This window comes from Stegastes partitus, unplaced genomic scaffold, assembly GCF_000690725.1.
Source record: "Stegastes partitus isolate 25-593 unplaced genomic scaffold, Stegastes_partitus-1.0.2 Scaffold56, whole genome shotgun sequence".
Classification (NCBI taxonomy): Eukaryota; Metazoa; Chordata; class Actinopteri; family Pomacentridae; genus Stegastes; species Stegastes partitus.
The window spans coordinates 892,742-964,830 of record NW_007577787.1 but is presented as its reverse complement, the minus strand read 5'-3'; the positions used below and the strand labels follow the sequence as shown (position 1 = coordinate 964,830).

Genomic DNA, 72,089 nt, shown 5'->3' with positions numbered 1-72,089 from the left:
CTAGCAAATCCCTTAAACCACCAACCCAGCACCCTGGACAATGTGAAGAACTGATATTAAACCGAGCAAATGGACCTACTCCATGTGACCTCCAGCAGATAAAACAGATAAACGTGGACAAGTACCATGTGATTCAAATTCACAGGAACATGTTTTTATTATGATTATTCTCCATATGTTTCCCTTGTTTGTTTTTTGGGTGTGTCATTTTCCTGGACTTCCCTGCTGCTGGAACTGCTGAAATTAGTTTTCTTATTTCATAATAGCTATTATTGTAGAAACTCACGATTGTAATATTTTTACATTAAGGGCTCATCAACAGTTGAATGTGTATTTAACTGCTGATGGGCCCCAGATGCTAAAACGTTTTTTTTCTTTTTTTGCTTGCTGCTATAGCACCACCTTTTGGTTAAATTTAATTAATACAATAGTTGCTGGAAATAAAAGGCGTGGGGCGTTAAAAGGCACATGACATTAGTTAATGGTGATGATGTGAGCGTTCATCTGCATCCATGTGTATAAAAATAATAAAACAAATCAGTCTTACTCATTAAATTATCTGCCTATAAGAAGGAATAATTAAAAAAAATCCTGAATAGTCATGCAACATGTATGTATATATTGGAGTTTAGATTTCGGGCTGCCTCACGGCAAGAAGGTCGCTGGTTCACGTCCCGGTGGGGGCACTGGGATCTTTCTGCGTGGAGTTTGCATGTTCTCTCCGGGTTCCTCGGCTTCCTCCCACAGTCCAAAAACATGTTGAGGTTAATTAGTGATTCTAAATTGTCCGTAGGTGTGAATGTGAGTGTGTTTGGTTGTCTGTCTCTAAGTGTAGCCCTGTGATAGACTGGTGACCTGTCCAGGGTGTCTCCTGCCTTCACCCTAAGTCAGCTGTGATAGGCTCCAGCCCCCCACCACCCTAGTGAGGATTAAGCGTTGTATAGATAAGGGATGGATGGATTACAGTTTCATAATTAACATATTGCTCAGCTATGTACAGTATCGTTTCCATATAGATGACAATGCAGATGTTCTATCTCAGAGAAGAAACCGGAGTAAAAAAAGAAAACATTTTCCATCACAGGTCAGGTCAAATTAAATGGCTCTTCATGTGTTAGACACCGACAAAAGGAAACCGTTAACTGAAATCCCTGATGAGAATACAAGCCTGAAGTAATGTCAGGCTCAGGGAGAAATAGTTATTACGAACTGTCACGGTCAGCACAGAAGAGCCACATCCTTGTGTAGGAGTGTCATTTTTTTATAACATCAAGTCAGAAGTAACTTGTAAAACTATTTGCAGTTAGTTTCCACTGCTTTAGTGTCAAGGTTTTAGAAACAGGTGTGAATTGCATATTGACAGAACACAGGTTTCTTTGTGACTGTTTTATTTTTCTTCTTGCTCGTATTCTTCTCACTCTCATACCTTATATTGCTAGACACATACACACATATATGGTGAGGTGTCAAAGGTAAATCATAAAGTGTTCTAGTAAAGCATTGAGACATCAGAACATCTCACCATTGATCGTCCAAATCTCTGGAACTCTGGTGGAGGACTAGAATTTTATGACAGGTTTTCCTTTATTTGGTGTTTTGATGATCACGGAGGCTGCTGTCTAACACGACGCTCTCCTGTTCATCTGATTTAAGATCTGGTGACTTTGAAGGCCTTAGCAAATGATTCACGCGGTTTTTGTTCAACCTTTCAGCGACCCCTCGTGTCCTGTGGATTGAGACATTGTCACCCTGGAAGACGCCGCTCTGATCAAAATAGAAATGCTAGATAAGGATTTGCAGTGAGTCTTACCTCTAAGGGGACAACTTTATCCAAACCATACCAGCAAAATCCACCAATACAGCACCACTGGATCCCCTCACTGTAGGGGCTTATATTTTTAATTAATTTGTCACGAGTCCGTACCATCACTGTTTCAGCTATCTAAACCACATCGAGCAAACAAAAACAGCATGTTATGCTGCCTCTAACCTCAAGGTGTCACTGCTGCCTTAGGAAAGAATTTTATTGACTTACCTTCACTACCCCCTCCTTTGTTATTCTTGCTGAAGGCACTAGATAGGAGGACATCAAAAAGGTAAAACCAGCTTTGACTGAATATGTAAAACAACAATGTGGCTGATTATGGATGGACCATCTAAAACTGACTGGCGTGCTTTCGTTAAATGTTTTAATGCACATCTTGATGTTGTGAATAGCAGGTTGGAGTGAAGGGCTTTATGGTTCAAACGTAGCACAATGTAGATTGAGTGTGCTTTACCTTTAGTCCCCAATTAGCAGCTTTATAGCTTTATTTGATTAAAAACACAAATTTGACGTGTTCCATTTCATCCTGTCACACATATTTCCAAGTAAAGCATGGCTAAAAGTTAATTTGTTTGCGCTGGAGTAAACATGACAGGCATTAATTAGCATTTAAGTATTTTAGAAACATTATGACAAGAAGCATAAAATAATGTCGCCTCACTTGACTGAAAAATAATATCCAAAACAAACACTTGAAAAGGCTCTGTTTGTGGAAATCAAAAGGCTGTCTGAGAGCACAGCTATTTACTGTCTTCACAACTCCTGCTTGGGGCTGATAGGAGCAAGATAAAGTCTTGACATGTTCACTAAGGTCAATTGCTGTGTGGTGTCTGTATGTACCCAGATACCAGGAGGGCTTCCTGCCCTCTTAATTAAATACTACATTCACCTTATCTCGGTTCCTCATGCTGACAAGACTCTCCTGTAAACCAAAGACAACTTTTCTTTGGCTGACAGATCAAATGCTAATGAATAAACAAACAAGCAAAAATCACCAGGCAGGTCCAGAACGAACAACTGTGCTGTAGCTCACAGACGAGTGGAGAGAAAAAACCCCCACACCGCTAATCTGATGCAGAAAGATCTCGGCGGACTTTATCTTTGAGTCAGACGACTCGAGAGCCGAGGTAATTACCTTGGTCAGAGAGGTCATTGTCGAACAAAATGAAAAAGTGTGGGGAATTGAACTTGGTAACGTTCAACCAAGCCGGAGCGAGGACACTAAATGAAACTGCCAGCGAAGAAAGAATATGTCAACTTTGTGATCATGTTAAATCAGTCTGCGAAAGAGTGAACAGAGACGCAGCAGCATTGTGTAGCACAATTACTGTCTCCAAGTGTGACAATCAAAATATGACAGTTTTGTCATTTTGTTTTTTTCGGAGTAATTGTTTTAAAATTAAATTCTGGCTAACACAGAGCTACTTTGATTGTGGAGTGTTGACACTTTGCCTACTTTTTCCCCCCCCCAACAGAAACAGGTTGTTACTGAATTCCCTACAGAGAAGAGACAAACAGTGGACTGTAAAAGTGTGGCAGCAGGGTACTTGAGCTTTATTTAGCTATGTGCCTTTAATTCACATGGGGATTGGGTGCAGCGTCGATTGTTCCTAACCACAGCATTAAAAAGATTGAGGCCGCTATGATGTTGCCACGGTAACACACATTGTGCCTTTACTGACAGCCTCTGCTCACATCTTTTGCGTGATCATTTGCAGCCGTGATAGTATCCAACTTGCACTGAACTGGATTCTGTGTGCCGAATAGGTTGTGGGGTTGCATTATGTTTTCCTCATCTCTCGTGTGCGTTTAGTAATGGCAAACATTGTGTGTCATTCATTTGTTTACACATGATAATTAGCTCGCAGTGTGTGTTTGCACGCGTGTTGTGTCATGCTGTCTGCTGGGTTTTGCTTCTTTTTTTTCTCCACTGTATGTTTAAGACGCCGTGCGTGGCTGCGTGCATGTATCAACATGTGTTGCTCTTGCTCGGTGTTATGTCCCTGTTCCGCACCGACGATGATCATTCAGCTGACCATCACCTCTCCTGCACCCATGTGGATTTAGTTATAAACCAGGGAAGAGCACAGGCTGAGACGACACAAACAGCATGAGTATTTCCATCACGTTTTGTCAGACCATCCACCCTCCAAACAGTTATGGAGTTGCTTTCATTTTCAGCTCATATTTGTATAGCCTTAGGCAGTAACCCAGAGAAATACCTAGTGGCAGGTAGGACCCAGACATTTGTACATTACTGACGTATTAATGTCTTTGCTCAATTAAGGGGGAGAGTGCATGTTTGTGAAATGTTATTCCGTCTAATGGCCCAGGTTTATTGCTGCCATTCATAATCAATATTTCATCTGGATATGCATAGGAATAGGAACATGTGCAAGTATATTCATTTTTTTTCCCCCTCGAATCCTCTGTATAAGATGACAGTCTGTGCATACTTAATTGCAAATTCAAAAGGATGAGAGGATAATAACTTGCGTCTGTGTGCGCTTGCACATTTGTGAGGATCTGCAGCCGGCAATACAACTCAAGGTTTTCCTAAAATAGAGACAAATTTTCATTTTAACATATTATCAGCCCATTAAGTCATTTAGAAACTGGTACCGAGTGCTCTTTGAATGCTCAATCGGTGGCATCTGTGCACATTTGTGTGGGGTCTCTTCAGCAAGCAGTGGCAGTGTTTTGAGGATTCAATTGGCACACAATGCTTCGAGCTCGGAGATAATTTTTGAAAGTTTAATTTTGGCCTCGGCACACCTTTGCTCAGAGAAACGGCTTGTGGATCAGTTAAGCTCCTAGAGATGCTCCTCGCTTTTCCCCCCTCTTCTTTAAAACAATGCTCTTTGGGGGTTTATTTTGACCTGTTGGAATTTGAAAGAGAAACTATTCCAGCTGTGGGCTACCTCGTAGGACCTGGAATACTTAAAAGGACCCTGTATTCACATGTTTGGGGATTGTTTGGGGGGGGGCCTTGGATTTTTACAAAGACTTCAAAGAATAATGGGATAATTATTGCACTTACCACCAGAGGGAAAGAGGAAGGGAGAGAGGGAGACACAAGGAGACCGACAGAGGGAGAGAGAGAGAGAGAGGGGAGGGAGGAGGAGGGGAGTAATGAGTGTTCAAAATAGACAATAAATCTAATAGCGTGCAAATTGAATGGAAATATGCTTTCACAGGAACATCACATCTGCGATTATTAATATCAACTGTGATGCTGTGATCTTGTCTTGATCTTATTTTAAATGAGAATTTTATATTGTAGGAGTTTTAAATTATATATATCTATATATCTATATATATATGTGTGTTATTTTCCAGCATGGAGAACTCGGCCCAGGTAACACAAAAAAACAGCTGGTGTAAGAGTGGCTGATAGCAGCATGCTCACACTGATTAAATTGCAATCGATTTCTGCAAAATGTCAGGAAACGCGAGGGTCTAGTGCCATTTAATGTGCGTCAGATGAGAGCTGTAGGTAAGGGTCTGTGTTATCACTCATATGTCACAGAATGTGGAGAATGACAGGCCGGTGCCAGGGGTTTAATTGGCGTTAACACTTGTGGTGTAGTGCGCAGGCTGAGTCTCCTAGGCAATGCCCAGTCAATGTGAGTCAAGAGAAGCACTCAATGGGCTTTGAAGGGAAGCAGTTATATTTACTTACTGAGATGGATTTTGGGGGAAATTTTTTTCTCCTTTTTTTTTCTCTTATAAAGCTTTACAGCAGTCTGGAGAGTGATGGAAGGCGTGAAGTTCAAAAGAAATAAAAACAGAAAACAATAACTTGAGTACACACAAATCAGGATCAGTCAACACTGGGGCTCTCCTAAGCAAAAGAAATCCTTAGCTGATAAAAACTGATTTGTTGACTAATAAAACAGAGACTATGATCAATATGGCTGTAAATTGCTTTTGTTGGATAAGGCGCCACCAGAGCCGAATAAATATAATCATGCAAAATAGCCTCTCTAGATCCATTGGTTATCTAGGGCCGATTCATACATGTTGTAGTAGCACGGAAAGGCCTGCTGAGCTCCCCTAAAACAACAACAGATGCAAAGCCGGAGCAGAAAGACAAAACAATTGACCTAAAACATCTCGGCTGACAAAAACCATAAATACTAATTAACCCAGTAATTGATGAGGAGGAGACAGGCTGCCCTGGTCAATGTGCTCAGTTTAAGGTTTCAAAGACATGAGAAGATTATTCTTTTGGATTACCTAAATGGCTTTGCAGGGAAAAAGCCATTAATCAAAGGCACCCTCTGGTCAGGAAATAGCTCCATAGAAAATATCTACAACCTTCTCATTTCAGCACAGAGATTTCTGGCGAAGCTATAAAGCACAGTGTCATGAATGACTGGCCCCACTCCAAGCCCATTAATGATGTGATGCTGAACTCTCATTCACAGAATAACCCAAGACACTCAAAATGTCATATCAGGTTTGTCAGCAAAGATTATTCGGACAGACCAAGGTCACATACTGGAGATGCGGTCTTGATGTCACTTGTTAACTTTTTGACTTTTCGAATGAGCGCGCCCGCATGCTGAAGCCTATTTCTGGCAAATGATAGGCAGTGGTTGGACACATAGACATGGACCTTTCATCATTTTGACCAGAGATAATAATTTTCAGTGCACATGAAGTTGCCTAGGAAACAAAACCTGATTGGTGCCGTGTCAAACCGAGTCACTTTGATGTACGTAAAGGGCTGCAAACACTCAATTCAAAACATGATATACCTCCCACGCAGATGAAGAATTTATTTCCCCCCCTCTTTTTTTTTTTTTTGAACTTCATGATTTTCATAGTCACATGAATATCCCAAAGATAAATTACTCCGCCTGTGAAGCGGTGTTTCATTCATGTAAAACACTTTCGTCTGGATGTTGTCCTCCTTTGAATCGACTGGGGGAATCTCCCAAATTCCCACATGAAGCATGACAGATAAATAAAGTGGAATTCGGTTAGAAGTTGTCTCAAACAACGGATAATTTATTCTGCTTTGTTTCCTTGTTTTTCTTCTTCTCCGCAAGGGGAGGGAAATGCAAACATCCAACATGAAGTGTGGGCTACTTCCTCACGGAACAGAGGAATATTTATTAGAAACGACGCATACCGTAAATGTATGTTGCGTCTGAATTACAGATGGGAAAAAAAAATCACAAAATCAGAATACTTCACAAGTTGCAAAGCTGCAAGAGTGATAAGCAGGTAGTGTGGGTGGATGAGAGAGTGAACTGAATGTGGAATTGTTGTGGATTTTTTTATTTTTTTTTTCTTGGTCTTCCAGTTGTGTTTGTGCCATTCTGTGTGAATACAATGAAAAGCTAACAAAAACACAATCACAAAAAAGAAAGACCCATATCCAGTGAGCTAATTTTGTATATTTTTTTTAAATCAAGTCTGAATTTTAAGAGTGGCTCCTTTGCTTAAAATTCACCACAAATCCTGCATAGTCTGTGAGAAGATGTAATGTTAATATGTTAGCTTTCTAACACTGAAATGGGCAATTAGCCTCTGCACTGTGCTGTGTTTCCTCTCAGTTTTTTTTTCTTTTTCTTGTCTCTTTTGCCTCGGGAAGGTGATGACAACCACAAGTTTCAGGGATCAGCATGCTACCGATGGGCGGAGCGGTTGCTTGAATGCTGACAAATTAATTATAGTTTTATTTTAGCGTCAAAAAAGGATGAGGTGATCAAATCTTAGCAGGAAGCAGGAGACTAAATTTAGCCCGGAGCATTGGACGAAAATGCAGAAAAAAAAAGAAAGAATGAAAGAAAGAAAACCCACATCATATTACAGCTTTTCAAAAGGCTATAAAAGAAACTGTATGAGAAAATGTATTATGGAGCTGAGACCAGTAGAACAAAGGCTAGCTCAGAAAAAGAGGGGAGACTTCTGCGCTCTATGCAAAACTGCCTTAAGATAAAGTTCTTAAAGTGGTTGTCAGATGCTGCGCTGAAGTCAATAGTGAGGCTCGTATACGGTTCTTCATGGTGATTCCTTTTATTTCCTTCAGCCTAAAAAAAAGAAAGAAAAAAACTGTCCTGAAAGGAAGGAGATACTGCTGTCCCCATTTCCTTATTCAGAGATGACCCTCTATTCACGTGTCACTCGCCAACTCATTGCACTTCATTATATGCTAAGTTTTCTTTTTGGTGGTAATTTTGTAACACGGCTATTTTTCTCTCACCAACTTACAATTTTTTTTTTTTTCTGCCGCGCATCCTCTTGACCTCGTGACGTATTTCCATCAAGGTCAAAGAGAAGTGTTTATAAAAAGAAAAAAAATAAAACTCCATAGTGCTTCAGAGTATTCAGATCCAACTCTAATCTCCTTTCTCGAGATGACGGAAGGAAAGGATCACATATGACTGAAAAGTCTTTATAATGGATTGGAAAAAAAAAAAAAAAAAAAAAAGAAGATGACGAGAGCCCACGCAATCACTCCTCCCTCTGGTGCAAGAACTAAATCCCCAAAGGAAACTCCTCATAAACATTCAATTTGTTCAAGGCAGCTCAAAGTGTGTTCAGTTTCTCATTTATTGTACCTTTGGTGCATATCCAGTGGAGCTCTCCGGCAGCAGGTCGACCAATCAAATAACCTGGAAACAGGTTTGCTGCCTCTGCCATGGTTGTAATTTCCACCTCTCTGACAGGCCTTCAAATTTAATCTAATTTGGATAAATTATACATTAGATTAATTGTGTATTAATTTCATTCGATTTGGGTTTAATCGGTGACATGATTTGTTAGTTTAGACCAGCAGGATGGTTCATAGAGCTGCTGGATTGTGGGATTTAAACGTCATGCTGGATGGTTATGTTTCATATCCCTCACTAAAGGGAGAAAAAATAAGGAATCAAGGGAATGTAAATGCTCCCTCACCTCATCTAAGCCAGAATGAAACTCCACTTTGACTGCCATTTTCATCCACACATGTGGAGTTTTCAGGAAAGGGACCAGTGAAAAGAACACATTTGCCTTCACAAATTGCATGAAATCCTGCCCAGGATTTGGTGATAAGCGTTTGGGGTTTGAAGAGCCTCACACATTTCTCAGGGAAGCTTTGATAGATGGGTTTCATTAAAGCATTTTTTTATTTATTTAGTTTTTATCAGCAACATAAGTGACCTTGTAGAGAGTATTGTGTAATTACCAAGGTTAAAATATTTTTGAACAATTTGAGTTATAGATCTGTGTCTTTTTTTTTTCTTCCCTTTTTTCGTCTGCATTAGATGCACTGTCCTTGCAGACAGACCACAATGAGGATTAAAATGAGAGTGGATTGGACAGCAGGCGTTGCGTCACATTCTAATGTGGAGCCTAGTCTGTGCCAGTTAAAGCGTGCAGGTTTGAAGTGAGCATCCAAACTAATCTTATCGAGCCGCCTCTGTTTTCGGCTTTGTCCGGGCTTTAGGTAAACAGTAAACACTTCTAGCACGATCTAATTTCGATAAGTCGTAGGTAATTATTACACAAAGGGACTATTTGTGAAATTTAATTGAAGAATGTCTCATATCCAGATTCTGGGACGAGATCGACCAGATGAACAAGGAGCGGAACTGTCGGAGCTGGATCTCACTGTAGTGACGCCTCTGGGGTCAATATTGCAAACAGTGTTTTGACTCCAACACAAACAGTTTTGATCCTAGTGCACCCACTGATCCAAACATTTACTTATTCAAATTTACTTCCAGTTATTGCCTGCAATGACAAAGTAGGCCTTTGCCCTGCAGAGTGTGGATGCTGTTCAAAGACGTTCCAAATGATTGATGCCTTAGCATTTGACACGGCTGTCTGTCAGCTGCTTGTTTGAGTGTTTTACTGCTTTCATAAAGTGCTCACACTGACACGAATTTAAGATTCAGGTCAACATCGAGACCTTCTTAACCTCTAATCAGCATAGATGTAGCACCATGCAAGCACTGAGGTTTCTGACTTTAATTATGGACTATTATCATCATTGTGAAATGAACACAGAGGTCACTGAATCTTTGCAAATTGACCCTTACATTCCTCTTCTTTTTTTCCCTTTTCTTTTTTTTTTTGTTCTCAGCTTCTCAAATATTCAGCATCGCATCTATTAGTGGTGTTCCGATTATCTGCATACATTGAACAGCCTGTATGGTTTCTCATGTGCATCCTGCAGATCGACCCTGAACTGTGAGATTTATAATTTTTTTCACTTATTCACTCAATAATTTAGGATTCCTCAAATTCTGAGTCTTGTTTTAGTGTCAAATCATCCAAAATACCAAACAAAACATTAGTTTTTTGTATATTCAAGGTATGAAATAGTTTTTTTCCCCCAAATAATAATTGCAGATCTCAATCTTGTTTGTCCTCATGATGGTGTTGCCGTGTCGCTGTTACGATGCCTAATCCCAGATATAAAGGAGTACGTCTGTATGGTTCATTATCACGGTAACATTTTGGCACTGCAGCAAGGTTATAAGTTTAGTTCCGAGCAGCCTATTCTTCGGCATAGGGGCGTTTTGAATGACAACAGCACTTCAAATGAGGTGAAAATGAGGAATTTGCTCTTGTAGCAGTCACGAATCAGATCATTTAAAAGCCGAGCGTTAAAAATAATCACGCTAAACAATACGAACTCTGAATGCTGCAGAAGTCAAACTATTTTCAATTGACACAAGAAGTAAAGACCGATGACGGAATCCCCTTTAGTTACCTCAGCTGCCTTGACTCTATAAAAAAACACGAGTGGTTTTATGCCGGCTGAATTGGCTCGGTAGGCGTCACTGTATGAGAAGGTTAGGTGTAAAAATATTAGTTCTGTTCGTCTACATTGAGGAATATGAATGCTTTTTTTTGGGGACGTCTAAATAATTGTAATAATTCCACACTTGGCAAAAAGTGTCGTCTTTGTCATTGTCTTTGTTATGCTTATCGTGCTCTGAAAAGGTTACAAGGAAGTATGATTTTAATATATAGTGATAGTCGCTGACCCGAAGTAGGCAATAGTTTTTAATAAACTCTTCGTGCATGCGTGGGTCAGAACCGTAAAAGACAGAAATAGGCAGAAACCTCTGATGAAAAGGTCTTTATTTTCCATTGCTTCCAAGGGCATGGAAGCTCTCACAGAAAAACTCATCTGTCTTCATCATTTTGGTTTGAAGAAGGTATAGTGATCATGAACAGGATTGAGAAGAGAGATATAATAGCATTGCATGCAATTAGATTCAAACCCATGCAAGAGCTGAAAATGGATGATTTCCCAGGGGGTTGTACTAATCCACTCAAGTGCCATGGCACCTTGTCATGCACTTCTTTAAACAAATCATATTTTTATCCTGGCGTGAGGTCACAGTATTTACATACATTTCTGCAGCTGCCAAAATTATTAAATCTGGCATTGCTTCTTAACACATCGGAGACTGTTCTGGGCCACAGTTTACCTTTATGATGAATCCATTACACATCTATAAACGCGCCGGGCTTGTGGAACAACAACAGCGCCATTAGACGTCTATGTTGGGTCTTTGGGTCTCGGAGTTGGATTGTAGTCGATGAATGGCTTTTTTTTTTTTTACGAGACTCCATCATCAAACAGCTGCGTGTAAAAAAAAAAATGAAAAGAATGACAACATTCACAGATACGTGTACACAAATTGAAGTGCGTCGTGTGTGTCATGACTAAATAGATTACACATAATGATGGATACCACAATAACCTGATCCTCTGTAATAACACCGATGCCTACCATGTGTTTATCTCTGCCGTTAAACCACTGTATGAGCTGCATCAGTGGCTACATGTATTAGCACGGAGAATCGGGTTTCTAACGAAGCAACCTGGCTTTTGGGTCAGAGTATGGAGCTATGATAAGTGGCCTATAATAGTTCATATAGACAAATGCTCTCATTATGAGGTTAAGAGACTTGGCTTGCTGTGATATTTACCCGACTTGCGCAGTGTTATGGTTAACCTACTTTTACTCATTCAAAGAGGGAGGGGAGGGGGGTTTGCTGGCAGCTGCCTTTCATAGTTTTATGCCAGCGGACTGATCTATCTCTGGGTAAAACACCATGATGAATATATGAATATATTCTTACTTATGATAGCAGCGCTTCTCGTCAGGTAGTATTGCATGAAAACAGCTAAACCTATAAACGTATAATTAAAGAACAAAAATAAATAAATAAAAATAAATGAAAGCAGAAACACAACAGAAGTAGATGCTTCCACAAAGGCGCACTGTATAGTAAAATGAAGCAGTTAACACCCAGCCGTGCATGTGTAGAAATGCTGAGCGGGCCCCAGTTGATTTTGGTTTGATGGCATTAAGAAAAGGTCTGTTGGGGTGTGGAAGGCAGGAGCTCCAGTCGTAGATTTGGCTTAACCGGTCAGTGTTTTATTAGGCACAGCAACAAAAGTGGCATCTGGTTTATAGGAAAGATGTGATCAGAAATTGTGGTCAACAGTGCATATTTGATGACAGCCATGCTCGTCCTTTAGTGCCTTATGCAAGCAACAATCCGTCTGTCAGCAAGAACGGTCTGACAGATACGCAGAGAGGGATATTATGTAGGGTTGCAGTGCATAAACTCCTCATTACAAAGATGATGCACATTTGAGAGCTCAGTGGTGCAAAAAACCACAGACTCTCGTTCAACAGAGATGCAGAAAAAAAAGGAGCACGGTCAGATGAGTCATTCTTCATCCTATTCTCGACAAGTGGGCGAGTGCATGTGCACCAAGAAAACAATCCAGGCCTGAATGCTTGACCCCTACAGTGAGGGGATCCGGTGGCTTTGTGATGCTGTGGGGGGCATTTTGCTGGTATGGTTTGGGTTCACTTAGAGGGAACGGTCAGTACCCTGCAGTAGCGCTCCTGGGACTCGTAGAATCAATGCCAAAGTGTATTGAAGCTGTTCTAACAGCACGTCTTGGTCCAACACCTTACTAGGGCACTTTTTGCTGGGTTTCCTTTAATTTGCCATCTATCGGTAAGAAGCATCAACCTCTGAGGCTGAAAACTGAAGCCAATGCAGAAGTGCCAGAAATTGCAGTTCCCCCAGTGCTCACTTAAGGCTGGCTCTAAAAGCAGGTCAATGTGCATTAACCCCCACGATGAAATGCCCAACTTCACAGCAGAAATAAACATGTTTAGTTCATTTCACTATTTATGGCAACTTTATGAGCATGATTTTTAAACACAATTCAACATTTTAATTTGTATTAAGGCTTAAACTTGTGCGTAATTAATGGTTCTGCTGCTTTGAGTGACTGGTGGGTGTTGTTCTAGGACAGTCCATGTTTGCAAGGCCCACCTCAGCTCCTCTCCAGTTCCACTTCTTTGCTCATTTCTGAATGAGCCAGGAGTTAGAAAGAGTTAGCCACTGCGTAGATGGCACTTACCGGAGCCACCACACTGAGCTTCAGAGCTGCTCTTCAAGACACCTATAGGTCTCATCACTGAGGCGTCATCCATCTTCATCTCCAGTCTACAGTCTGTATCAGAGTGTGGCTAATGAGTGTACAGAATTGTGCCTCTACCAGTGGCTTCCACCAGTGAACCTTAAAAGCCTAGTGCTGTTAGATCACTTGCTGATTGGTAACCAACAGATGACCCAGAAACCTAAAAAATTTTGTCACAGTGAGACATGTTTAATGATTTATTGGCAGAGCTGTATAATGTCATGATAGGGCTTTCTCGTTCCCGGCTACCGATACACACACATTGTTCTTCAAGCGGTATAATGCACTAAAAAATGCAACAAATCATTAGAATGAAAAAAAAATCCATATGTAGCGTTTTTAAAGAGACTAACAATAAGCAAGTCAAAATATTCAGCTACTGCAAACACTGAAGCAGAAAGGCAGAATGTAAAAGACAGTGGAAGAAACAGTGACTCTGGAGTAATTTGACTTCTAATGCTAATTTAAACATAACAGAAAAAGTAATAAAAAAAATTGTGATTAAGATGAAAAACTATTGATTTTGTTATGTTTTTTTCAATAAAAGTGCTGGCAGATCTGCAATTGTATTATATGCATACAGATCATTTAGGTGTTTGATCATCAGTGTATACGTGTGTGTGTGTGTGTGTGTGTGTGTATATATATCTAAATATATATATATGTATATATGGCATGCTCAGTAAGGCTCTCATTTTGCAGACTTAAAGTCTCAGAGTCTGTACAGGCATTTTCACTTGTTCTGGTATATCTCCGTTGGGCAGAGCTTGGCCGGGAATTACATGAGGTCCCCAAACTCTCTGTACTAATAATCATAAAGGTGTAAATTGACTGACCCTACAGGTGCAATAAAACTAACAGGAGAGTGAGGGAGATGTCAGTTGAGTACTCGTCTGTACACACCCACACAGTCCTCTGGCGAGGTTTAATCAGCCAAAACATAGTGAAAACACCTGTGTAGGTGGACCATGGGTGTACAAGGGCTTTAATACTCGTGAAACTGCAGCAAAATAGTGAACTTTTAACTGCAGCTTTGCATTATCCTTTTCACACCATCCATGACTGCTTATTTTTTGGTCTTGTGGGTCTGTCACAGTATTTCTGGATGCACTAAAGAGAGATTATACTGTAACAACTGGAGCAGGCTTACAACAAAACACAAATAAATGTGCATTGTGCATTGCAGGTGACCTATTACAAACAAGGCGGGCAATGAATTAAAATGCAAAGAAAACAATGTGTTCTATAGGAAGCAGCGATTGAAATACTTGTATAATGTGCTCATGCATTCAAACTTGAATAACCCCAGCTAATTCAAAGCGAAACCACCTCCAGCTAAGGTGGCTTCATCATTAACTGCACAGCTAACTTACAGGAAATGCTAATGAGAGTTTCTCCTCTTTAGCAGCTATAAAAGCTATACAAACCATGAAGCTTAACGTTCAATGTGCTCTAAAGAAGCTTTGTGACATCCTTATCTTTACCATTAACAATGTCAAGCAGCTGAACAGCGTGGAGGCCTGCTGTGTCTGAAAAGCCCAAGGATGGCACCCGCACGTCTGCATGTCAATTGGCCATCTTATTCAACATCTACCACTTTTGTCAGACAGACAGGTTTCGCGCTACACCAAACTGTGTATTGATTCAATAAACTGTATATCGATTCTAAAAGGCTGGGCATGTTTTCTATACTCAGTCTGGCTCTGTCTAGTGCCTCCTTTCTCTCTTTTCCATCTTATTTATGATGGCAGACAAAGCACTTAAAGGGTGAAGCTTTTTAGACTCAGGACTCTTGAGCATATGACAGAGCGCATTAGCTTTTCCACTTTATGCAGATATTGGCCCACTTTGTCACTAAAAAGGCATGTAGAGGACTATTTTTGCCCAATTCAAAGTGAGGAAAGTGTGTCATGACCCAGTAACACGTAGCGAAAACCTGTATGAAGTCCTGCCGGATCACTTCCTCATGCTATATATTCTCTTGGCGTTAGACATTATTCATGATTGACAGATTGGCGTGTATTTGAACTCGTCCCAGAGGAGAATGCCCTCGGTAACACCTTTTCTAACAAGCACTTAAACTGAAATGGTTGTGTCGCCAGGAATTTTTCCGTCAGATGGAGGGGGGTCAATAAAAAGGAATGTTAATTCCTGCGGGTCTGAATGAAAACTAAATGCAGTCAACAGTGGCATGCATCTTTTTTGAGAATGGAAGCCCAACAGTGTTTAAAGGACAGTATTTTGCGAAAGCCTCTTAGACTGCCCTGTCAAGTCTGTCTACCATTACAAAGGGGAAAATAAATTCTGAAAAGTGCTTTGCTTCAACACATGCATATCATTACGGCGCTACTTTGAATCCAAATTAAGGAAATCATTACTGAATAGTGAAAGTTGGCATGTACATTTATTTCCATGTCATTGTGCGCCGTAGAAATTTAACAACACATTAATCAATTTGTTTAACAGTTTGGCTTCTTCTCAGTGTGTTTTCGGCGAGGTTTCACAGTCATCTTCTTTGGCCAGAGTACTCTTGGTTTAGTCAGTAAAACAGCTCTATTTTCTCTCAGAAAAAAAAAAAAACACAAAGCTTTTCTAAGGTTCCACTGATGCACGAGGAAGAAAAAAAAAAAACTAAAAAACAGAAGCTATATTTCAATGTCACTGAGCAACATATTGCTCAATATTTCTCTGGAATTATTATAGCAACCAAAAAAGGTTCAGTAAATCTAGCTTGGGTAAAATGTGGATAACATTCTCAAGTTTGCGATCTGATTTAGAAAAACACTTCCTGATAAAACAATGGCAGTGACAAACCAAGTACTGCGAAGGTTTCTAATTTGGCAAGCTGTAGTCGAAGGCAGAAAACTAGGTTCAGCTTTTAGCTCCCCAATGATAAAAAGCACAATTTGCCAATGAAGGAAACAGGTTTTTGTGTACTTGCTGTGAGTAAGATGAGAGGATTGACCTCTTGATCTTTCGTCCTTACACTAAAAATAAGCAGGCAGTTTAGCTATAAGCAATAAAGATTAAAAAACACAGGGAACGGCTAACCTGGCTCTGTAACCTCTGCTTTGTTTTCTGTGCAAATTACCCAAACAAAATATCATATGTGAATTAGTGAGCTTTAGAGGTAGCGATAGGCGGATTTTGTTACCTTAGAGGCAGCCGGGCTTACTGGTTCCTCTGTCATTGTGCTAAGCTGAGGTAACCAAATGCTGACCGTGGAGTCATACACTGATCAGCCATAACATTAAAACCACCTGCGTAGTATTGTGAAGGTCCAACTCGTGCCTTGAAAACCATTTTTATCCATAAGGGGAATGGACACGGAGACTCTGAGGGAATCCTGTGGTGTCTGGCACCCCGGTGTTGGTTTATATGTGGGTTGCTGGGTGGGGTTTTTGTGGCTTGGACTCCAGCATATGCAAATGCTTGATCAGATTGGAATCTCGGTTGGGTCAAGGCCTTGGGCTCTGTGTCATCTTCCTTAAACCATACTGGAGCCCCCTCCCCCAACACTGTGCTACTGCCATGAGGGGTGTGCTTGAGCTGCAGCAATGTTTTAAGTGGGAGGGCATGTGTCAAAGTACATCCTCATCCACCGGGACTCAAGGTTTCTCCAGCAGAACATTGCTCTATAACAAGATAATCAATGTTAATCACTTCACCTGTCAGTGGTTTTAATGCTGTGGCTGACCGGTGTGTTCATCACGCCGACACGTGAAAGGCTGTGTTTCGCTTCCTCATCTAACTCACGGCAAGGAAAAAGCAATTCCTCAAATTTACTCCTCTAATCCAGATTTCAGCTAATGAAAATGACAGAAAATTGCTATTCAGAAAACGTATTAGTGTCATTTTTTTGGATCATGTCATGTCAAGGCGTTTTCATTTTCTGCTGGGAAAAGAAAGAAAGAAAGAAAAAAAGATTCACATCGTCAAGTGTTTCTAGTACACTTTAAAATCTTTCATTAAATATCACGCATTAATGGAACACTGAACGTACTCACGTTGCATTATCCAAAGTGATTCTTAAATTAAGAATAAACACAGAGGCGTCAAGTTTACACTGCCTAATGGTGTACAGTCGCAGCTATTTATATGCATGTTGGCTTTCTGCGGTTTAAAACTAACATGCAAATAAACCTGAAAGCGTTATTTTATAATTCACCCTGAAGGCACGCATGCTGTGTTCAGTGACATCACTCTGTTAAAAATGAAAACTACACTCTCAATATTGTTTACTGTTGTTTCCCCACCAACAGTTCTCAGCCAAGTGGAACCATCTCCCATAGAATTTAGTGGAGGTGGAAGACAAGCTCTTAATCGGCTGTGTTATTGAATTATTGAATTAAAAGCTTAAGTACTCAGGGTGAGCATGTCAATTTTTCACAACTGAATGGTACAGTGCTCATTCCATTTTCATCTCAATAGATCATTTGTGTATGTAAAATGTAGAAGAATGGAGGTATTACACAGATCAGTTTCATTGTCTGTAATTCCCTTTCACTGTGACTGTAATCATTCTGAGAGACAAGTCATATTCATCCAACACTGCATGCTAGGCCTTAATCTGCATTCAGCTCCCCTCAACAACATAACACTTTTTTTTTTTTTTTGTCAAGCAGCTGTACTGTAGCAAAGCGTTAATTAAGAAAAGGTTTGCTTCAAAGCAAATGCTGCATAATTATGGCAGAAGTGGAAGTTTAACCTGTTTTACATCCTTAAGTGATATAGTGTTAAAAAGTTGGAGGAGTAAGTGTCGCAGCAAATGGTTCAACCCTTTTCTACTTGACATTCCGCTCACCTGTCTTCATCCCCCGTGTTCTGAAACCCTGGGACTGATACAGATAAAATGATGTGATGTTTCTGTCTGTATTTCAATGGGATGAGTTGCTGTGACCCACGCAATCTCCCTCTCAAAGAGTATTTCAACTTATGCAGATGAGCTCATCAGAGCTGCCTGCTGAGATGAGACATCTAGGTCTGGAATTGTGTCAATACCAGCACCAAAACAAATGCAAATCAAAATCCAAATTAATGTGTTTTCCCTGAGGAGAAACTGAGTCGTACTTATAGTCAGCTCTCAGTAGATGACAGAATTCTGTTATCCAGAGCTCATGAAAAACAAGGCATTCTCAAACCGCTCACTGAGCCGGGGTACAAAAGTCAGTGTCTCCAGATGGAGAAACTAAACTAAACTAAACTAAGTAAAAAGAAACAGGAGGCTTTTGTCTGATTGTTTTACAGATGCAAAATAGTAAACATCCCTACATTTCCAGGATCCCCTAAGTTTAGTGATCCAGCTCGGTAAACATACAAACCGCGTTTATACTTAATCACTCCCATATAGACAAAGTCAGACAGATGTAGTGGATATGCTGTGTCTTCTGTAAATAGAATTACTCTGGGTAGAGCAACACTTATGTCCTCGTCTCCTGCTGGAATATACAAGCAGCAGCCATGTTTGTAAAGCAAGTTGTGTTTGGAGCGAAATGAGCAAATGGATGGATTGCAGCAGTTTAGCCCGTTCTAATATGTCTGCAGACCATGGCCTTCTGTCACTACTCCTACCCTTTCTGCATTTGATTGAATAGTAAATAGTGCACAATGCATACAAACAGCACATTTGCACACGCGCTCGTAATGAGGAAGACAGCAAATGATAGACATTTAATACACTCAATGAAAAGGCTCTGAAATTGCGCATATTAAACACCAGTGTCTCCTAACCTTGAGATCTTTTCAGCGAACGTGCTCTATTTCTTATTTGTCGTGTAAGTCTTTCTTTTTCTTTCTTTCTTTCTTTCTTTTTTTTTCATGCATAAACTTGTGATAACCTTTAATGCACTATTTGTTCAATCCTTCGCCGCTTGTGATGACCTACTTTCCCCCACAGGGATCATTAAAATTTCATTTTATCTAATCAAAGAACTCATTGCAAAAGTCCTTGCTTGTAACTGCTAGTTGCAGCTGAACATTAAGTTTTTTTTTTTTTTCCATTTTTGTTAAATTTATGCCTAGTCATTTGTCAGACACATTCATATTTAAACAAACCTGTAATCACAAGCAGACACTTACTGACAGCGGCTCTGATGACTTGGAATGCAACAAGAAAAAAAAAAATATCAGGGCAAAAGAAACGTATCCATCTCCACTGTATGATGCATATTTTAATAACAGCATTGAGCAGAGGAAGTCAACTCATCTTCTGTTGGGTGCACCACCACACAGTGCCTGCTTTTATTTGACTTTATTAAATATAAATAGCTGTGTAAAATGTCGATTGTGATTTTCCTAGAAGTTCCCGTAACTGAGATCTTGACTACTGCAGGGTAACATGTGCTGGTATACAGTATGTAGCTAAAGTTGGCACATTTGCGGAGTCACTAGTGCTATCTGTCATCAACACGTATGAAGCACCTCGTAGACACATTAATGCACTTCTCTCACATAGAACACGACAGCTTCGGATGTTCTCACCACTCGAAAATAAATTGCCTTCCATGCACACAGTGTATACAAATTTAATAAAATACACAACAAGTACAGTAGCCCACATTCACGTGTAAGCTCAGCTTATTTTCACATAAACTGCAGAGAGGACAACAATAAAATTACAAATACATTCTTAAAAAACTGTTTTTAGAGGAACCTCAAATGGTTTTATGAAAAGGGACATTCCCTGTTGCACCACCATTAACAGTTCATAAGACACTTCACTTTTTGAATTTTAACGTCACTGATATGTATTTTTCGTTGCCTGTGATATTCAAAGAGATGTTCCTTATACACTAAATGGAGACAGAAAGCTTCACTGTACAAAAGCAGACAGGACTCAATAGCGTAACAGTAGCAATTTGTTCAACAGCCTCACAAAATTGGAGTTTGAAATGTGTAAAATACAGACATCTAAATTGACAGGTACAGTACACCATGAAAACACTTGAAGTCAGGTAAGCACTGATTTCCCCCCCAAACCTTCACAGCAGTCAAGGACACATATTTCACCTAAAACACAACAAGTCACAAACTCAAATAAAACATACAAAGCAGATGGTTTTTGGTTATACAATGCGTGTCTGAACACCTCTGTGGGTCAAAATAAATCGCCTCTCGGTCGTTAATCTGTGATATCATCATCGCACCCCTGGCAGGTGAGAGCGAGTGGGATCGCCTGACCTGTCAGTTACCAGAGTCCCGCGGGTCGAGAGCACAATCTGACCCCCCACACTCCTGGCTGATGACAGAGCTGTGAATGAGGCTGCTTGACAGGGACTTAGGCCTGAGCTCGCAGGTCAGGTAGGGGGGCTCCTCCAATTCGGTGTGCAGTGGGGAGCACTGGCCATCTGGAGGGCCATAGGCACTGCTGTCTGAACCCCCGTCCCTCTCTTCTTTGGACTCTTGGTTGGCCAAGTCCAGGGGCATATTACTCTTGGTGGGACTACTGGACGCAGATGGACTCTCCTGTAGCGGTGGGCTTAGTGCACGCTGCGATTTTAAGTAAGGTTTGACATTGGCAACAAGGATTGTACTGTCCCGCTGTTCCTTTCCAAACGTGCTGAGGGTTTTTCTGCTGTTGCAGCTGATGGTGCCATAAATCTCTGTCTCTACCATGGCATCCATTCCCACAGGGATGAAAAGGTTGGTACGATTATCGGCGCTGTCTGCTTGGCTTCCTACCCGTAACTTTGGCATCCAGCATCTGTCAGAATGTCCCAGTGCACGACATTCATCGGTGCAGTGGACTGATTTGTCTTGCTCTGAAAGAAACAGTTAAACATTTGTTATTGGACCCTGCAGGGGTACGTATAAGCAACCTAGGAGAAAATGTAGATGACATTTTGAGGGATAAGCAGCAACATGAAAACAGAGCAAACAAAGACAAATTCGTAGACTATTTTTAAAATCCTACTAATAACTACAGTATCTTAGTCGATATATGCTTTTTCCGCACGTCACTAGAAATTTTCGGAAAGAAAAAGCTACGGCTATGGGTTCAAATTTAGCACTGTGTCTCTTAAGTGCATGTTTTTCCATCCTAAAAATTCCTCACAATGCAATCTTAAAGTAATGATACTCAACAATGTCATACAAAAAAAAATACAAAATAAAAAATTCACTTCACATTTTTTTCTCTTTCTGGTCAATGCTGCAAATGCGTGATTCATCCTATTTATGAAACCTTTTCCCTCTACCGTTCTCAACAACCTGTGTAGGTGTTTCCTGGAAAATATCATCTGGTGCAGAGGAAGTGATGTTTTATCATTTACATTTCCATCAGAAGTAGTCTGTGTGAATTATAAACAGAAAAACAAGCATGAAATTTGCATGTCTATATTCAACATTTCTGACCAGAGAGTCGTGTGGCTTTCTGCAGTTAAGATGATGTTTGTTAAGAGCATTGTTCAGGCTCATTATACTCTTGTGTTTTGAAAAACTTTAGATGGCTATTTACAGGTGTTCATTTTGGGTTTTCAATCTAAGAAACTGATTAACAGTAAAAGAACAGTTGAAGTTAGACTTTGGAAACATCATTAGCACCACAAGCGCTCATTAGTTTGACCTTTAGTACTTTTTGTAATTATTTTAAGGGTTTCTGATGCATAATCAGGAGCTCATTTGCATTTCTTGCCTGTTTTTTTTTTCATTCTACTTCTGATTGGTAGATGCATATTGTGAACTCTGTTGTATTTTCAGCTCTTGTTAACTGTAAGCAGTCATCAACGCTTTTCCTCTGAGCATGAAACACAACAATGCATGTGTGAGGAAGCAAACATATGGAACTGATATGCTTCTATTTTGGGTGCAAAAATGCAGACACGATCAGCTTAACATACAGTTCACATTAACAGACAAACACTATTTACGTCACTTGGTTGCAAAAAAAACAAAAAAAACTTGTCTTCCCAACAACATATTAATGATTGAAGCAGTTTCCTAAATATTCCATGACTGTAGTAGCCTGTGTCGGATTCGCTGATGTTGCACAGAACCAGCCTGCACAACATGCACAAGTGTATTAGTGTCAGTAATAAAAAGTGAAGAGATAGCCAAGGCTCTATCTTTGTGCCATAACTCAGCCTTTTACATTTCACACCACACCTAACCCTGAAGGCATAAAATAAGCACACAAAAAGCAACACATACAAGAAGTCAATTTCCACAGTGTTATGATGTAGAAGGTGTAATTTTTTTTTTCTTCTTCTTCTTCTGAGGCCATTACTATGAAAACCAATCTGACAATGATGCATCGAGGAGTTTTGCATGTATGGGCGTGATGGAAAATGTCAAACATGTCTTTGTAAATTGGCAGTAAATAATAGTTTTCCTTCATTTGTTATACACAGAAATGAAACAGCAATTTCATCTGTAAAATTAATAATTTCAAGCAATCCTCCTGTTGTTCTGTTGACTGATTTAATTTAACTCTAATGTGTTCTCTTTGCCGCGATAGCCATGAAGTTGTAACAGCCTTTCATAGAAATTCAAATAATGATCACAGAATTGATTTGATTTCGGTTTGGGTGTCGTACATCGTGCCTTCCGTCGAAATATCCAAGAAATGAATAAATGAGCCTACGCAAAGAGGAATACACAGACGGAAATATCACACGGCACATCTACAACATCTCTGTTTTCATCCAGACGTATCGTCCCACAGGAGCCAGATATTTTTTTTTTTTGTGAAATAATGTGGCAGAAAATCAAGAAAATTCTCATATCTGGTTTCTCATATCGCATTCCTTCATGAAGCCACATTCTCCGTTCATGGAAAACAAAGAATTCCAAACTTTTTTTTTTTTTTTGGCTTTTATGAAAATTACCACAATGTTTCATTGATTATCTGACGCTACTTTGATAAACTCCTCAGTCTATAAATAAGGCTCGTCTGTCTCGCTCACATGCCATTCTGTGATATCAAAGACCACGAGGCAAGTGACTAACTGTGAATGAGACACTTGATCTCATTGTGAAACCTGGCTCTGATGAGGATGAGACTATCAGCCCTGGAAACGAGAGGAAGCTCCACACGACGGGGCTCTTCCTCGAGGAGGTGGGGAGATCCTCACGTTCAAAGGCAACAGTGCCTTCCTCGTGCACCAGCCTCAGCCAGTTTGCTGGAGGATACACACACCCAAGGAGGAAGTTCAAACAACAACAACAACGAGAAAAAAAAAAAAAAAAAAAAAAGATACCTTCACTGTGGCGCAACCCCCAAGAGATGTGAAAAAGCAGCACCGTGTTCCACACATGCAATGTGAAGCGCATTTGCAAAGTAGATGCCACAACTATCACATACTGCCGCTCAAGTCTATTAACACCTACACAAGCACGCCAACGCGTAGCCATAGGATACAATGGAGCTGCTAATTATGCTATGACTGGGCAGAGTTAAAGGGGCTTGCTAATTCTATATCAGAACTATTTTGCAGGTTTAGTGCCTACAGGAAGAGCAGCCTCTACACTTTAGTCCAAAAAAAAAGTAAAAAATGCCAGAAAAAAAAAGTATACCATATATCCTCTGTGGGCTTAGAGTCATTACTTGTGCATTTATATGTGCATGTTAAATAGTTTTGGAATAGTGGGTGTCGTTGTGTATTACTGCTAATTGTAGATGGAGTTGTCACTTTTTGTCAGTATATACAGGCTGCTTTGTGTTCATCAGGCTGCTTTCTTGACAAAGACCTTGTACATCAAACTGTTGCATCAATACAGGTTTTTTTTTTTTGGGAGCTTCCAGATTTCACTGAGAAAAAAAAACAAACATTTCCATAAACATAAGGTTTTGTTGCTGTGCGACTGCACCCAGCCAGATGAATGTAAAGGATGTGAAAAAGTGTGGTTTTCATTCTTGGTGAAATAAAATCAGTCAGTTTGAACCATAAGCACAGCCAATCCTGTTCATATGTAAAGGTTTCAAACGATATATTGACTGTTCAGCTCAGATAGAACTAAATGTGTGGTACTGTTAGTCAGTTTTAGTCACTTTTAAAGGACGTGGAAATTTGCCCCCCAAAATAACAAAGCTGTCTTTTATTCAAACTTAAAGCCAGAGTGTGGGACTTCCACATACAAATTAATGTCTATTACATTCAAGCTCTTGTCAAATGAGGTCCTACGATGCTAATTATGCCTTTCATCGACAGGCATTTTGAAATATACCAAAGGTTTAAATCTGGTTTCTGTGGTAACATTCCTGCGTTGGTGCACCAGTAGCAATGTATTGTACATCAACCGGCGATGACTGGTTTGCCAGAGCAACCATAGCGACAAGAGGCAGATTAGGCTACAGCAACGAGGATTATGGCTGGAAAAATCTAGGAAGCATCCAAAAAAAAAGTTCCTGACGCTTGAGATAAAGACGAAACTCGACATTCGGAGAAGGGATGACAGTCTAAAAGGGAAAGCGTTTACTCTCGCTGCAAAAACGTACAAACAGTCCACGTTGCGGCTTTAATAAAAGATTTACGATATTGTCATGCGCTTTTTCGTTTGACAGTTTTTGTAATACCGTTTTGTGTTGGGTTTTTTTTTGTTGTTGTAACAATGCTTTTATGCAGCTCTCTTTGTCGGGACTCTCAAAAACAGAGAGGAAATCAAAAAGGAGATTTGCTCAGATCACAGTAATTGTCAGTATTTGATAAATTGTGTTTTTTTTAATACATTATATCCAGTCAGTCAGGTGTTTGCTAAACAACACACTCTGTGATTATAGTAAAAATTAGCAGCAAAGTAGTCTTTTGTTTATAATTTCTTGACTCCTTAAACTGCAATCGTGCCTGTTTAAACACAACTAAAGTTTACAAGCCAGCTTTGCTCTTAGTTCTAAGCTGCAGACACAGAATATTTCACTTCATGCTACAAGTTTTATGAACTTCTATTGTAAAATTTTTAGCAGAAACTATTCAGGCGCCATGTCAGGATAACGCCTATAAGCTCCGGATGCATTTTTATAAAGGAGAACTAAATGATTTCTTTGATTTGGCAAAAAAAACGCAATACAGATCCTGCATATTGTAAGAGTTACGCTTTGATGCATCTACACCCCAGATTACAGTCCTGTGCCCCGTGCATTTGTGTTTCTTTCTCCTAGCGCCATAGAGAAAAAAGTATTTTTTTTTTATGCACAGATACACAAGGCCAGAACAATAAGCATAAGCAAGGAGAAGCAGGGAGATGCTGAATTCATTTCCATGGTACCTATCACCGCTGCGGAGGAGCTAGCAGATGATGCTGATGCAAAGGGATGTATGTGCTTAGAAGGTACAGCAACAACAGAGTAAGGTATTCTCTTTTTTTTTTTCTTTTTCCATTTGCGCCATTGTGTCTCGCTGTACAACAGAAGTAATTGAAGGTCTGAGTCTGCTTATTTTTCTGAGTTTATTCTTAATGAGGTAGTGCTTTACATTAGAGGCTCCTTGTTAAGCATTTATTAACATTCAATACATGCTGGATAACACATATTAATGTAGTTCTAAGTAGATGTAAGGGCATCTGTAAGTGGTTGTTAATATTAGAACATCTCCTCTAAGGTCCAATATTTTTTATTTAATGTTCTTAAAATTATTCTGTGACTGTGTTTTACTCTGTTGCTTTGCAGTGTCTGTAAATAAACCAACCTCCTTCAAGTTATAGTTGCTAAAAAAATACATTATTAAACACTTATATCTGTTTACAACTACATTGTATTGCATTGGACGCCGTTTAATAAGTGTTATACTGCGATGAATGCCAAATAGGGAATGAAAAATTGAAGTGTTACGCCTAATGCTTACAAGGGATAAGGATTTGTAATCACACCTTCATGATCACACACTGTTGGTATTTTTTATTACACACATGGTATAAGTAAGTTAGTAATTAGTTGCACCAACTTGCAATAGCTAAATATATTGGAGTGTTGTCAGCTGCTAGAAATTTATATTATTTAGCTATGTAAGTGCTGAAGGAACAGGTGAGTAGGAAAAAAGTGTTTTCCTCTGTTCCGCCTGTCATTAGCGTTCCATTTTACATTTCATCACCGAATAAAATTTTGTTAAATAATAGCTTTGAAAAAAAAAAAAAATGACTGAGTTACACAATGGCTTTATGTAGTCCGCTGCATTAACACAGTCACATAACACAATCATGACAAAGTGACAAATAGCTGTGATCTTATGGGCAAATGCAGAATGGAACAATAACAGGTTCTCAAAAAAAAAACAACCAAAAAAAAAAAAAACAAAGACACTGCCTGCCCATTATAAATAGAATCAGAGAAAGCCTAGCAACATACCCACTGTGCATCTGGTGTCTGTGAGAGTGAATAAATATTCAGAGTGCATGATAGTGGAAGCTGCACAGGTGCATATATTACCTGTATCAAAGCAGCCAGGAGACTAGAGGGATGGTAAAGGTAAAGACATAAAAGCAATACTACTTAACCCACAAGCTTTTGTGTTGGTGCATTTGGAACTAAAATTCTGTGGTGTCTCCATTTTGGATAATAGTGCTATCTTGTCTAAATCTGCAAAACAGTGGCTTTGTTGTTCAATAAATGTACCTGTATATTGTGTGTGTGTCTCTGTGTGTGTGTGTGTGTGAGAGAGAGAGAGAGAGAGAGAGAGTGAGAGACAGAAGGAGTGTGTGGGTTGGAGGGTGATGTTTTTGTGTGATCAAGTCTAAGGCATAATGCATAATGTAGATCTTCCATCTTGTACTCAGCAGACAGTGACACCATTTAATGTTCAACTGACCAACCCCTCAAGAGAGAACGCAATTTAATCTAACCATTAGTTTTGCTTCTTAACCACATTGCTCACATGCAAACAGCAAAAGGCATTAGCAAAGCATATCGATATTAAAAGTAATGCTCCCACTTCATGGCATTTCTCCCGTCTTACCAGTGCAGGCCTATAAATTAACTGACATCCCTGTCAAGCGAGCGTCAGCGCTACACTTGTAAATATTCATGTTCACATGTACAAAACATCACTTTCAATATCTCTCCATGTGATTGGCCTTAGAACTTGGGTTGAATCAGATTCAGGAATGTGCTGCAAAAAAAAAAAAAAAAAAAATAAAAAATTGTGATTGAATTTACACCTCCCACAGAGTCAAGTTTGGTCTGCCATAATTTCTCATAGCACACACACACACGCACATTCACACATATAAAGTGAGATAGATAGAGAGAGGGAGATTGGTGCATCCTTCTGGAAGCCGCAAGAGTGTTTCCATCTCTGCCCTCCTGAGCATGCTGCAAACAAACAGTTCATAGCAATGTAAATGGTGTGGAAAGTGCTGCATAGGGACATGATGACCACAGCCATTCTCTTCCAAGGCGCAGACAAGGAAATGAGAAACATCACCACTTCACTCAAGTCCTCCATTATCTTTTATCTTGCCTGTGAGAGTTACTTTCATATTTTCAGTTTATAGCTAAATATATCAGTCCCTATCAGGTCAGCCAGGTTGCAACAGATTGACAGTCATCTATGATTATACTCCCGGCACTGAGGATCTTTTCAGATTTGTGAAATAAAATTTAACTTTTCTATTTTCAGTTGTAAAAGCGAGCACCTCTCAAAACAGTGTAACCACAGCAAAACCAATAATAACTGAGAAAATCTTTCCAAGCAAAAGGTGGAAACACTCTGTCATGTTGCACCAGAAATATCTGTCATTTTGCACCGCAAGTGTCTATCATGCTTTCTTGTCTCCGTCGTGTTATTCAAGACATGCATGCGACGAATCTGTGTTCAAATAATGACATGATCAAAAGAGACACAGACGGAGGTACACTTTGCCATGCATATGAGTTTGTTTGATGGCTAAATCAGACAGAAGATGTTTGAAAAATTCTACCTTCAGCCAATGGACTCTTTTATCCCTTTAAACTACTATCTACCTTCCACTCTGGTGCCTTCATGCAATCTTTGAAACACAGCTCATGCTGTCTGCAATGTAAAGTGGAACAAAGTAATACTACCTGCTGCAGCTACAGCATCTAATCACAGTGTGGATTTACCTCTTCCACGTTGATGGAAGACACGCATTGGGTTCATTGGCTGCTCTCAGAAGCTGGTAGAGCTCCACTTAAACAGCAGCGAGCTGCATGCACGTTCTCGCCGCATAAAGTAAAAAGAATGTCTGGTACAAGAGTCAGTTAGGCACCTTCAAGATGTCCACTCACCCTGCTCAAAAGGCTGGCCATTAACTGCTGTTGCTTTCATCTTGAGGGCCTCCCTGGCAGACGTGTCGCAGTGTGAGCCTTTATTAGTATCCTGGTCACTATCAGCCTGGTCACTATCACCATGGCCACTGTCTCGGAGGCTTGCTCGTTCTGCATCCTTAAATGTTGAGCTGCAGCAGAATGGAAGGAGGAAAAAAAAAAAAAAAAACATAACTTATCATTACCTCTATGTGAGGGCTCCTATTTGATAGCCATAGTCAGCTGGCTTGGTACAAAGATGAAGAAGCTAAAAGCACTGGTCAGGAAGATTTTGGATAGTGCTCTTACCTTTGAACAAATGGCTGCCTGCTGCCAGCATAATTGGGCTCTGAGGGGAAATTTTCAGTCTAGAAACAAAAAGAAAATAATATTTTTGCATTGACCATGTTAAAATTTTCAACAATAGCCCAAGCTGCATGAGATTGAGAGAGGAAAAGAAATGTATTTATCTAGAGTTTTTTTTCTTCTTCTTCTTCTTTTTTTTTTTCCTTTTTTGGATTTTTATATCTTTATAATTGCATCTAAAAGATGTCAATAAAGCCACTGAGCACCTGCCAGTGATGACGGCATGATAAGAACAAATCTCCATTGTGACCATATGTGCTCTCCTTGGCAAGGCCACTGTCATCAGCATCCTTTTCCCCCTATCTTGAGAATAATGTGTTTGTGCTGATCACACCCACATACCCTAGTGACTGGTGACAGTGCCAGGCCTTGTCATCTGTGTTATCATCTCCAAATGAGACTGTCTGCGAGACTGTCCTAGATATTTACATCGTTTACAACAGATAATTCTGCTGTGCTAAACAGCGCTACAAGCCCATGCTGTCAAATTAGCATGTTAGCTGGCTCGTGTATTCAACCCTGCCTACAAGGCAAGGCTGGACCCTATTAATGGCCTTATCTTGCCAACTTTGGATGCGGATGAGTGAATCTGGCCCATATTTGCGGGGAGCGAAAAATGCGATTGTAAGGTTATGCTGTGTGCATCTAGCTGTCTGGTGCACATTGGTTCAGTAATGTGATCAGACAAGCTGCTCAAACACCTGTCCAATCCCACATTTCAGGCAAGGTTTTGTTTTCACTCTATAGCAGTGAATCTGGCAGGGTCACAGCAGCCTTGTTCAAGACTCACACTGTTTGCATGTCTAACTGTGAGGACTTTCTGATTATGAAGACCAACTGTACCATTTTGCAAGAGAGGACTTACAATGGAGCAATTTCAAAAAATGATTCTCAGATACAGATAGGCAAAAAGGCTCTCTTTTAGAGGGGTATCGTTTTAAAACACGTGAATGACATTCAGCGTTTATAGTTGCCATATCATGCTTTATGTGCAGGGAATATAGTGTCACAACACAGAGAGAGAAAAAGTGAAAATAATGATGTCTCCTCACAGTGTCAGAGTTTCTCTTTTTTCAGTCGATTACTTTTCTTTTGTCAGATTTATGTGGCAAAGCAGTGTGCGCAGATAAGCAAGAATAAAGGGCAGATAAAGAATACGGTGCAGCATCCTCCTTACCTGTATCACTGACATCCTATTCGCTGGAGTGTCTGTGCTAAGCCCGGCAAAGCTGGAGTGGCAACCTGCCCTGGGGACTGTCAGGCTGTTAGGGGTGGTTTTCAGGTACATGACCTCTGACCTGGGCAGAGTGAGTGGCAGAGGGCTCTGGTAGTCAAAACATATTGGTGAGGTGATGAGAGACGGGCTGCTCACCACATTCATCCGACTGGCAGAATCTCTCTCCTCCATCTCACTCTGCACCAGCATGATGTCACTCTTGTTGATCCTTTTCTTTTTTCCCTTTCCCACTGGAGGATTGGAGTACTCAGCCATGCGGCAGTTATAATTCCCAGTCTCCTTATCTTGATGCTTGGACTTGACAGCGATGGCGGTCATGACTGCTAAGAGCATGACAGAGATAATGCAGAGGGTAACTATGAGGGGCAGGGACACATCCCAGTGCTGCTGTTCCCCACTCGCGCTGGAACCCCCTCCTGCTGCTGTTTCTGTGTTCGCCTTAATGATCAGCTTAGCCACGGCAGATAAGGGGGGCTTGCCATGGTCAGTTACCTTCACCACCAGCTCAACTACCGGGGCAACCTCCTCCCAGAGAGCATGGGCAGTTCGAACCTCTCCTCCCACCGGATCCATCTCAAACAGGTGGTCGTCATTTCCCTCGGTGATCTCGTAGGTTAAGTGTCCACTTTCTCCGTGGTCGTGGTCCACTGCTTTTACTGTAGCCACAATGTAACCGATGCCTACATTTCTAGGCACTGGGATTTCAGCCGTATCGTTTTGCAGAAGAGGCAAAATAATAACCGGAAGATTGTCGTTGACGTCGAGGACGTTGACTCGAACTGTGGAGGTGCTCTCCATGTGAGGGGATCCTCCATCTTTAGCCTGAACTTTGAACTCAAAGGATTTCGTTTGCTCGTAATTGAAAGAGCGAGAGGCATATATGGCTCCGTTGGTGGGATTCACAGACACGTATGTGTACACAGAAACATCTCCTATGTGTGACGGCAGGATGGAGTACGATACTGTTCCATTTCGACCTACATCTGGGTCGTGGGCCAGAACGGAGCCCAAATACTCCCCTGGGATGTTGTTCTCAGGCACCTGTAGCACATAAACTGTCTTTGTAAAGCGTGGTGCATTGTCATTCTCGTCCAGGATTTTCACAGTAAAGGACTTAGTGTAGTTTAAAGAAGGGATCCCATTGTCTCTGGCCACAATCGTAACATTGTACTCATCTTTCATCTCCCTGTCTAGAGGTCTATCTGTGAGCAGTGTGTAGAAGTTATCATTGTTTTCCTGCAGTCTGAAGGGTACGTTTCCCAGCACCCTGCACTGGAGCTGACCGTTGCGGCCCGAGTCTTTATCTGTCACTCTGACCAGAGCTATGACAGATTCAGGAGGTGCTGCCTCGCTGATGGCTCCCTGCCGGACGGAAACAAAACTTATTATTGGCGAGTTGTCATTTTTGTCAAGCACTTTGACAGTAATTTTGCAGTGGCCTGGTATCGGGTTGGGCCCCAGATCCTTAGCCTGCACATCAAACTCTATGATTGGATTCTCTTCATAGTCAATCTCTCCCTGGACCTTGATGACGCCAGTATTGGGGTCAATGGAGAACAAATCTTGTATTCGCTCAGATGCATATCCAGTGAAGGAGTAGACCACCTGCCCGTTGCTTCCCTCATCTTGGTCGGTGGCGTTCAAATCAATCAGCACTTTTCCAGGGGGGGAATTCTCCGGAATCTCTATCACGTAGGAGGATTTTTCAAAAACTGGGCTATTGTCATTCGAATCAGTCACTCTGACGTTGATCTGCATGGAGCCTGATCTCGGATACTCCCCACCGTCAATTGCTGTGAGTAGAAGGGTGTGATGGCTCTGATCCTCCCTATCCAGAGGTCTCTGAACCACCAGCTCCGGATATATAGTCCCGTCACCCCTCACTTTTAAATCCAGAGAAAATGTATTGTAATCATCTCTTGTGACCTGGTAGGTCTTGATCCCATTTTCCCCAGAATCTGAGTCATGTGCAATAGTGAGAGGGAAGCGCGTCCCAGCAGCTGCGTTTTCAGAAATATCAATATTAACATGATCTGAGGGGAAACTGGGCGAGTTGTCATTGATGTCCTGTATATCAATCTTGATCATGCATATTTCCTTGTCGTTGGCAAACACCTCCATGGAGAGCTGGCACTTTGGGTTGCGCCTGCATAACGTTTCCCTGTCAATCCTTTGTTTGGTGAAGATTAGTCCACTCTCCGGGTCAACATCCACCAGATGTGGTGCAGAATTCTCCAGCACTCTGAAGTTAGATTTTTTCCCTCTCTCCATGGTCCCATATCCAGCATCTTTCGCTATATTACCTATCACAGTTCCAGGTCCTTGCTCCTCCGGGACGGAATAATTGAGATTTTTCAATGTCAGGGCTTTAACCCACAGCAGAAAGAAAATGGGTACAGAGAGACGCATCCCTTCAACTGGATATGCAGTAGTGGCAGACGGAGAAAAAAAAAAAAGGAAAAAAATCCTCGTTGACTTTCAACCTGTTGATTACGGCAAACCTAGAGAACTAAACCCAAACCAGGCGTGCGGTTGACGCCGATCTCACACTAATTAGGTATTGAATCGATTTGTGAGCGGTTATCCCTTTTTAGATGGCTATTTGAAACCTCTTTCACATGCCGATCGGCTATGATGAACTCTTTCTGTAAACAAAGATGACCGCCCGACGACACCTGATGTATGAATTAAATATCAAATTCCACATAGTGTGCGAGAAAATGTTTTTCTTTTTTTTGTGTGTTTTTTTTCCCCATCCACCTTCACTGTGGGACTTAATGAATAATCGATGGCTATAAAGTATTAATATTCCCCACTGCATCCAAGGTTAAAGCGTTTGAATCTCTGTGGTGAAGGTTAGACCGTAGCTTACAAAAGCGCATTGCCCTCATGCGACATCTACACCTAGGCTACAGCAAAAAATACTGACATGCCCGTTCAAAATGCAGCATTGCCCCCGATGTTACCATTCACAATGCATTTACTTTCTTCCCGGTGCGGCACACTGTTGCATATGGGTTCTGCCCGTGTAGCACATACAGCCTACCCATGCCACACGCACAAGAAAAAGGAGGAAAAAAGTGGAATAAAAGCAAGGATGTGGAGCCGTTTTACTCCTGTCCCAACCTTTTGTTGTTCCCGTCATTCAAGAGCATCTATAGCACGGCTGCGACTTTTGCCCGATGATTGTCCTATAATCAGTCCAGTAATCCCATAATCCAGTCCAATTGGACCCAGTGTTCTTGCATCCTTCATTCGGACAATGCTCATCTGCACTGCCCCCTTCGTAAAAAAAAAACCAGCCAGGAAAAAAAAAGAAAAACACAGCAAAATTAGAAGAAGAAGAAAAAAGAAAAAAAAAAAACCAGGAGGAGATTTCTGATAATCAAAATTAATCGCTTTTTCCCCCCCTTGCGCTCAGTTCTCTCCGCGTCAACTGTTGAAACCTGCTCCCTTCACAGTGAGCTGATCTGACCGGAATCCTCTCGACGCCTTTATGACAGACTCCGGTGTATTTCTTGGTGCATTTAACATAGTTTCTGATCGTCTTCCAGAAAATGAGTGAACAGTGACAGATCTTGCCTTCGGGGGGTTTCTCCAATAGGTCTGGCAAGATCGCATGAAGAAGGGCTGTTCTAGTGCTACGTGATTCATTTACTGATGTGCGCGCACAGAGCAGCAGCATCAGAAGAAGAAGAGGAGGAGGAGGAGGAGGAGGAGGAGGGGATGGGGATGTGGGGATGAGGGGGGGGAGAGAGAAACGTGCTGGTGGTGGTGGATGTTGCTCCTAATACATGTGGATGTGAACTAGGGATTATGAATAGATCGATGAAATGTGTCTGGCTGGGATGTAGTAAAAGCAGGAAGGACCTGACAAGTGGTCATTTTTAGGGCAGGAAGTGGATCAGATGGCCAACGTGGGGTGGGAGATGTAAAATTAAAGCTGACAAAATGTTGAAAGAACACTGAGGTTCATCCCCTCTGAGTGCTATGTTCTCAGTGTCAATGGAACTCTTTAGACATTCAGAACTAAAGATTCTTATCAATAATTGAGAACAATAGGCTGCCGCCTGTCTTGTATTGTACCTTGTTATCATTAATTTTGAGAAGCTCTAGCCACAAGATAAAATAAAAAGACAGACTGTGGGTGTTTTAAGGATAATCTCTGCAAAGGACATAAGAGAATTGCTTATTCCTGTGAAAAAAAAAACAAAAAAACAAGGCTTATTTCACAGCTCAAATATCACAGCTGTTGGTATAACCTGCCTTCTGCAGCTATCACACTTGCCTTCAATACCCTATCCACATCAATCTCATATCTCATATTGAAAAAGATGGACTGACATTTAGTTCACTCAGCATTTCAACAATATGACATTTGCATTTTTATTCTCACTTGACCAGATCTCAGTGACGCATGGGGCTGCTTGGCGATGCAGGTGCCCAGTGAGAGCAAGTCTGAGAGGAAGCTGTGTCAACATCAGGGTAAGATCAGCGTGGCCCGGTTTATTCATTTAATTCCATGTTGCCCAGGATCTAAATCAACCTTGAGTTGTCCCTGAGTTCATTTTCATTGTCTGAAACATGGCTGCTTTCCTCCTCTGGGGAGCATCAACTTTGCCTGGCCAGGGTGCAGCCTGCATAAATTGGCCATTTCTGCAGGTAAGAGATAAGGACAACAAAGGGAAACTAATTATCATTCAGTCTATGTTAAAACCTCAGGAAAGAACTGCTATTGACAATTGTGTCTGCATTGTCACAGTCATACCATTTAATATGATCTGAACCCTGAATGAGAGGGTAGTTCATATCCATAATAAATAGGCCACATCCTAATGTGAGGCTCCGGCTGCCCTGTTCTTCCACGAGCTGACGACTCTGTCATGGATAACTTTTTTTTTTTTTCTGTAATGAGACCGGTGCACCTGCCCTGGCATGAACCGCCGTCTCTGCTGCTTTGTTGGCAATAAAATCACACGGACGCATCAGTTGTTTTCAAGACGAATTGATTTTTACTGGAGAGCGCAATGTTCTGTTGCTGTAAAGTCATACCTGTTGTAATTTAGGCCTACTTGTAATATCTTGGCATCCCCCCTTTCATGAGTTTCACTTACCACTCTGCACAAGCGTGATTAGAGGTGAGATTAAATTGTTTATCATGCTGTTTTTGCTCCCGTTGCTGGTTGCACCACACTTCGAGCTGCACACCCGGAATACTGATGGTGGTGAGTGGGAAAGATGATCAACACAAGTCACTGGATTTTTTTTTTGCCGCAGAGCAAATGAATGCGAGAACAAGTTCTGCTCGGAACAAATTTCTCCATGAGACATTTTGTAAACATGTTAATTACACACATAAAAGAATATACAGCAGATGTTGTAAACAGTTTCAGAGGAAACAACGACACCCTTATTAGACACGGAGAAAAACTGAGCACAGTTTGACTCTGTGCAGAACAACAACAGCTAAACGCGCGGGCTTGTAAAAAAATAGGAGAGTAATAAATCAATCAGATAAATGTTAACCCCACTCCACTACTACACTGCTATGACAAATCACTATTTCTATAGCCCACTATTATCCGTCTTTTACCTCGTAATAATGATCCATATCCCTGCATAATCCATGTGTCATGACTCCTCAGCAGAGTACCCATCTTGAAGGGAAAGTTCATTCAATTCAGAAAAAAAACCCTTTCCCCTATACTTGTAACTAGCCATGCAGAAAATTTTAGTTTTATGTGTCAAGGTTTTGAGAAGTCTGCCTCTGAAACTTCTGCACTTCAGCACCCAGCATAATACAATAAAATTTTACTGAAACACTGAAATTGAATTTCAACGTGGCTACTTAGGGAATTAAAGAAAACTCTTTTTTTCATACAATCCAAGGAACACATTGTGCACACTTTTATGAATGTTTCCCTCCTAAAACAAATAAAACAACAACACTGGTCTGATAACCATGACAGAGGTCTGTGACCAGGATATTGTTTTGGGAAAGTGGTTTTATTGTTGCATGTAATTTCCCCATGCTTTGACCACCTAAGACAAAATTCAAGTCATTTTCATTCTGTCGGGGTGGCTGCAGACATTTTGAAACGACAGCAGATAAGACTAACGTTATCTGCATGAGGGTGTTTATTTTTGTTTAGTCAGTGTTTGTGGTGCAAACTGTGTTATTCTTAAATTAAAGGATAAGTGGGGAAATATTCTATATTTTTTTTTCTTATTGCCAACAAATCCTGCAAAAAGACCAAAACCAACAATGGACTGATCCTATACAAACAAGTATTGTCTGGAATATAACAAGCTATGGTTTTCCCCTCAGTGAATGAATCGCTTCATTTGTGTACTGCACTGGACTAGCAGAGAGATGCTTGGGGTGGATGGCAGGCGTACAAAGCACAGGACTTTGACTCTGGAGAGGTTTGCATCCTGAGCCCCATCTGTGGTTAGACTGAGGCAACAAACGCACTTTGTTTAAGGTTAGGAAGAGACTGTGTTCTCATTTAACGCTGATAACCACGCTGCGGATCAAGTTACAGCGAACTCTTTTTGTAATAAACCGAGACTGGGATCTTCCCATAACCTCGGCCAAATGCTCTTAGTGGCTGAACCAGACAAAAGTTGAACAATGACAGCAGTATAGGTGGAGAATGTGTTTTGCAAATTGAATATATTCGCAGAAAACAGATTAATTCACAGATTAGTGAACATTTTACTGATACGCGCTGCATTAAATGTTTTTTTTTGTAAGTTGCCAAATACCCCAGTTAACAGCATTTCCTTATTATGTTAATAGAAACCGTAATCCCGCCGGCTTCACGTTTCCTTCAAAACATATTTGCTGTTGCAAATTAGTTGTGTATATAAACGCAATTTCATAGGAGACGGGGCTGACACTGTGGCACTGGGTGGCATGTTCCTTCATTAAGATGAACACGGGAGCTGTTGTTTATTTTTAGTCAATCCCACATACACCATCCTGCTGTCATAATTCACTGGCATACCAAATGAGCATTAATCTGCAGCTGAAAATAGTCCCCAAGAAATGCCCTATTTACCAACAAGTCTTCCAACCTGAGCAGGCATATAGGTCATTCGTCCCTACCCTCTGATATGACGACGGCGTGCCAGCGGCAGCAGATATGCCACAGAGGAAGTGTTTTTTTTAAAAAAGCGCCGGTGAAAAATTGGTAACCCCTTTGTAATGTGGCTGTGCTGTGGTAGAGGTTTTGTTGTTTTTGTTTAGGTTCTTCACTGAAACCATGATGGGAATGTTGTGGGTAAAATAATTTCTCTATGAAGGTTAGAGGACTTCTTTTGCTAATAGACACGTGGTTAAGATCATGGATTAAGATAGCAGTCTCCTGTGTTAGTGTCGGGTGTGGTGTCGACCCATCCATCCACCCCGATCTCCTCTAGATATGGATTTTTGCTCTTAGTACTCGACTCAGTAGCAGCTTCTGGGACAAGTGAAATTCCTGTTTCTATGTATTAAACCTTCTCTTAGCCTGAACCCAACCTCATCTCGTCGTGTCTTATGATGTTTCAAGTGGCCCAAACCTTGGTATCTTTACCGACACCTGAGCCTTGGAAGCAAATGTTTATTGCGGCTCTATATCCTCACCTGATCTCCTCCTTTGCTGCCTTCATAATTATTACAACCACTAGAGGGCTTTGTTACTTGTACATAAACATGTCCTTGCCAGAACAATTGATGCTGTCTCACACGACCGCTCGAGGTCGTTTCGCAATAAAACCTAACTATGGGTCATAATAAGCAGCTTGACCGAATAAACTACAGGGTCGCTTTTATGTATTGTCTGATTTAGCATCAAAATGCGATATTGTGCATCGGTTTCATATATAAGTGAGCTGTCAAAATATAGAATATCTCCAGGCTTATCCTTTAAGTTCATTTTTTTTACACTCGTGAATTGATTTCTTGCTTGTCCTAATGTAGTTTTCAAGGTACGTCTACTGGCACGTATTAAAATTCAAAGCACACAGAACTGCCAAACCTTTGTTGCATGTCATTCCCCTTACTTTCTCGCTTTCCCCCCTTAATTTTGTGCCTGTCTCCACTGTCACCTATGGAATGAATGCAAACATATCAAGTCAGAATGTCAAGAAGAAAAATCTTGTTCGATCGATTCTGGCAGTAAATGAAGTTAAAAGGCTCGTGTTTGTTTATATATTTCTCCACTGGCTATCTTTACACACAGCCCAGTCACGTCTTTTACACAGGTGGCTTTTGCTCGGCCGTTTCTATAGACCGACAGTTGTCTTGTAGGACTTTCACGTCCGCCTTTATAGCCGAGCTGCTCGCCTGACTGTGGATGCAACAAAGGGAGCCTCACACGTCTCACAAGCCTTGTTATCATGATACATGTCGAATAAATTATTTTCGTTACAGACCAGCTGTGGATTTGCATGTAAATGCAAATCCTCAAGGGTCAATGTGCCAATTCTCGAACATTTCAATTCTGAATTCGAACTCAGGAGTCAAGCCTTGCTCTCCAGAGTGTACGGGTTAAAGAGTTGATGTTTTTGCATTAGATTTTTAGAGAAACTCTCTGGGGAGCCCTGGGTGAAGACAACCCTGTGCCAGATTCTCAAAACTTAAACTCCGACGACTTGAAAGCATTGGGATTCTTCATGGCATCCAATGCAGTTTTGGTTGCTGGTTGGTAATGTGGGTTTTAATAAATTCTGAACCTAATCTGCATTTTGGGGGTAAGGAGCTAAGAATGTGACTGTCTGTGCAGAATGTGCCTTTTAAAGGGTTTATGCAAATATGCACCTAAAACCTCACAAATTACCTGCTCATCAATCAGTCTGGAAAACAAGCGTGTAATGCACTGCTCTGATCCAAACACAAAACACATTAGGACTGTAAAACTAACGGGTACTTCCTGGAACAGAAATTCACATTCAATTCACATCAAACGTTTGAGACTGGAATCATGAATATAATTATGAGAAACAAGAAAACAAACACCATAACCTGTGATGCGTTGACAGACAATTCCTGAGTTCCTGCAGCAGCGGTGAAAGAAAATTCGGAGTCTGAACAGTTTTGTTTGAGGGTCAGTGCTACATAAAGTCATCTCTGATACGGTCCCCCTTGCTTTTGAATGAGCCAAAGCGTCAGTCACCCAAACATTTTAAATAATTAATGTTTTGCTCAGTCAAGGTTGCTGGTTTTGTTCTTGCACCAAACGCATTCCAACTTTATTATCGAGTATATCACATGAAACTATTTAACGCAATGATAAAACGCAGTGAGTTGTAGTCATTTATGCGTGCCTGCCTCTTGATAAGGTGTAAATGAAAGATGGTGATACACGTATAGAGTGACTAAACACACATGCATTATAAATATTTCAGAAAATCTATACTAATTACCATTTAATCACCCGGGTTTTATTAAGGAATCTGAAATTTGTATTACAAATTAGTTCTATAATTGTAAATAGCCCGGGCTGCAAAGACTACAGTATTGCAAGCATAAGGAAGAATTATCTCCCTCCAGAAGATGCATTGATTATTCATCTCAGTAATGACCTTATGTCCCAACTTGTTAGACCTCAGTCCTCTTAAATCTACCATGTAACTTCAGAGACTCCAGCAACAATTTACTGCTCAAATTTCAGAACAAGCTTACAACAAGTGCTCGCTATTAAAAGGAAGAGTCTTTGATGATCATAGGAATATCATATGGATTTATTTTCAAGTGTGAAATTTTGATTCAGCCTTTCGACGAGGCTCGGTAGCTCGATTGAAGGCATTATTTCTTCTCCCTGACAAGCTATTGTAACGTCAGAACGTGTTGTCTTCAAGCTATAAGGAGTGTGCACTAATACTTTAGGGTGCACCCTAACGAGAGGACGCCCCTGGAATTAAAAACTGAAGCGGTGCATGACATTCCACGAGACAGCTGTTGGGAACACTCTGCTGATGAAATGGCAGGAGCCCAGGACAAGAGACTGACTGAACACTGGAAACAGACAACACCAGCTGTCTGTGTACAAGAGATCAAAATCAGTCATACCATTGATTGACCATCGGAATAAAGGTCATCAAACAGGAATCAGCTGGACTGAGATCAAGGAGGGCATCAGATACCATAAATTACATACTTTGGTCACGTGACGAGAACTCTCGGAAAATCTCCAGAGTGTTCGCTGATCAAGACAGCAAGCAATTGAAAAGCACTTAAAAGAGGCCAACAAGGCATTTTGAGGGAATGCTTTCACATTTGTTTTATTTCCTAGCAGGAGGAGGAATAAAAGAGCCGTAACGCTTTTATCACGTCTATACAAAACAGTTAGCCGAGATGTGTCCAAAGTTAAAATATATGTCTATCACTAACACGTTGTATCTCATTTGGTTTTTTTGGTTTTTTTTCTGTGCACAAAGAAAAACTCAAATCAATGTGGTTGTGGGGGGATTTATATCGAGCAAACATTTCTTTGTCCATTTGCCAAACATTTGTATGCAGTGCCTTCACCGGTTGCAAGGAGGTAATCACACAGCGATGATAAGACTCCAGGTAGCCGAGCAGAAGTTGCAGCATGTAATTCCATGTAAAAGCACTGATTGTCGCTTTTGCATGACACGAACAGAATATACGTCGTGTTCATTTGCGGGCTTTAGGTGGGCACATGGTTTCACTTTGGACAAATCTAGGCTGCCTTCTTTCCTCCCGGCTCCAAATCCACACTTCAAGCAGAGACATGAGCGTATTGATCTTCTTATCGAACTCTTGGAAAGAAAGTGAACGACATTTCCTATTTATTCCGTTTATTTAGTCCTATTTATCTAGCGGGAACACTGTAGGAGTGCACAAGCTCAGAATAAACTTACAAAGACGTATGAATGTTTAAATCTATTTGTATCCGTTTCCTCAAACAGCGAGCTCCGTATCAAAGAGTGAGTTTGAATCCTGCCGCAAAAGATCCATATATTATCAAGATAAATTTAACATGTGTGCCGCTTTATTTTTGGGGGACTCTTTTTCTAAATTTCACTGAGCAGAATCTAGTGCACAGTCTCACGAAGGTTGGGCCAGATGCCTCGTCTCACTATTAGCTCAAGTGTCCCACATACAGTGTGAGAGAATTGCTGGTTACACTGCTCTTAGGACTGGCAGAGAAGCAGCAGGTTAGAAAAAACCACCTCCCAGGAGAAATGATTCAAGGTATTGGAGAGCCGGAGAGGCGAATAAAGTGAATGCAATTTCAAAGGGGAAATAATGGAGGTCATGGTGTTTGATGTTCCTATGCTGGTCACGAAAATAACTTGGTTGATGATGGAATCAATCACACCTCCATGGCAGTGAATGTTAATGAAGAAATGTTTAGTTGTTTATTTTTTCTTTTTTGCATTTTTAATAAACAGCGTTAACATCAGGCCTAGCCATCCATTGCTCCAGACAGAATGAAGTGCAGTTATCTGCAGCCGTACCGGCTCATATCAGCTGACTGAAGCAATAATATTTGAGATGTGACGGGTGTTTCTTTTTTTTTTTTTTTCTCCCTTCCTTTTTTTTTTTTTTTTTGCGCGCGCTGTTCTTCTCTTGTGTTTTTGTTGTGATGAGTGAACACAAGGTCAAAATGGAGTTTATCCTCTGATATCACCTGCCAGTCCAGACAAGAGAAATGCTCACTCAAGGTGACATTACTTTGGTGTCTGTACTCAGCATGCCACTACATCTTTCATTTCCTGTGAGCTAAAATTTACAACTTATCCTTTGACAGGAGGAGTAAACATCTCTAATATGACCCAGGCTGTGATCTTGCCGGGTAAACAAAAGAAAACCTGCCGCAGCCTCTATGATCTTTGAGAATCCCAAAGAAAACAATAAACACAACACTTTTTTTTTGTTTTTATGTATTTAAAATATGAGCGCAAAGCCCTTGAAAAATGACTGTAAAGGGTGTTAAAGAATCAATAAAATACATTTATTATAATAGATTTCTGATGTTGACTATGACTACGCTTCCTCCGTGCGAGATTACTGGAAGGTGAGAGCCACAGAACGAACAGTGCTTGCATAATTAGATGGAAATAAGTGATAATAGATAGTTACAATAGCAGTGAGATTTGGGAGCGCTCATGACATTTTCTTATTCTTTGAGCAGTGGCACTTTATCTCAGGCCCGCAAAGTTATTTAGTATGCAATGGATCAATCACCATCCTCAAAAAGTCATTTAAATTAACTTTGTGGGCAGATATCTATCCAGCAAGAGGGCCAACAGAGGCAAAGGACTATCAGAAAATTAAAAAGGACATAACATTTTTTCATGTGAAATTGAAATGGAACAAAACTGAGCAAAGCATGACTACATAAACATTCCAGGATGTTCGCTGACAGCCTGTCTTTTTCTCTTTTTTTTTCTCTCTCTCTCTCTCTCTGTGGATGTTTTTCTTTTCACAAATTTAAACAACGAGGAGCAGATTTTTTCTCACATACAGGGCTCATCATCCTCTCCCTGACAACACTCTCAGCCGTTTTTATTGACACCCGCACCAGCAGTTGGGCGATTGTGTCCTAGTATGCCACTGATACGGTAGTCGTCAAAACCGTGACAGCTAAATTCATTTTTCAGTGAAACACTGTCCAACTTATTAATACTTAATAAGAACGGAGGGTAAAGCCCCTGCACTGAGTCTGGCTCAGTCTCTCCTTTTTTAAATTAAGAGGAGTCCAAAGTGAATGTTTGATTCTGCCTAAATAAAAATAAGCCAATGTCTGTGCAGTGCATGTCTAATTGCAGATGAGGCATCAAATTAAAATGTCAGAGACTGGTTGAGGAAGCAGTGGCTGCAGAGTCTTAGTGTTTAAATTTATGTCTGAGATTATGCCATTTTCAAGGAAGGTGTAATTTGTGCTGCAGTATTACCAGAGCAACACCATGTTATTAGTTTCGACAATTCTCAGTCATGTTAATGTCGGAGAGGAAGGAAGGCAGCATGCCACCTAGTGGGATGTGAATAACCCATATATCTCACCACCAATTAGTATTAGTGTGTACTGTAAAGTGACAGGAAACTAATTCATAAATACTGTAGCAACATGAAAGAGGAGGGAAGCCATCCACAGAAGAAAAATAAACTGTCAGTCCCGTACAGATAGGGGAACATCAACGGAGCCTTTCCAATTACTTCAAGGTTAACTGTGAACCACTAATAACTTCAGGGAACCGAAGAAACAAAACATTGTTAGCTAATTACATAAGCAAGTCATTTAGACTGATTGATGCAACATATTATTCTGGCCTCTCTCTCCCCCCCTCTCTCTCTCTCGCTCCCTAATTTTCTCTTCCATACAGCAGAGAACAGCATAAAAGCTGCGTTTCCTTTGGCAGCTGTCTCCATGACGGCCCACACTGACACAATGAGACACTCTCCCCGCTCAGCAGTAAACCACAATCAACTGGTGAACAACTGGCACAGATTTATCATCATCAGCTCGGGACCAAAGCTGCATGTGTGAGCTGACACAGTCTGCAGATAGAGAACTGCAGGCAGTGCCATTACTGTTTAAGACGGAGGTCAACCTCGCTGGTCCTGAGGTGTTAGAAAGCAGCAGCCAATTCATGTGTACGTTTAATCAGCGATGAACTAATTTAATATGCCTCTGGTTGTAAGCCTGACGAGATGAAACATTCTGTTTTTGGATTAGCTGCCCTGCAACAAAGAGGCTTAAAGGGAGATCAATTGTGCTGCTTCTTGTTTTGCCACTGATGCAGCATTGTACATATTCTGTATGATCATGCAATATTTGTTTGTCTAAAGATGGCTAATAAGAGTTCGCCCTGGATACAAGTCCAGCTGGGATTTGAGCTTATGTTTTAGATTATTATAAATATTCTCACAAGGAATGCTAATTAGTTACCCCCACTGTCTCTATTGAATTGTGAATATGATTTACAGTTAAAGCAACCACACAAAAAAAAAAAGGGTACTAGCTTTGTGTGGGTTTGGTTCTTGGCTCTGTTTGAGATAAAGATAAAAGAGCGGAATATGAAATTCATGACACTGAATTACTCGTAGATGTGCTTCAGCCGAAAATGAGCACTCAATGATCTGATTGCCGAAGCCCCTCGAAACGTACTCGTCCTCTGTTTGTTCGTCAGACTTTGAATGCGACGTATCCCTTCGCCCTCCACACCGGACCGAGCTATTTCAAATCGTAAATAATAAACTGATAGCCCTCGACAGAAATTATGTAAACAGAACAATGGTGCTGTTTGGTAAACTTGCCACTAAAAGCCCGGGCCATACAATGAAGGTAGATGTCTGAAATAGCAGCGGGAACGTACAAGTGCTGACACATTATTGCAATAATGCGTGATGTTACTGCTTCCTGTGACGCTCAGTAGAATTCCATTAAAAGCTGATCTTTTGTAAAAAAAACATAGCAGGAGCTCGTGAATAACGCCGCCTTGCTTTTGCAGAGAAAGATCTTTCTAATTTCAACCAACCAGTCAGAGCAGCAATACATTAACTGTGCTATTTACTTTATTACATTCTATTTTTCAGATTACATCTCCAGCCAGATTGCTGTATATAAAAACTGTGGCCCATAAGTGTAAATGATGTTTGGGCAGCCTGTAATTTTTTGAAGTTTCATAGCATGATGTTTCCCCCTAGTGGTATAAGAACTAAAATAGAACAGACAGACAATGGTACTGCTACTCAGAGCTGCCATAGGCTACTGTATCTACTGTTATATCTACAGTCGGGGTCTATCCAAGTTTACTCCACTGATATGAACTCTTTCTTTGCCCTGCAGTGTTCACGACACTTTACGGAGACAAACAAAACATATACGCGATACTTGACTTGAAATATTTACACAACTTGCCTGACATGACTAGCTGCTATTCAGTTTAGATAAAGTTTTAAAAAAAAAAGATAATGAATACCGGTCTTATCCTTCTCATCTGGTTCCTGTTTGGAAGGCTTATAAACTGAGGAGATGCCTGCAACAGCAATGTATAGAAGAGCAATGATTGATGAGAGAGCTGAAATGGATAGATGACCTCTGCGTCATATCATCAGGCAACATTTCCTTTTAAAACGGCTCCCTTTTTACCATCTCTAATCTCTTTGTCATCTGACAGCCGAGATATGAAAGAAAATCCAACAGAAACTATATCGAATCATTGAAATCGAATTACTGCATTCAAGCCAGCGCAGATGTCTACAGAGAATGCCACAAAGCACCACAATGTTCATTTTTTAAAAATCTTTATCTAAGTCATATTTGCATCCTTATGTGCTCGGAGACCAGCTATTTATTTATTTATTTATTTTCAAAAAGAGGATGCATTAAACACATAATTGCTGTATATTAGGTGTCTTAACATGATTTTAAATGCCTTTTCATTGCTGAACTGTGACATGCAACTCGCAAAAATCTCCCATCATTCCAGTTTGCACCGTTAAAAATAGCCATATATATAATATATGGTAAAAACATCACACTATAATGTGCCTTTAACACATTGCAGCGTTTGAACAAGAAGAACTGCAATGTGTTAATACGTTTTATAACAGCATCACTGCAGTGACTAACCTTAAACACAACACATACCGGCTGCATTCTGCTACCACACACTGTCATGGTAGGCGACCTTTCTCCACAGCTCACGAAAACCTTGCGGATAAACAAGTCGCTTATTATGAGACAAAATCAGCAAGCTATCCATATTGTTGATGTGTGTTTTTGTTTGAATTAAAATGAAACATCTTGCGATTTTACCAAAACCGTGTTTTCTATATACGGGGCGTTTAACCTCCCATTTTAATGCACTGTTTGCAAACATAGCACGAGAGACTCTTTGAATAATCTAAAGCGGCGTAACAAACCGAAACTCACGCGGGACGAGGTGGCGGCTACGCGAATGTGAGACAAAACGGTGTGGAGTTAAAAGAATACCTTGAACTAATTAAAACGGAGGTGTAAAGGAGCTTGTGGAGCAGCAGAGCAACGGAAGGCAGCACCCTGTGATCACAGTCTGAGCTTTCTGGCAGGCCTGACACAGTGGGCAGTGGGCATTTGGTGGTTGTGATCCAGACTCAGGACCCAGACCAGCACTTGAACAGCTTTGTGCTATCACAGGCACAAGCATATGGCATCGTTTTGCACAGAGAGAGATAATAATATTCTGCGCTCTCCAATTAGAATGTGAGGATTCGAGTATTTCTGATTCAAGGCGGCTCGAAAACAGAGGCAGCGTTGTCCTTGATGTGTGAATTTTAAGTTTATGGGAGCGCATACGGAAGTGTTCTTGGGCACTGAAGCCCAGGTTGCTATTGATGGCAGGTGAGCAGCTTGCATGGAGGCTCAGGAGTGTGAGCATGTGTGCGAATGGGTGAATGAGAAACACGTTGTAAGGCGCTTTGTCGAACTGAGCCAAGGGTATATAGGTGCGAACCATAACCGCTTATATTTACTTTTGCTTTTATTGTTGAAAGTAAATAAGAAAATTGATCCCACTTTTATATCCATTCAATATAAAGCTGCAGCCAGCAGCCAGGTAGCTTAGCTTAGCATAAAGACAGCCTCTCCAAATGTAACAACATCCAAATGTCAGCTATTCTAAAGCAAGCAAGCAAGAAAAAAAGAATTATTTACTGGACTATTTCTTCAAGTACAGTAACATCGGCGTCAACCTCAAAGAACTTCAGAGGCAGGCTAGCTGTTTCCCCCCATTTCAACTCTTTATGCTACGCTACGTTAAACAGCTGCTGGATCCTGCTTTGTACCATATCGATCTTCCCATCTAACTCTCAGCAAGAAAGCAAATAAGTGTATTTCCAAAGATATCACACAATTCCTATAATGCCTGTACTGCCCCGGATAATGATTCATTAATCTATGGTCTGTTTGCCAGTGATAAAACTGAACCCAAAACACAATCCGGTGTTTATGAGTTTCGTTGTCATAGTTTCATGCATATGATGAAATGACAGCAGGTCCTCACAGTGGATATGTTTTATCTGCAACACTGTGTTCATAGAATTTAATTACAGTGGGATGAAAAATCCTTAGTGATAACATCCCATAGTTTAGCAGAAATTGTTGTGTTTTGCATTTGGCCCCCGCCGCACACGCGCGCCTCCTCTCATGTTTTAACTGTCCTTGATATACCTTATAAATGATGCAGATGACATCTTAATGGTAAATGAACATAAACAAAACTTCTGCTTCTAGACAAGCTGTCAAGTGGAAAACAAATGCGTTGTCTTTTATTTATTTATCTATTTATTTATTTATTTATTCCTTTTTTTTTTTACGCCAGCCCACAATTCAAAGCATCCAAAAGTCAATATCCACACTTGGCAGTTCAGACAAAGATGAAGATGAGATCTGAGAAGTGCAAAACATTGCATTGTGGGACGGGCCTGAAGCGCCAAATGACATCGATTCAGAAGGGCTCCATCTTTACATGCGGTCCACTGGGGAATTGTGTCTCAAAGTTGAGATGCTAAGAGGCCATAACAACATAATCACAGTCATACAGTAAGCGATTTGTCAAAAATAAACCCAACACCACAGGTGCGGAGGCTAGAAATGACGTGTGGAAATCTGACTCATTTGTCAGTGGACTACTGATGAGCTGAAAACCGGCTCGAGAACACTTCCTTTCTTTTACCTGGGGAGATTCCAAATGCGCTGGGAGAGCTGTTGTATGACATTCATGTGAAGTCCATTTGGAAATAAATGAACGCGGTGTTTTTCAGCCTGGGCTTTTCAAACAGACACACACATTTTGTACCAAAACTGTGTGTATGATTATACCTTGTGGCATAAATTGTCAGGTCAGTGCACAACTTATTTGACCTACAAGGAGCATATAAAGCAATGATGGAGAGAAACCATATTGTATTGATTGATAAATGCATTTTCCCTCTGTGTAAAATTGGCTATCTGTCAGACCAGTGCACATCACTGGGGGCACAAATATGACCTTCTTTCTTATTGCTTGTCTTTTGTACTGCACGGCCTTGAATCCTCAAGTTAATAATTTAGCAATTTCCAAACTGTGGTGACTTTGCAGAATAACCGTATTATATAAAAAAAACGGTGGTCAGGACAGCTTAAAAAAAGGAGCTGGTTTTGAACATCGTCCTCTGTTCACCGGGCATATTGTGGTACACTGTGAGAACTCTATTTAGTGCTTTACAGTTATGTAAAAGGCATCTAATCCACTCCATTCCAGCTTTTATCACAGCTATCAAAAAACTAAAAAAGCAGGTATTTATGCTCATGCAAATGAGGACCGCTCTTAGCCCCTGTTTCCTGTAGATGAATAGAAAGCAGGGAGAAAAAAAATAATGGCTCGGTCTGTCGTCAGATTCTGCTGATAGCTCTTCTTCTGCCGCCGTTTTGGAAACTATTTATTTTCTCTTAAGGATAGTCCCTTACATGGCTGTTATGTAACTTGTACATAATAGCCCACTACTCTTGTCTCATTTGCTTTCATTCATCAAACTCTCATTTAAATTGACCTTAAAAGTAATGAGGACAGAAGACGGTGACAAACATGCACACGAGGAGATAGAAATCAGCAGCTATTGGATATAGTTTCAAATGCATATCTCCAGTTAACCTTTCCGTTGCACAACTCAGGAGCAAGTTTTGAAAATGCTGATGAAAAGCAATATTAATGCAGGGCTGTGTATTTGAAGTTGTTGATGAAAACCCATGCACTTCCCCACGGACGTGGTCCCTTGATTGAGAGATGTATTTAATTGATTTTTTTCTTGCATAATTTAGTTTAAGACTTTCTGGGCTCTTGCAACTGTGTGTCCTGGATTTACTTTCATATAGACTTCAGTTATGGGTGTATTGAGGGAGATGTGAGTCAAAAACATTGCAGCGTTAAGACTGAAAATAATATCAATGTTGAATCGTATGTGTGCCACAGCTACACGTGAAAGATCAACAACTGGCGGCAGGAATTCAGGCCGATGTTTGTCACCAGAGCTGGTTATGGTCTTAAAAGTCATCAATGCCTCATCAATAAATCATTTGGGACCAGAGACAGTTTGCACTTGCCCCACATAGTCAACTTTATGATGGCAACCAGTTCTGCAAATGTGAGAGCAAAGCTATGCAAGTGCTTTATCAATGCCAAAGTTACATGATGAAACTGTATTTGTGTAGATTTTGTGCCGTGTTTGAGGGCCAGAACAGATGGATTTATACACAGGGGCAGAACGTTTGCCCCTCATAGCGACGGATGACAGAAGGAATTTGTCAAGCAATGTAGTACATGTTATACGGTGTTGTGTACAGTGATGCAAACTATTTCAAAGAGCAGAAGTGAGTGTGACAGCACCCAGCGCAATTTTGTGGGAGTAATGGTTTATACTTTATTTTCCACTTGAGTACCGGCTCTACTCTCTCATTTGCATGCAAGAAACTCAACCGAGCAACCTAAGAGTCTTCAAAGCCAGTCTCCCAGGTAATGGAGCAGCATCAGATTTTACATCTGATCATCGCTGACTGGAGTCTTGATCATGTAGATTCAAACTGGAGGAAGAGTTCTACATGTTTACAAATTCAGACTGGGGTTTTCTGATGGCAAGGGAATACTATTTTATCTTCAGTGTGTAATATTGCTCAATTAAAATGAGCCATTGTCAAGTTTTATTACATTAGTCCTGCCATATTTGGAGAAGAACTGTTGAATACGTGGCGTTTCTCGTTATTTTAAATCACGCTTTTATTCGAAAAGGAAACAAAAAATGCAGTATGGTGAAATTTAAATAGCATAGCATGAGAAAACATACAATAATATAAGACTTCTGTACATTAACAAGTATGTACACCTATTAGTTCATCATATAGTGAGGACTTTTACAGATATTTACACTTTGCAGCTACATGTCAATCCATTTATCAACACAGTGTTTTTTAAAAGATGGTTGCAACCTCTAACGCCGTAGCCACGGTTACAATATTTGGGCTCTGATTGTGGACCGCGACACCTTCGGCATCAACCTCACGCTGTTGCTGTGCGAAGTAAGAAGGAAGGGTCCCGGTCCTGGAGTAGGTGCGCATGCTGCTGCGTGATTTGGGGCGATTTGTGCCATAACCGCAGTCCTTCCAAGACATGGAGCAGCCCTGAGGATTGTTGAAAACCGGCACCGGGGAGAAGCCTATTGTGTATGCGTTGTCTCTGGTGGCTCTGAAGCTCTGTGGCGGTATCGCACAGTAGGTGCCTTGGCAATCCCCAGAAAAGCTGTTAGCAGCATCTGGAATAAAAGTGAAATAAACAGAAATAAGGATGAGAAATTGTTGCCTTACCAACATTTATCATTTATGTCATGTTTGATGTGAAAACTTCAAAAAAAGTCTGAGTGGAAAAAACTTACTTTTTAGCCTCGGCTGGAAGGTGCTGAAGATCTTCTTGCCTCCATCGCCGCTGATATCAGAGTCGCTGTCGTTGAAGTCACTGTCCCCTTTGCCGCTGTCCTTCACGCTCAGCTGGTCAGTGTTGCTGATGCCACTGCAAATGCAATCAACAGATACAGTATGAGCCTCGGCTGCACCACATTAGCTTGATTATTGATGTCTGTGTTGTTGCATACAGGGCCTGTCTCTCTGCTGCCCATCTAACCTCATTCTACAGGCATGCCACAAGCAACAAATTGTATGCATGTTAAATATCCTTTCTGCTCAGTGAGATTTTAATGGTGGAAAAAAAAACACACCTCCTATCTGAGAAAAGAGTTTTCATTTAGTTGTCTTACCTCACTTGCAAGCAGTATTTGTCACCTTGCCACACAGACGTTGGTTGGAAATGCTTGGAGGGCAGGAACATCTAAGAGAACAAACAAAGTGACAGCAGAGAGCTTAGTTTCCATTTTTGGCACAAAGATCAAGGCAGCACTGGGAAGCATCATATGCATATGAAAATAGAAGATGGAGGAAAAAAAGGGGGGAAAAGCTGAAAAATACTAAATGTAGTTGACTCACCTTTGTCTCTGAGTCCCCGCTCCTCTCCTCGTACAGGCACGATTCATCCAGAGACAGAGAAGGCCTCTCGTGGAAGAAGCCTCGTTGACCTGCGTAAACGTTTGGCTCCGTGGCACCGAGCATGGCCATGGGCCTGCCGTCAAACAGGCTCTGGCACACTTCTCTCTTGGTGCTTCTCCTCTTACGGCTCAGTTTGCATGTGACAACAACAACAACTATTGCAATCAGCAACAAGGCACAACCCCCACTGAGCATAATAATGATAATTAGTGAGCCATCAAAGCCGGAGCCTTCTTCATCACTTGACCGCAGCACAATGACGACTTGGTCTTCGGAGGGTTCTGTGTCTGAGACGACGAACCTAATCGTGGCGCTGCTCGAGAGCGGGGACCTGCCATTGTCGCTCACTGAGATTTTCATTTCCAGCACGTCCCCAATTTCAGCTGTCAGCCATTGTTTTAAAGCAATCTCTCCAGTGTCCTTGTTTATTGTAAAAAGCTTGGGGTCACCTTGTACAATTTTGTAGGAGAGCTCGCCATTCACTCCCTCGTCTTCGTCTTCAGCTGATACACGAAGGGCGAGATAGCCAGAGGGTGCATTAAAGGGCAGCGGAATATCAGCCGAGTCATTCAGGAGGACGGGGAAGGTGAAGTATGGATAATTGTCATTCTGATCCACAACTCTAATCCTGATTGTGGATGTGCTTGAAAGAGGGGGCGAACCTCTGTCTTCTGCTTGAATGACAAGCTCAATCTGCTGAAGCGTCTCATAATCAAAGGACCTCAGAGTGTACAAAGACCCCGAGAGTGAATCCACAGAGACATAAGTGGACATCGAAGATCCCCCTGGCACCTCTGAATCTATGAGCTTATAAGAGACTTTGGCATTCTTCCCCACATCAGGATCCCGAGCGACAACGGTGGTGACATATGAGCCCGGGATGTTATTTTCCAGGACTGAAACTTCATAAAGTGACTTACTGAACAGAGGGGGGTTGTCATTCTCATCCGTGACACGGATTGTGTACTGTCTGACAGTTTTAAAAGGTGGGTTTCCCAGGTCTTCTGCAACCACAGTCAGGTTGTACTCTGGGATCTTCTCTCTGTCTAACGTGGTGGTGGTTACAATCATGAAAGTGTCTCCATATGCCTGCTGCAGGGTGAAATGCTCGTGCCCGAGGAGGCTGATGCGCACGTACCCGTTGGAGCCCGAATCTCTGTCCGAGGTGCTGATGAGAGCCACGAAGCTCTCGGCGGCTGCAGCCTCTGTGATGTAGGCGACTCCATCACTGCTGGAGGTCATGGGTTTGATGCTGATTTCAGGCGCGTTGTCGTTCACGTCCACGATGTCTATCACCAGCCTGCAGGTGGACGGAACAGAGTTGGCGCCCAAATCTGACGCTTTGATGTGCAGCTCGTACGACCTCCTCTTCTCGAAATCAACAAGCCCCTTCAAGGTCACGTCACCGGAGTGAGGGTCGACGTTGAAAAGGCGCGCAGCCTCAGATGTTAAGCCCTCTCCAAACGCGTACATCACCTCCCCATTGATGCCAGCGTCGGGGTCAAACGCGTGCACTTTGACGACCCGGTGACCCACCGGAGAGTCCTCGTTCAGCTCAACTTTCAGAGAGCTGTGTTCAAACGTCGGGCTGTTGTCATTGAAGTCCAGCACTTTGATATTTACAGTCATTGACCCGGACTTTGCAGGAACTCCTCCGTCAGATGCAGTCACTTCGATCGTGTAGGAGTCCTCCACCTCCCTGTCGAGCTCCCTCGCCAGCACCAGTTCTGCAAACTTCACTCCGTCCTCCCGATCGCGCACTTCAATGGCAAAGTGGCTGGAGGGAGAAATGTTGTAGCTCTGAATGTAGTTCTCACCCACGTCCCGGTCGAGGGCAATCAGCAGGGGGAATCTGGACTCCAGTGGAACGTTTTCCACTATCTCCAGATTCGTCTCGTTGCGCGGAAAGCGAGGAGAGTGGTCGTTGATGTCTCTCACTTCGATCTCCACGTGGATGAGCTGGAACTTCTCCCGGGAGAAGGCCACGATGTCGAAGGTGATGAAGCAGCGGGGAGTCCTGGGGCAGAGCTGCTCCCGATCAATTACCTCTGCAACGCTCAGAAGTCCGTCAGCCTCCCTCATCTGAACCAGAGAAGAGTTGTTTTCTTGCATGAAGCGGAATGATGTGTCGGGGTCATCAGCCGGATCAATCTTTAAATCTTGTGATAAATTGCCTATCTCCGTCCCGGGTGCATCCTCCTCATAGGTGAAATACCTCGTAGTTGTACACAGGACTGTGCGTAAAAACAAAACGTGCACCAGTGCAGCTACTGCAATCTTGCAAAATCCCATGTTGAAGTGGGTGCTCAGAAAACGCTGCCCGAATAAGTCATAAATGATGCAAGCGGTCCTCCACTTGTGCTGTGTCAGGCCGAGTCACAACTGTGTTCAACTCTGACTTTGCTGGGGGACTATAAGCCCCGGTATATGCAAAACAGGCTGCCCAATCGACCAATGGCCTGCCAGTGGCGCACCAAAAGGAAAACGTTTGGCTGCTGCTCATCCTGTCTGGTGCAAATGGTTTCATTAGATAAACTGATTGTGGAGCTTTAATCAGGCTTGTTACTTAAATAAATCTGCAATTAATTAACTAACCGAATCACTTGGATGACTGTATATAATAGGACTAAACGGCACCGGAGCCAGTCTACCTGTTGAAAGCTGGGATTGATTGTGTTAATGAGCCAACTAGAGGACATAAAGTTGAGGTGAAAATGCAAGAGAGAGGAAAAAATAAAATAAAGAAGACACAAGGGCTTATGACATCTAAAACTATCATGATTTGCACTTCAAATGTAGTTGCTGTACTGAAGTTTAAAAGTAAGATATAAAAGTGGCGGTGGAAGTTAAAATACTCTTTACACAAGTGCAAGCGCGGATTCAGTAAAACAGACCTCAAGTATGAAAAATAAAAGTATAAATAGTGCAGAATGACTGCTGCGAAAGTATGTTATTATAAACATTCTATTACTGGGATATTAATATTAATATTTTCATGCATGAGGGGCATTTTAATGCTGTAGAGATAGCGCTACTTTGAATAATTTCATATCTGCTGGGTGTTTTTCAATAATGCATTCATCTATACATGCCCCTAAGATTATCAAATGTTTTTGCATGTCTTAATCTGTAAAGTATAGCTTGTCAGATAGCTGTTAAAAAAGTGCAATATTACCTCCTAAATTTTGTAAAGCAGATGTAAAGCTCATACAATATAAAAATGAAAACGAGTGAACACTACGCTGAGTTAATGTAGTTACTTATTTTCTGAAGAAAGCAGTGCAAAGGAGGAAACTGGAGAAAATATCTAATAAAGGAGGATTCTAGGTTTAATGACATTCATTGTTATTCATATTCACCTGCCGTATATATTAAAATCAGATTGTGCTCATATTCTGACATTTAGGCTCAATAAAACTCCATTTATATTTACTTTAATGCTCTTTTTTTTCCTCTCCTCCCAGTCATATTTATTCATGTAAACATCACACATAAATAATCTGCATAGGGAAAAGCATAAATCTCACTCCCTTTTTTTTTTTTTTCTCCCTTCCTGTTGAGCAGCTGCAGACACTGTCTCGTCTGTTCAAACAGTGGAGGAGGAATTTCAATGTAATGCGGTTAAGAAAAACCCACAAAGCCAGACAAGTGTCATTTGATTAGCGTTGTGTTTTGGACACCCACAATGTTAATTACACATAGAATATCACTGTAGCTCCGTGCTAGGGAGGAATCTGACAGCGTAATCAGGACCATCTGTATTGTAATAAACATTCAATTTCGCCTAATTTACCTTTTGCAACAATAGTTCTAAAACGGGAGCCTTCGATGTCAGAAGAATAAAGGAGTCAGAAACAGACTGCATTGATTCCCACTCCCATCACACACACACACACAGACAGACAGACACACAAACAGCTCTCATAGTGATAACAAAAGAGCATGAGTCAACCAGACCTTTGTCAACCATATGGGTGATTAGCTTCTGCTGATTAAAAGGCGTCTATGGCCCTTCAAAAGGCTCTTGACACCTCACAAAAGTTTGGGTTAAATCTGTCTGAGCTCCCCCCCAAGAGGGCACATACAGGAAGGTGTAAAAAAGCACACAATAAAGACCCACAGAGACCAGAGATGCTTGTCAGTGAGAGGTGATAAGGAGCTCTGTGCTGCCATATTCAAAGTGTTATACAAGCCCAATTTTGCTTAAATACTAAATGTGAAAATTGATTTTTTTTCCCCCTTTCAAATAATGGTGCCTGCTGTTCTTGGCAAGAATACCAGGCAGCAATAACAAAAAATAAAAAAATAAAAAAATACAACAACAAAAAAAACAATAACACAATGCTCAAACACTTTGTAGCATAGTAAGCCAATTTATAATGTGTGCTATTGAAAGCCGCAGTATTTCCATATTGAACTTGGAACGTGCTTCAGTCAGATCACATTACAGCAGAAGTGGATGCTTAGAGTTTGTTCTCAAATCCACAAAGCGCCAAGTCAACAAGTGGTTTCCCTATATGCTGAAGCCTGTGTTATGCCACAAATCATTATATCAAGTGGTATTTTGGGCCACACGCCAAGGCAGGCCAATGCAAAAACCTAACCTAAACCGTTAATCTTGGAAGTGCGAGGGCATTGCATCATCACTTGTGCTACTCAGCGCTCGGTGAGATATTTTCTGACATGCAGTTACATCTAAATTTATTTTGGGGTGTTATTTGCATGTGTTCTCCATCTCTATTTTCATCCTTTCCATTTAAAAAAGAAGAAGAAAAAAAAAACATACGAGATCATTCCAAGCATAGGAGCCAGTGGAGGATCAAATGTAAGATACTTTTCTGCCATTACCAGACGCACAAAGCCTTCTGCACAATAGCCCCATGCTGGCTGGGTGTTGAAATCCAGGATTTTATGGCTACAAGGAGTCAGAAGGTAATACAGAATTATTAGCCAAATTAGTTGTTTGCCACTAAGAGGATTACGCTTTAATCTTATCAAATGTCTCACGCACTTACCACTCTGTGTTGCAACCGTTTCAAGGTAACAACTGAGCAGCTGTTGATAAAATATTTTAGTCCAACACAGACATAATGATTAAAAGAGCAGCCGCACAGGTAGAGATGATCTGTTCATTTGTGGTTTCCTTTAAATATCTCGAGCTGAATGCCTCGATTTAAAAAAAAAAAAAAACTTCACCTGCACGTGTCCAAAGTATTTTTCTTATCGATGCATCACAACAGGGTCAACAGGGGTCGCGCCACGAACAAAGCCAGGCTAACGCGGGACTGATACTTGTTTGTCACCTAAGTCAGGTGATTAATGCAGATCACGGCACGATTAAGACATGTGTGGTGACAGTAAGAGCATTACCGCAGATTAATGGGTTCGGCCATCTGTTCTCTCGCTGAGGTGATTTTAATTAATGGTAAGAATATTGTTAGGCTCGCCTTGGCAGTCGGCATCACAGCAATCACAATGATGGTCAGGAATCAGTCCGATGTCAGCCAAGCCTTTTGACATTGTTTTGAAGCCTTGCTTGAAGACTGTGTGTCCTCTTCTTCACACGCCACCAGGTAGGGAGGCAGGAAAAAGGCATTTGGTGACACTGGGAGCAGTAATCCTGGCATATGCCATTGGGAACAAATGTCTCAAAAGCCCACCTTTTGGAAAACAGCCATCATGTCACCCACTGCTAGAAGAATTCAGTTTTCTTTCTTAGTTTCTAGGTTTTCAGTCTTCGGTAAAGCACTTAGAGATATACAAGAATGCTTTAAAAAAAAAAAGAGGTTTTTATGAGAAAGCTATTTTGATATGTTTATGGTTTTGTGTTTTTTTGCAGTATAATTTTGTCTCTGAGGTTATTCTGTGAGGATTTTTCAACCGTCGGAAAGCAGCTATAGTGATAAATAGTGAACTGGGAGTTTTATTCCTGAGTTTTGTTTTGACCGGATTCATCCCGTCATGCAACTTAGACATGAGGTGCATGCAAAAACATGCCACATTAACAACAACAGAACACAGTCACCCATGCACTGACTAGTTCCACTACAAAAATACAGGTATGCACTGTACGTAATCAAACAACGTAATGGACACTTATGCACGAAAATAATCTATTATGCATAAAAAAAAAAAAAACATGAAAGAGAATAACAAAAAGTAATTATCTTTGTTTCCTTTGTTGCTCTGGCTCAAATTCATGGCAACAACAGAGACTCTGTGTTGTATTTTGCACCACTGAATTAAATGACAGTTGTGTCATGCAAATTTAGCAGCCACCAGGTGTTTCATATTGTCACAGGCACTGCGTGTACTCTGGTTTAGCTCAGTCTGTTTACATTCATGCAAGCTTTTAACACTTATTTTTTTTAAAGTTTTGTACGGTATCTGGATGTGACCATACCGCGCTTTAGCTGAAACCAATCCTGAAGGAGCGAGCTCGATGAATTTAGACCTAAATTTGACTATTGTAGCCCGCTGTTCCCGGGTATGTTTAACCACCTGTAAATATTCTAGCACCTGGTTGTTTAAACATTTACCCTGCTGCTTAATACCTCGATGGGATCATTGATTTGTATTCATGACACAGCGTTTTTAAATTTAGATAGGCACAGGCTTCTTTTTTTTTTCCTCTCGCTACGGCTGGAAACTCATCCAGCCATTTTCAGGCCAGCCCCCTTATCAGTTTCCTCATCTCACTTTAACCTTAGGTGCTCTAATAAACTGGGGGTATACATGTCAGTACCCTGGCCGTGAGGGTCATCTGGGAGGTTTAATCTCGGCCATTTGGGCTGTCTGAAAGGCAGATAAAACAAGATTATCCTGTGCTTGGTGCTGGCCCTTGGTGAGACGAGAGGGTGGAAGCATGTGAGCAGCAGCTGTGGAGGTGCCAAATACTCAGACTGGTTAGTGGTCTCTGTTGCTTTTGGCACCTCCTGCAGCGTTACAGGCACAGATAAACCTCCCCCCCCTCCAAACCACAGCCCATCCTCACAGCTCTCCGACTGATTACAACTGGCCAAATGTTTAACATACTGTCCCTAATCACACTTAACATTCTGTGACAATATGCTCTTAAATAGCTTTCAGGGCCATATAGATCACATAGGTAGTTGTAGCCTTGATGCTATTAGGTCTAAGGTAATTGTGTTTTCCTTCTGTTGGTTGTTTTTTTTCTTTTTTTTTTTTCCTGCTGCAGCATAGTGACTAATGCATTCACATCATTTCAGGAGGGATGAAATCTCTTTTGCACAGCTGCTGAATTTAGGACATGTGAGGGGCAAAACTTAAAAAGATGTATTTGTAAAACAAAGATCAATTATGGAAATAAATGCATAACATAAGAAAATCAGAAAAATGCCTTACTATTTTATGATAAATTAATTAGTCTATTAGGGCAAAGCATGAATAATAAAGGCATTCCCTGTAATTAGATCTCGGCGGACTCTACATGTTTTAAACAAATCCAGAACATTAATATGGATGCCGTGTAAACATGTTTCCAGGATTTCTTCATGTTGGCCACAAAAGGCTGAGTCTATTAAGAAATTTGGAAAGACAGATTTTGTTGTTTAACTCTCCTAAAAGCCGAGGCAGATCAAAAGAGGCATTAGTATTCAGAGACAAATCATGTTTGGCTGAGGTTCCTCTACCCCCACTCAACTCCAGCCATTCCCTACTGTGTAACTAATGCTCGCTGCCTGAAAACGATTGGAACAACAGTTGCTAGCTGCACTTCATTATGCATAAGTATTCCTGAATAAGCTTTGACCATATGCACAAACAGGTACGCGACTGTCGCAGACAAGAATATTTGTCATCATAATTTAAGCGCAGGGTGAAAAATACAATATCCTATCTCAACACCGTCGAGAAAATACCTGCCAAAGAATCATAATGACAAACAAAGCAAAACAGGTTTTGGAATTGAGGCCAGTCATTTCAAAATGGGGAGTCACCCTAAAGGTTTGGATTAAAACCAGGGATGAGAGTGCCATCTACAGGTTGAAACTTTGCCATGTTGACAGAGGTGACTTGCAAGCAGCAGCACATCCCTGAAACAATTCACTTCCCCCCCCACCAAACCATTTTTTTTCTTTTTTTTTTTTACCCAGATACACATTATTAACTGTCCCTAATAAATGTTAAATCATTAGTTTCCACCACCTGTTTTAGGGGGACATGCAGTCCTGGCAGTGAGTGTAACAGGCAAATTAAAGCAGAGACAAGCAAGCCTTAAAAACGGTGAAGCAAACAACCGGATTCTACTTAAAAAATCTGCTTCCCCTCCTCGTAGTGTGAAGCGAGGCCTCTGCTGGATGCTTTATACTTTCTGTTGGTAAAGGCTTCCACTATGGGTTTCAATCCAATTATGATGACTACTTCACATTTCATGCCTCATATTGAATTTCACTGCCGTAAGCTACATGGAGGGAGGGCCCAAAAGATCAGCAGGCCTGCACATTAACCTCCAGTGATATTCTGCGTGTGATGATCGCGGGCCCCCTATTTGATGTGACACATCCCCTATCAAACTTTCACTTTGATTTTCATTTTCCACGTCACCGCAAAACTGGTCATTGTAGATGCTTGCGGTGCCGAAAATCTCGCTTGTTTCACTGCATCTGAAGCCAGGACGGACACACTTGCCATCCTTATTTCCACGGCTTGTTGGCTGTTACTATATCAGGTGAGGTAAATAAGAATTTACTCGCTAGTCCTGGCTGCGAATAAATTTGATTCTCTGTTTGGACGGTTATATTCTTCAAAGCAGGGAAGATTAAGTACAGCCTTCTTGCTTGTGTGTTTGTACATGAGTGCATTTATATGTGCCTCCGTGTGTGTGTGTGTGTGTGTGTGTGTGTCTGCGCGAATGTGTGTCAATGCTAATTTGTGCCTTTTCAAGGACCAGGTCCCTCTCCTCCCTCCTTGAGTATATTTCACATCTCCATATTGCCATCCTAGAATGTCAGCTCCTTGAAGCAATTTCCTCTCAGCCGTTATCTGATGGGTGAGACCTGCTTCTCATTGGCAGGTGCGGATGACACTTGGGCTGGGCAGGAGCTGGCTGTTAAACGTAGGACTGGCTCCTTACCAAGCTCCAGTCTGCCTGGTCCTGACAGCCCCCACAGGGCCGGCCACTGGGGGCGGACTGTTGGGCCAACTGGCCACTGAGGGGTGTAATCACTCCCTCTGACATATTTGGCACAAGCTATCCGTTTCCTCCACAAACGGAAAGCACTGAAAAGAGTAGAATCGTGCTTAATCCTGTTAGGCCAGGAGATGGCAACATTGAGGTGGGAGATACACACTCGAAAACCCTTCAACCCTGTAATGGTTCATATCATATAAGAGGCTGGAGAAAGGAAGTAAGGAAGGGAGAAAAAAAGGAAAAAAAAACTCTTGGCAATTCATGATAAAACCTTATGAAATCCGATCCTGTGGGACAGCAGAGTATGAATTTCACCTCTAGAGATTAATAAAAGCTTATTTTATCTCATCTTAATGGTCATCTGTTACGCTGTATTAGGTGTTATTTTGTTCCCAGCATTGGCAAAACATTGAGTGAGGTGATTTTTTTGTTCACCGAGAGAAGAAAACAACAAGAAATGCAATATAATATGAAATACGATACAATATTGTGACAAAATATGACTATATATATAGCACGTGGCCTGTTACAGGGCTGTGCTGCACACCAACAAGTCCTCCAAGCATGTGGCAGTGGTTCGACATTCCCCCTTATTTTTCCAGCCTTTTCTCATAAGAGTTTACAATTAGGAATGCAAAATTGTAACAAAGGCACTAAAGAGGATGCCTGCAGTGTATAATGTGTGCATGTGCGCAAGTGCATGAGTGGAGCACAGAGATAGATTAATGTTGAGGGGCATCAGCTTAGAGGATGTTTTGTTTCCCCACTGTGTGCCGAGTGCAGAGGGGAGTTAAGGGATTCCAATCTGGTCGTCGAGTCCTGCGGTGCGAAGAATGTTTGGAGTATGCTTGGTGATAGCGGACTCCATTACAGGGCTGAGTCTCAGGGTAGCCTGCCATTGTGCTGGCAAGCGAGGAGGTTAATCAGATCCCAGCTCCATTATGAATGCTTGCTATTTCTAAAGGGCTCTATGAATAGAAAACTGTAAGCTCTCGTAAAAATGAATCTGGGCTCTGTGCTTTTACAGAACAAGGGCTGATAAAGAATAGTGTTGGTCTACATTTGAAGTGATTCCACATCCTCCAGAGCCAAACCAAATGAGTGTTTTATGGAGGCCTAGTTATTAATTATCTGAGATTAAGAAATTCTCTTGCAGCTCCGCAGCTATGTTGCCCATGTCTGCTTTGTTTGCTGTAAAGGGCAGATTAGCTTAATTGATTTTTTAAGTATTAAATTAATTTCACATTGTGAGTCAATGACATCTGCTTGCACAAATTGGCTAGTATGTTATCAGTCTCTCCTCATTAAAGCGGGACACATTGCTAAACATACTTTTTAGGCACTCTTTTGTTTTAGCTAATGATTGTAATATTTTTTTCCCCCATTTTTTATTTTTTTTGCAAGAGTTATCTTCTGCACATGTGTCCTTTTTTGATGCCTTATAGTAGCTCATTAAACAGCTTTGTTAGTGTGTTGATGGAGGTTGGTTGCAGAATGAACCCGAGCAGACAGGGATTCGTGTTGCCTACTTTAAACCGGGCAGCAGACATGCACAGATTCCAGGATGCTGAAAAGCACAGTTGGGTTTTCTCGAGTTGTTGTGAGCCCAACTCAAGAAAATATCAGATAAGGGAGGCACGTACTCGATAACACCAGCGGCATGCCTCCACTCACACTCAGCTGAAAATCTTCTAGATTAGGAGGCTGCTGAATAGCGCTGCTTGTCTGATGAACCTGCAGATTTGTGACAGTGTAGCTGATGTCCTGTTTGCTAAACAGTTCGGGGTGCGAACCGTCGCCGACTGCCCTGGATAATGACACGAGAGGATGATTCCTCACACGGTTCTAGTGTTTTATTGCTTTTGCCACTTTATTTATACGTTTTCCTCCATTTTTTTTCCCCCCTTCTTCACTGTTGTCTGTTTGTCATTTTTTTAAAAATGTATTTTTCCGGGAGAGCGCTTTAACAAGCAATCTGAAATAGTGCACTATAAATAAAAGGGCATTATGAAGGCTACAATTACATAATGTGCTTTTGGGATTGAAAATGTTTACCATGAATCACAATCCAACTCATGATGGAGCATGTTTGAGGAGCGAAGACGACAACAAGACATGACTTTGGGGAATAATACAAACAGGAGATTCAACAGTCAGCGCCATCAAGACGACGCACACTAACTGTGATTTAGAGAGCAATCAGCGCGCAGCCTAATAGGACAGTTCACATTTCCACAATTTGCAGAAAATCTAATTTCTTCGCGAAGGCACAGAAGCTAAAATTCAACTAAGCTTCGCAGAACAACAGAGCACTTATATGGGAGGAAATGTGTTAACAGGCTAGACAGTCCTATTCTCAGCAAAGAGGTATTTAAGTACTGAAGATGAAGTGAGATGGAAAATCTCATTTCCATAACAGAACAGGAAAAAACAGTCTAGCAGAAGGTGTTTTTTTTTGTGTTATTTTTTTTACTTTTTTTTTTTTTCTGTTGAATTGTCAGAGCAATCATGGTCGAGCCACAGCCAGGGCAGCAGACTAAAAGGAGTGGGGGGTTGGTCGGGTTGGGCGGGAGGGTGGAGGGGATTGAGCCCTCTTTCCCAAAACACATACAAATGAACTTGAACAATCTCATGCCTGCACACACACACACACACACACACTCCCTCTCTCTCTCTATGTCTCACACACACACACTAGTAGTAGATACACATAGATGCAGGGATGCACAAACATTGCTTAGTCTCAGAGGAGCAGACAGTGAGCACATTATGCAAACAGAGGCTTTGTGTGTATGCTGCTGAACGTGCCTGTGTGTTGGAGAGAGAAATTAGACTGATTAAAAATCAGGAAAAATCACAAACTGTTAGATGAATCTCCTAGGGGCTAATTAGTATGTTGAATCATGAGCCAAAAACACACTGTTTAACAAATCTGGAAATGTAGGTGTATTCATGATTTATTTTATGCTGAAAAAAAAACCTGATTTAAACGTCCGACATGTTTACATTTCAAATGCGTAAGAGGAATAGCTGCATTGTTTTCCTCCGCGCAGTCAATTTGTCTGAAATGCAGAAGTGGAATACCTAATGCAAGAGTTACAGCACAGTACGGAGTGAAGGGAAAGGTATGGGCACGGAGCAAAAAAAAAGGGGGTCAGTAAATCTACAACTGTCACGTTGAAAGCCAGGTAACAGTGAGTACATTTATTTCGTGCTTCAGGAGCAGGAAATGAACTATTGTTAGCTTTTGCCATTGTGAGTTATGCAACAGAACGACAAGAGGAGCCCGCAGGAGCAAAATTGAAATGACCCTCCTTCACAAAACAGAATAAATATTTAATTCGAGCCAAAGAATAGGTTATCGCTGAATGTTTTGTCCTTGACCATAAGCTGAGCCCTCAAGATATTAGTTCAAGGGGAGAGAACAATAATCGGGAGCACGAGCTAATTCTGTTCACCTTATTAAAGGGGACCGCTCTCCCTTCTCTTCAATCTATCGTTCATAAACCTTAGATTTTTATGCACCTGCTATCAGCACAGGCAGCCAAGCCCGCATGAATATATTCAACATCACACAGAGACAGTGCACAGAGGGAGATCTGTTTTATGTTGTGAGTACAGGCAGAATTCTACTTTATTAATTTAAACCACCTTTTACAGTCTGGAGCTTTCAGTATACTGCTCACTGTGACTTGTCAATTCCTCCCTTTTGTCCTCATGTTAACGGAGCAATGGTGCCCAGTAGGCTGATTGGCCATGACACGGCAATCAATTGCGCAGACAAAGGCTATCGACTTCCATACATAATGCATTCAAATTCTCTTTCAATTATCCAGTGTTTTAGACTTGAACCGGAATACGTGTGTTGTAGAATTTATGGTATTCATTTATTCCGGTTTTTTTCACTGTGTAGATTTTTACTCCGATGACACCGAGCTACAGAGAGACGGGTTAACAGCAACGTGCACGAACGAATGAAAGCATAACGTATATTTTTTGGAGCACCATTAAGTCGCCGGTGCTCTGGAAAAACAGCTCTGTTGATGTCTCTGGAGTGAAAAATCGGATGTTTGCGGAGAGCAAATTCACTGGCTGCCTCGGTATTTCCTTGGGAGCTGGTGTTTGGGGTTAAAGCTGCGTGGCCAACAGGGCACAGACTGAGCTTCACAAAGAGCCACGAGCGATCCAGCAGGTCAGCGAAGCACACCTGTGCCTAATTAACCTTTGTGCATGTGGGTCTGTACGCGTGAGTGTATGTGTGAGGAGGCTCAGTACGGAACCAGAGACATATGCCAGCTCACAACGCAGCTATTACAGACTGTTAGAGACGAGGCAGGAAAAACATCATTGTGAATATGTTTTTAATGTGTTCATCAATGTTGAGAGTTGAGACTATGCATCTTCTTACAGACTAGAGGAAAGAACATATCAAAAATACATATTAAATGTTTGTTTTACTTATTTGGAGATTTCTCTCGGTTTCCAAATTAACAGACGGAGGTGACAAATTAAAGGAAAAAACCTGAATAAATGAGTCGAGAAACACAACAAATGCAAATGCTTCCACACAGGTGCGCTGCATGGTACAATTAGGCAATTACAATCCAATCATGCTCGGCGGCATGCGCGCTTGTGCTGAGGTGGCTCCGTTGTATCTGATTCTGTATCATGGTGGCGAGAGGAGAAGATGTAAACCACTTTGTAACAGGGTTCAGTGTTGGGGCTTGAATGGCAGGAGCTTCAATCACAAAGTGACAACTGGGTCACTCCATGTCCAATCAGGAGGGACCATCTCTGATTTGCTTGAATTTTTCTTTTTCATCATCAACTATGGATATTTATATTGGTATATGTGAAATTTTAGATTGATAGATGAAGTACTTTTCGAGATATATATTCTTTAAATTACCCATCGAACCACTTTCAACACATTTTTTTGCACATTGAAACTTGAAGCTATGTTTGGATGGAAATATCTCAGGAGCTAAAGGTCAAAAACCTCACTGTCATTTATCATCATGCCACTGATTCAGAATCTGCAAGACTGCCATCATGAAAAGTCCCATCTCTGAACACACAAATAACAAAAAAACAATAATGCAGAAGTCAACTAGTGATATTTTTTGGAAAGAAATTTCCTTTAACTTTCATTTGATTGCGCAGGTATGACAAGTTGTACCACAAAAACAAAACTATTGGTAGATAGGACAGAGTTCTGGAGTTTTAAAATGGTTCTCCAAATATAACCGAGAATTTTCTTATTGTTTTTATTATGAGCATGTGTTCATTTTTGTACCATAATTTAAAGGCTGAAGAAACAGAATGAGCTGTTACCTCACGTGTTATAGGTATTAATGTTACACTTCTCACTAATTGACTTATGTGTTATCAATTGTTTTGTTAATGTGTGGTCAAGGAAGACAATTTGATCCACTTGTTGAATGTTGCTGATTCAATGGAACGATGAAGAATAACAATGAAAAGTTCAGCGTTTTATCTTTAATAGTTCCTGAGACAAGTGTGTTTAAAAAACAAAAGATCTATTAAAGTATTTAATACATCAAGCTAGCATTTCACAGATATCTTTATTAATATCTGTATTTCATGCTATAAAAATATCAGAAAAATTAGAGATGATCAAATAGAAATGGCTCTAAAATTTTAATGACCGGGGCGATGCATGTGCATTTAGATCCATTTAAAAAGGACATCAGTAAATAAGATCAAAAACTGTGGTGCGGTTGTGGAGATCTGATCGTGCTGCTCGTCCTGTAGTGTGATGTGTAAGGAAAAACAGAAGAGCATCTCTTTCTCAGGTGACTGAGAATGTCAGTGCAGGTTATCATCAGACTTTCAGCGAGAACAGTCTGTCGACAATTACACAGAGAGGGATATTATAGTGGAGCCGCAGTGCATGAACCTCTCATTACAAAGATGAATGCACATTTTAGAGTTCATTGGTGCAAAAAATCACGGGCGCTGATCAAGACCGATGCGGAAACAAGCGATACGGTCAGATGAGTTATGTTTCACCTTATTCTTGACAAGTCGGTGAGTTACTGGCGTGGTTTGGGTCCGCTTGTCACCTTGGATGGAAGGGTCACTGCAAATCAATACAAAGCTGCTGTGAGTGATCACCTGTATTCTGTTCTGATGGGGGTCTTCTCTTCCAGGATGATGATGCCTCCGTCCACGGGGGCGCGAGGGGGATGCTTTGATGAGTGCGAAAATTACGTGAGTCACATCCTACGGCCTCCACAGTCACCAGATCTCAATCCAATTGAACCCTTATTGGAGATTTTGGACTGATGTGTGACACAGCGCTGTTCACCAGAGCCATCCAAACACCAGATATATTCAGCAAAAATGCTCCTCCATCCCTCCAGTAGAGTTCCAGAGACCTTGAGAATCAATGCCAAGTAATATTAAAACTGTTTTGGCAGCGTGTGGTCACCCGGTGCCCTATTACAGCACTTTATGTTGTTTTTTCCTTAAATGTATCACTCTATATATACTGTTACAAGCAATTTTATTGATCAGTCGAAAAGCAGCTTCTTCAAGAAAACCCGAGACTGAGACCGACAGGGAGGTGCGCCGCTAAGAAATCCAAACACTCATCCTACGTGACCCAAATTTACCGCCACACACTTCTTCTCAGTAAACGCCACGTGCGACGTATAAATGGAAACCGTCTCCGGTGCGCCCGCAGTCTGCCACCAGAAAACCCAACAGAAGAAACCCCGCTTTAAAATATTCAAAACCCACAGTGCTAAAAAACAATCTAGCGGATAATGATCTGTGCTTGACTGGAAATAAAAGGCGCTGACAGTTAGACAGGAGTACAGCGAAAAAGTAAATTATTTCACATGCCCTCTAGCTTGTACATACTGTCTATTTCACAGATATTCAGCCGGACCAGACTGCCACAGGTCTTGTGTGCGCTCAAGGCGCCGCTCAGGTCGACACAAATCACAACACAAAACAATAAACCAATCAATGCTTCATATTTACATCTGTTCTCAGCTTTTTTTTTTTGATTTTATATTGTTTGTTCCTCACAGCCTCTAAAATAAATGTTAAAGAAGCTTCGGAGAGGTAACATGTGGCCACTTCAGCTATTTCTTGGCGGTGCACATGGTGCTCTGTGTAAAAGCTTTCTTCTTGGGGGAGAAAAAATGGTTTGAGTTCACCATTCGAACTTTGCTTTCCATATTTATGTAACATGATGCAAACCATTTCCCTTCATGCAGTGAGTGTCCTTCACAAATTGCTCGAATTGCATGAAAAGAGGTCTTCCTCAACCAGCCGCGGCTTTTACATCTTGTATTACTGACCCACTTGACCTCGTCCATCCGGGGCTGGTGCTTAAATTTTGGATAAATTTATGACGTATCAGAAATTAAATGTTATTTTTCCTCCATTGTGTTTGTACAGAGGCACAAACTTTAGCTATTTCAGGCCTGTATTAGAAATGAAACTATATATTTGTTTATCTGTGCCGGGATTCTTGTCATGAGGAGGAACAAATGGCCTTTGGGCTGAGAGCTCCAGACACAATTGTTGGTTTTCATCTTTTCATAGCAGCAAAAAAATATCGTCAGCCTTCAAGTAAAAATAAGAAAATATATTTTTTTTCCCCCCTCTTCGTTTTATAACGTGGGTGAACTAGCCCTTTAAAGTGCCACACACTAGTCCCCTCAGTTTATATTTGGAGAGAAGTACACTTTGTACAAATACTCGAAGCAAAATTTCTCCACCGTTGTTTCCTACCTGAACACTCTGAGCTCTGTCACAGCCTGTCACCACAAAAATCAAGCAGAGAACTCTCTTGTCAGCCTAAATCACTTTCTCTGATGCTCCCTCATGTTCGGCGTCTCTCTCTTGGTTGCATGTTTCCATACAAACTGCTGTGCACAGCTAGATACCATGGAATATGTGCAGTTTGCTCAGGCTATGCGGACACGCTGTCAACAGTGATGTGCCGAATCAAACTGACAATACAGATCGTCAAAAAAAAAGAAAAACCTAGATTCCCCAAGATTATGTGGATAAAGAGTTGATCATCTTCAGTTCTAGTTGGCATAAATGTAAATAAAGTGCTCAAACGAGGCTGGAGGGAGAGCTGTATAAACTCGTATCTGCGCGCTGGCCAATGTTTTCCCCTCATAGCTTTTTGAAGAGTACGCAAATCTTCTCAACACCACAAGACATTTCAAATAAATTCTTCATTGGCCTGTCAAAATGCTTTTCCTCTCCCTTCAACACCAGCAAGAGACTACCGTGATCTACTATGAAATGGCCTCATTGTGCAGGGCATCAAGGATTCTATGGCTCCATCTCCGGGTGTGCTCTGAACTGTGAATTTCAGATTCAGACAGCCCAAGGCCCAAGGCCATGAGCCGCTAGCGCTGCTGAAGCACTCTGTTGCTTCACACATTTGAAATCGGCTGACATGTTTAAATTTGCCGTACCTTTTGCTCAATCTTTGTGTGATTGCTCTGTGGAAACCATGCAAAGCCAAGTGACTCAAGACCTACATGTGTCAGGGCAATGAAGTTCCCCCTTCTCTAATTTTAGTCTGCATTCCCCCGAACTGCCATACATGCACATTTTGATGAGATTTATGGTATACAGTGAAGGGCTGTTAGACACATCAGCATGTAACGTGGTAATCTGGGAGAGAATATTTGACAGAAAGTCCCCCATTCGGTCGTCGGATCCCATGGCGCCGTAATCCCTTAATATCTTACCAATAACTATTAAGGATTTAATGTCACTCGCACTCTGCCGGCTTTTTACTTGATTCACTCTCAGTTTTTTTTTTCTGAACCGGTGACACAGCCGAGATTGACTGAGCCCATAAAATCTTTAAAGTCTCCTCTCACGGGTCACAGAATCAGCTTTTTGCAGAGACAAGATGTTCGGATCCTGCGCCGCAACCGAGTCAAGGTGACCATCGCAACCTGAGTCAGTACGTTCGTGTCAGGTTAACCTCCTTTGACTTGCTTTAGCGGAACATGAGAATAAGACACGAGGCATTATTCGGCTGCCAGATAAAACAGACTATCTCGTCTGGAATAAAGGATTTTTTTAAAATTCATTTTGTTGCAGTGTCAGACAAATTGTTTGTATTCGACTTCAGAGTGGGAGCCAGTCACAGTGTGGAAAAAAAAGAAAAATGTAGATCACACCAGCAGAGATGGATGAAAAAAATACTCCACATTTTAAGTCTTCTCAAAAAAAAAAAAAAAATCCCCCAGTTAATTTTTCATGGCCGTACCTTTTAAGAGACATGTCAGTTTGATTTAATGTTCGGCTGACAGTTATTGGTTTTTGGTGTTTACCTCTTATCACTTCAGCAAACTGGGGAGGCCAATTTATACTCTGGATGCACATAAAGCGGCATCAAAAATTAAGATCTTGACGCCCTGGAAACATTATAAAAGCTTTCTATAATGCCGCTCTGTGTGTAATTGGTTCTGCTCTTTTTGTGAGTGTGTGTTAAGAGGATAGCAGGCTTTTTAAAATTTATCAGTATTTTCTCTATTCTGCGCCTGGCGACACACTGAAACATACTGTAGAGCCGTTTCTAATGCCACTCTTTTATTTTCGACAGCCTCGTCTTCAGCTTCGCTCGCTGGACTCTGGACAGTTTGCATCTGAATGATGGAAGTGCAGCCTGGATGTTGTTGTTGTTGTTTTTTAAAACTCCATTACTGATCCTCAGAGTTTGTCAAGTTAGAATTTTGCATGATAAACAACCAAGCTGCAGTAAGTGTTCATTGACACATATGCCGGCACATTTGATAAAGAAAATCTTTTTTTTTTTAAAGTGGGGGGGGCTTACAGTGAAGAAATTGTCTCAAATGGTTCAAAGGATTTCAAGTGGAAGAGGAGAGGATTGATGTTTGCGCTGCAAGCCCCTGAGTAGAACTGGCCCAGGGTCTAATCAGAGACCAACAACGCACCTCTCCCCAGGCCCCCCCCCCTCCTTCCGCACAGCCATAGGATTTTCTCTCACTATTCAGGGGCTGATAGATGAGCCTCTCTTTGTATTTCAGCCATGCACTTTCTTAAATCTGAAAAGCCAATTCATCTTGGGCAAACGCGTAAGGAGGGAGGGAGGGAGGGGAGTAAAAAAGAAAAACTTCAAAACTCATTTTTTTCACTCCTCGCCGCCTCTCAAATGTCATTCACCGGCTCTCTAAACACTTTGTCTCTCCTTCATTAATTGTCACGGCAGCTCCACTGGCGTCACGTGCCTTGACTACAACCGAAGCTACCTCGGCTATTCCCTCCTGTCTTGTTCTCCGTGTGGATAAGTTCACAATAGATATGGAAGAGAAGGGGAAAGATATCACACACACACACACAAGAAAAAAATGGGGGGAAAATGTGTTTCTGTTTCCTGATGGACTGGATTAATCTTTGCTTTTCAGGTACACTGCTTTTCAGACATGCAGGAAAAAGTAGTTTATCTACGCTTGCTGTCAAATAGAATTCAAGCATTTAGCAAGCCAGACAAATAAGCAGTGTAATAAATCATCCGGGTTTTTTTTTTTTTGTGTTGGTGTAGCAGGGCATCAGAGAGGCTGCTGCGTGGACAGCCTGTTTGAAGTTTTAGGCACTTTCATTACACACATGTCAACAACATGTACAAAGTTTAATGGTCCTGTAGTGAACTCGGGGGTACATTTTTTTTTTTTTACACTTCAAGTAGCAAAATGAAAGCCAATTTTTTTTTTTTTTTTGCAAGAAGATTATTTTTTTTTTCTGCCAGCAATACAATGTACACCACAGTATTTTTAATCCCACAGTGTGTCTCACTGTGCCCATGTGTTGAGCGAGAAACGGTGTCAAGTTTAATTAGCAAATTCTCACAGTGAATGTGGACACCTTGTTGACACATCCATTCCACATGAGCTATTGCTGATTCCTTTGAATGCAATTTACATAATTATACCTCATCCAGCCCTGTGAAGCACATGCCTCAAACACCATGTTGCTCACAGCAACACCGCATGAGGAAATACAGCCATATTAATGCTCGTGGCAAGAAAACACTAAACGCTGAAGCTCCTTCCTCCATCTGCATTGTATGAGACGTGAGGGTCTTGCTGAATTACAGATATGACCCGCCCCCCCACTGCACCCCCACATGTGCACACACACACACGAACACACACACACACACACGCATAATGCCACTTCTTCTTAAAACACACGCACAAAGAGGGAAAATCTCACCGCCTGGCAAAGATGACCTACATTTCCACAATGCTTTTGCACTTACTGTACATATTTACGTTGATCCATCGTCAGTATGCAAAACCCATAGCGTACCACCTCATTCCCAAACATAAATTCTCATTTACATGCACAATATTGCGAAACAAGACGCACCACTGGTGAGTCTATAAGCTCTCTGGTAACATTCAAAGTCAAACAACACCTATCTCCCCCAAAGAACAATGAAGCATGACAGACTGAATTGCCAAAACGTACTGTCAGAGGGCTCCTCCAAAGCTCCCAGCATTGAATTTCCCTCTGAATCATGCCTTGCTCATCTAATAACTTTGTTTATGTCTGCTATGGGACATGTCTGGAGAGACACCTTGAACACTGGGATACAGCTCTCAGTCCAAACATAAAGAGAGAAATGAAATATTCACCCGCCTTATTGTCTCCAAACTCCAGGAGAAGAATCAATAAAACATAACATTGGCTTCTTTCAGAGTTTAAGACTTCCGTTGGGGTTTGAAACCCCCATGTGACGTCGGAG

At 41.3% G+C, this 72,089-nt stretch overlaps 2 protein-coding genes across 2 annotated transcripts; both read right to left on the bottom strand.

Annotated features, from left to right (window-relative positions):
• Window positions 1–20,474: 20,474 nt before the first annotated feature.
• LOC103352953 (protocadherin-17-like) lies at window positions 20,475–32,497 on the bottom strand. The gene is made up of 4 exons (XM_008275670.1): window positions 30,029–32,497; window positions 28,795–28,853; window positions 28,468–28,637; window positions 20,475–21,052 (listed from the first exon to the last, which is right to left on the bottom strand). The coding sequence occupies exons 1-4, from the start codon at window positions 32,495–32,497 to the stop codon at window positions 20,475–20,477; spliced, it is 3,276 nt and encodes a 1,091-aa protein (XP_008273892.1).
• A 17,534-nt stretch (window positions 32,498–50,031) lies between these two features.
• On the bottom strand, window positions 50,032–53,448 carry LOC103352945 (protocadherin 8). The gene is made up of 4 exons (XM_008275662.1): window positions 51,097–53,448; window positions 50,871–50,941; window positions 50,493–50,626; window positions 50,032–50,372 (listed from the first exon to the last, which is right to left on the bottom strand). Exons 1-4 carry the CDS (start codon window positions 53,446–53,448, stop codon window positions 50,032–50,034), a joined length of 2,898 nt encoding a protein of 965 aa, XP_008273884.1.
• Window positions 53,449–72,089: the final 18,641 nt, after the last annotated feature.

Excerpts from the sequence above, each read along its gene's own strand:
- LOC103352953 (XM_008275670.1), bottom strand. The coding sequence starts at position 32,497 with ATGCGTCTCTCTGTACCCATTTTCTTTCTGCTGTGGGTTAAAGCCCTG. Across the intron at positions 28,854-30,028 it reads ATAGGATGTCAGTGATACAG|ACTGAAAATTTCCCCTCAGA; the intron begins GTAAGGAGGATG and ends TTTTGTTTCTAG. Across the intron at positions 28,638-28,794 it reads AGGCAGCCATTTGTTCAAAG|CTCAACATTTAAGGATGCAG; the intron begins GTAAGAGCACTA and ends ATTCTGCTGCAG.
- LOC103352945 (XM_008275662.1), bottom strand. The coding sequence starts at position 53,448 with ATGGGATTTTGCAAGATTGCAGTAGCTGCACTGGTGCACGTTTTGTTT. Across the intron at positions 50,942-51,096 it reads GCGGGGACTCAGAGACAAAG|ATGTTCCTGCCCTCCAAGCA; the intron begins GTGAGTCAACTA and ends TTGTTCTCTTAG. Across the intron at positions 50,373-50,492 it reads CTTCCAGCCGAGGCTAAAAA|ATGCTGCTAACAGCTTTTCT; the intron begins GTAAGTTTTTTC and ends CTTTTATTCCAG.